We start from the raw sequence: 72,089 nt of genomic DNA on the forward strand, positions 1-72,089 counted from the left end.
TATGCAGTGGAGCAGGATCTTGTGCCAGATCCTGAGTTTGGGATGAAGGTCCATCACCTTGTAACTCGTCTTGCCCGGTTTGAAAGTGGTGTACAGGGCCTGGTTGATTGTATCCTTGGTGCTGGGTTTCAGCTTCGATTCCGTGAGTTGGAAACGATACCCATAAGCAGTGTCTGCACCCAGCAGATTCACGAATGACTTCTCAGTGATGATGATCTTTCTTCCGAGAATGTAAGATACCACCTGAGTTGTAGGATCACGCGCTTACCACTACGCCAAAACCAATTGGTGTTAGTGAAGGCGCAACGTTATTTCTTATAGCGTAGCAGACAGCGCCCCGTTTCGAATGCTACCTGCAGGCAGGATGCTGGCCCACCTGGACCCAACAATCCCCCCCCAGCACCTGCCAGCCAAACTAGCTGCACAGCATGCCTTCCGTGGGATTCGAACACGGGACCTGGCTCTGATACCACTTGAGTTTCATCGCAGTCGGCGTGCTTCCAGAATTCCTTGACCAATTTCTCATACACCGGTCCTCGAAGTCTGTTGAAGTAATTTCCCCAACCTTGAGCTTGGACTTCAGGACGAAGATCATACCCATTTGTAGCCAGGTTGTCGAGGTCGAATCTCCATTCTGCCAGGACTTGGAGTTCCTCAGGAGCAAATACACAGTGAACGGCACAGCCCCGTTCTGCAATTGGAACACTCTGCTCTTGAGCCTGACCTTGATCTTGTGTCGGATTCTCAGGGCCCCTTTGACCCGTTGCTAGACCAACTACCATGTGAGGGAACTGAGGTGCATCTGCAGTAGATCTTCTGGTTTGTCTCACCATTTTTGAAGCGGTTGAAGGTTTGAGGTAGAAGATGAAGGTTGAAAGATGAAGAGAGATCGAGAGAGAAATCGAGAAAAGCGGTTTTGAAAAGCAGAGAGAGCGAGAGTGAAAACCGGAAGTGAAAGAGATCGTGTGTGTATAGTGGGTTTTAACAATTAACCGTTGTTGATTCAAAAAGCACTTTAAGATCAACGGTTGAAAATTAAAGATAGATAGTAACAGTAAAATACACAAATCACACACAGGAGAGAAGCACATCTACACGCAATCATAACAGACTGTCACACGGGCACAAGGAACTATGCATCAGAAAAAAAACTGACACACGTGTTGTTGTCTCAGCTTCAGAGTCAGTACCAGTGGGTACAAACACTCTGATTGAGTTACCTTCTGGACTAGACATCTTCTGATCAAGAAGTATCGTAGTCAGAGGTTCTGATCCATCTTCACTCTAGACAAAAGTCCATGTTTAGATTTTTCAGAATAAAATTAAATCTATCCTCTGCTAAGGGCTTTGTAAAGATATCTGCCCATTGATGGTCAGTATCAACAAACTTCAGAAGAAGTACGCCCTTCTGTACATAATCTCTAATAAAGTGATACTTTACCTCAATGTGCTTTGCCCTTGAATGCAGGATAGGATTCTTACTCAATGAGATTGCAGCAGTGTTATCACAATAGATTGGGATATTGCTCTCAAGGATCTGATAATCCTCCAGCTGATGTTTCATCCAGAGCATCTGAGTGCTGCATATTGCTGCTGAGATATATTCTGCCTCTGCAGTTGATAGTGCAATGGTTGATTGCCTCTTGCTTGCCCATGAGACTAGATTGCTTCCCAGAAATTGACAATTTCCAGAAGTACTTTTTCTCTCTGTTCTATCTCCAGCATAATCAGCATCACAGTAACCTGAAAGCTTATACTCTGATGTTTTCTTATACATCAAGCCAAGGTTAGTGGTGCCTTTCAGATACCTTAGGATCCTCTTAACAGCAGTTAAGTGGGTTTCCCTTGGATCTGATTGAAAACGAGCACATAAGTGAACACTAAATAATATGTCTGGCCTAGATGCAGTTAAGTATAGAAGTGAACCTATCATGCCACGATAGAGCTTCTGACATACTTTACCACTTTTATCTTCTTTCTCCAGAATGCATGTAGGATGCATTGGAGTCTTGGCCACTGTAGATTCCAGCATATTGAACTTCTTCAGAAGTTCTTTAGTGTACTTGCTCTGATGGATATATGTTCCTTCTGGTGTTTGATCAACTTGTATTCCCAGAAAGTACTTTAATTCTCCCATCATACTCATCTCAAATTCAGCCTGCATCATCTCAGACAAATTCTTTGCATAGAGATTGATTAGCAGAACCAAATATAATATCATCAACATAAATTTGCACAATTAAGATATCATCTTTATAAGTCTTGCAAAAAAGAGTTGTATCTACTTTACCCCTTACAAACTCATTCTCCAGAAGGAATGAGCTAAGTCTCTCATACCATGCTCTGGGAGCTTGCTTCAGACCGTAGAGTGATTTCTTCAATTTGAACACATGGTCTGGTTTCTTCTCATCTTCAAAACCTGGGGGTTGATGAACATAGACTTCCTCTGAGATATAACCATTTAGGAAGGCACTCTTTACGTCCATCTGATGTAGAACTATGTTGTGATTTACTGAGAAAGAGATCAACAGTCTGATTGCCTCCAGTCTTGCTACTGGAGCAAATGTTTCAGTGTAGTCTATTCCTTCCTGCTGGCTGTAGCCTTGAGCAACTAGCCTTGCCTTGTTTCTGTCTACATCTCCTTTCTCATTCAGCTTGTTTCTGAATACCCACTTCGTTCCAATAACATGGACACTCTCAGGCTTCTTCACTAAGCTCCAAACATCGTTCTTGGAAAATTGATTCAGTTCTTCTTCCATGGCCAGAATCCAATCCTTGTCCTGAAGAGCTTCATCTATGGACTTGGGTTCAATTAAGGACACCAATCCTTTCAGACTGAGCAAGGTCTCTTCAGAGGGTCTGAAGGCAGATCTGGTTCTGACTGGTTCGTCTTTGTTGCCCAGAATCAATTCCTTAGGGTGAGCTGCAGTGATTCTGCACTTCTTCAGAGTTTGTGAGTTAGAGGGACCAGCTTCTTCCTCTGGTTCATCTTCCTCTGGCTCATCTTCCTCTGGAGCTTTGCCTTTATCAGAAACATTAATGCTTAAATCTGCAAACTTTTCAACTAGCTTTGACTGGTCAGAGTCAAGCTTATCGTCAAATCTAACATGAATAGATTCTTCAATAGTCTTAGCATCAGTATTATAAAATCTAAAACCTTTAGATCTCTCAGAGTAACCGAGTAATAGACACTTAGAAGACTTAGCATCAAATTTATGCAATCTATCCTTAGTATTGAGAACATAACAAACACAGCCAAAAGGATGAAAATAAGAAATGTTGGGTTTTATGTTCTTCCACAATTCATAAGGAGTCTTATTCAGAATTGGTCTCACAGAGATTCTGTTCTGAATGTAACATGCTGTATTTACTGCCTCTGCCCAAAAGTGCTTAGCCATGCCAGTTTCTTGGAGCATGGTTCTAGCCATCTCCTGAAGAGTTCTGTTCTTCCTCTCAACAACACCGTTTTGTTGAGGAGTTCTGGGACAAGAGAAATCATGTGCAATTCCATAGGAATCAAACAGACTCTCAAACTTGTCATTCTCAAACTCTCCACCATGGTCACTTCTGACACGCACAATCCTACAAGCCTTCTCGTTTTGCACTTGAGCAATGAAGGTAGAGAACACAGCATGAGACTCATCCTTGCGGGTTAGAAACTTTACCCATGTCCAGCGGCTATAGTCATCAACGATAACCATCCCATATCTCTTGCCACCTATAGACTCAGTTTTCACTGGTCCAAAAAGGTCGATATGCAGAAGTTCTAACGGCCTTGAGGTTGAGACAACATTCTTTGCCTTGAAAGGGACTTTTGTGAATTTGCCTTTCTGACATGCTTCACAAAGAGCGTCTGAAGCGAACTTCAGATTGGGTAAGCCCCTGACAAGGTTTAGCTTGCTCAGCTGAGAAATCTTTCTCATACTGGCATGCCCTAACCGTCTATGTCATACCCACTTCTCTTCATTAACAGACAGAAGGCACTTCACATTCTGAGCCTCCAACTCAGATAATCTGATCTTATAGATGTTGTTCTTCCTCTTGCTGTTAAACAGAACAGAGCCATCGATCTGACTTACAGCCCGGCAGGACTTTTGATTGAATATAACATCATAACCCTTGTCAGCTAATTGACTTATAGACAATAAGTTATGTGTTAAGCCGTCTACCAATAACACATTATCAATGCATGGACTACTATCTACACAAATAATACCAGTACCAACAATTTTACCCTTTTCATTTCCTCTAAAGCCAACTTCGCCTCCAGGCTTAAGTTTCAGCTCTCGGAACATACGCCTTTCTCCCGTCATGTGACGCGAGCATCCACTGTCCAGATACCATGATTGGTGTTTCAGTGGAGCTATCAAGGATATCTGCAACATAGATAATCTTGTCCTTAGGTACCCACTTTCTGGGTCCTCTCTTGTTAGTTACCCCAGAGGTTCTGATCACCTTGGGTGTCTCAACATGATATTTTAAAGGAATATTTGCATGATATTTAGTCATAGAGAAAGATCCCTTTTTAAGAGGGTTTTTAGCAACTTTAGCAGGTACAGGATCAGGCAATATGGTACCAGAGGGAACAAAGCATTCATACAAGGATTTAGCTTTAGACACAGAGGGCTCATTTCTAATTGGTTTAGAATAGCCAATGCCATGCATTCCATTTCTGCTTACGCCATAGATCATTGAAGCCATTAAGCTTCTATCTACGCTTTTAGCTAGGAATCTTTGAAAAGACTTTTCATACTTGGATTAATTTCTACAATCAGAGGCATCACAGGCAACAATTTCTTCTAACTTAGCAATCTGGTTCTTAAGCACAGAGTTAGAATTGATCAAGGCATGATTATCATTTTTCAAATCAGAAATAATTTTCTCATGTTCAGAAGGAGTTTTGGAAACAGCAGATAAGTTCTTTTTCAGCTTCTTATGCTTAGACAATAAGGAGTTATACTTATCCATGATATCAGACAATGCATGTTTCAGTTCAGAGGTAGAGAAAGAAGCGAATACCTCATTTTCATCGTTTGAGTTAGGATCTCCTTCTGATTCTGAGTCAGAGTCAACAGCTTCCTTTGACTCTGCTCCTTTGTCTTTGACAATGGCCATGAGTCCTTGGACTTCACCATCAGAGTCAACATCCTCTGACTCTGATTCATCAAATGTCACCATCAGACTCTTCTTTGTCTTGAAGTGCTTCTTTGGCTTCTTGTCCTTCTTCAACTTTGGACAGTCACTTTTGTAGTGCCCTGATTCTTTGCACTCAAAACATGTGACTTCCTTGATTGATGACTTCTTCTGGCCTGAGGACTCATACTTTCCTTTTGCCTTTCCAGAGCCTTTGAACTTGCTCTGCCTGTGCTTCCAGATGCGGTTGAGTCTCTTGGAGATCAGAGTCAGCTCATCTTCATCAGAATCTTCTGATGCTTCTTCAGATTCCTCTTCTTCAGCTTGAAGAGCTTTTGACTTCTCAACCTTAGCCTTTTCAGATTTGGATTTCAAGGCTATGGACTTTTTCCTCAGATCTTGCATCTCTGAGCGCTTCAGCTCATGGCATTTCAAAATGCTGATGAGTTCTTCTAAACTCATATTCTCAACGTCTCTCGTGAGCTCTATTGAAGTCACCAAAGGCATCCAACTTTCAGGAAGACACCTGATGACCCTTATGACATGATCTTTTGTTGTGTAGCTCTTGTTGAGAGGTCGTATGCCAGCTACAAGCAACTGAAATCTGGAGAACATTTCTTCAATGGCCTCATTTGGCTCCATGATGAAGGATTCATACTTTTGGATCAAAGACAATGCCTTTGATTCTTTGACTTTCTTGTTTCCTTCATGAGACATCTTCAGAGATTCGAAAATGCCTTTTGCAAACTCACGATCTGTAATCTTCTGGTACTCTTCATAGGAAATAGCACTTAGAAGAATTGCTCTTGCTTTGTGATGTTGTGAGTACAGCTTCTTTTGATCTGCAGTCATCTCTGACCTTGGGGTCTTCTTGCCATCTGCATCAACTGGACGCTCGTAGCCATCCACAATAATATCCCAGAGATCTGCATCGAAACCCAGAAAGAAACTTTCCAGTCTATCTTTCCAATATTCGAACCTTTGACCGTCACACATAGGAGGCTTTGCATTGTAACCATCTCTTTGAGTTTCACTGGTGGTGGCAGCCATTGTTTTTCACACCGGCCCGGATCACTGAACACTGTTAGGTGTGGTAATCAGAACTTGCGCTCTGATACCAATTGAAGGTATGAAAAACGGTAGAAAGGGGGGGTTTGAATAACGTTTTCAGTATAAGACTTCCACCTTAAAGATTTTGACAAATATTTCGAGAACTTAAGTGCTAAAGATAAGAGATAGAAAAGCACACAAGGATTTTATCCTGGTTCACTTGATAAATCACTCAAGCTACTCCAGTCCACCCGTTAAGGTGATTTCTTCCTTCTTAGAATGAAGGCAATCCACTAATCAGGTAAGAGTTACAACTGCACTTGAAACCTACAAGTGACTAACAATTACACTGACTTAGCTCACACTAAGATTCACTCTCTTAGTCTTCTCTAGGATCCGATCAACCTTGATCTCCTAAAGGAACTAAACAAACTGTTTATCAAAGAATTGTTTACAAGAGATTTGCTTCTAAAAAGCTAATAGTAAACTCAATGAATTTCAGATGAAAGAAAACTTAGAAGATATTTGAATATGTCTTGCGTATGTGAATGCTTCTTCTAGCCGTTTCTTTCAGTCTTCAGCCTCTTTATATACTCCAAGGATTAGGGTTGAGCGATGCATGGGAAATGCTACCGTTGGAGGGCAGTTCTGGAAAATCCAGCTTCTGCTGTGGCTGAGAACGTTAGGTAGGTCGTCAGGAAGGTACAGTAGCTTTTGTACTTGGATAGCGACGCGACCTTTAAACCTAGGAGACTTCTGATCAGGGGAATGCTTCATATTGGAACTTGTGAAGCCGGTTGATCAGAGTCAGAGGGAAAGCACAGATCCTCTGACCATTGTATCTTCTGATTCTGAACTCAGAGGGAAGAACATGGCCTTCAGAGTTTCTTGCTTCTGGACTTCAGAGTTTCCACTATTCAGCTTCTGGATCTTCAGAGTCTTCTACACCATCAGAACATCTGAACCTTCAGTGTTTCTTGGTTATCAGAACTTCTGAGTCTTCAGAGCTTCTAGTGACTGAGTCCACATCAGAGTTTGTATAACTTCAGAACTTCTGAAGCTTTTCCACTGTTCATACTGAACATGGTGAATGCGAAAGCGTTGCTTGGGTAGCTCTTTATACACAGTGCTTCTGATTTGTGTGAGATTGAGTTGAGGTCAGAACCTGCAAATAGCACACTCAGAAAAACACGTTAGAGTACCACAATTGTTCATATCAAAAGGTTAACTTGTAATCATCAAAACATAGAGTTGTACTACTAGATCAAAACTTGATCTTACAGGCACTACTTTCGACTACTTCCCGTCACTGGAGGTTACTCGTGACGTGGTTCTCTACTTACAGCGGGGGCTGTAAATATATTGTACATTAGTTGTGTAAATCTTTCGTCGATGAGTCTTTATTTCGACAAGTCTTTTATTTACTTAAAACAAATATCGAAAAAAAAAATTCACGTTTTTCCGCTTTATTTTCTTTTTGGTTACTAAAGTGACGCCACCGAAATCGGGGTGTTACAAAAGTTATCCTAAGGGCGCTAAGCAAGATCACGAATTTAAGCGTAAAAAAGTAACGGTTGAGTAAAAATGGGTTTATAACTCAGATTTTAGAAGTACGGCACCACGGCGAGAATCTAAGCGCATGGGTCCTGATTATGAAGTGTATAGTAGGTATAGAAGGTATTTGAAAGAAGAAATTAAGTTAATCTGACATTTTATCAAAAAGCTCCAAATTTTGACCACAAAAAGATATAGAAAAAGACATCAGAAATAAGAAAAGGTAGCAAGGATAGTGATGGTTACCTCGGTATCAATCCAATGCAAATGGAATCACGACGATTGGGCAAGAACTGAACGAACGACGCATGAATCCTCTCCTCTCCCTCCTTCACAACCTTGGGCTGAATATAATGAGAGAAATCTAATTTTGTCTCCTTTTATAGGAGAGAGAAAATGAGGAAAAAGAGAGATTTCGCGGGTTCGAGTGGTTTTGTACTTTCATCTGCTGATTTTAAGTAAGTATTCGGCTATAGAACGCCGAAACTTATTTCGAGGCTCTTTTAAATGGAGAAAATGATTTAAATGCAATCTGCATCTGAATATGCCACATAACTACTTTTTGCAATTGACATCGGATGAGAAAATTTCTTTCGCAAGAAAGATTCCTAGCAGCGAAGGGATTGAGACAACACGGGTGGAATTTCCGAAAGAAGCTTCGAATGGAAAAAACTTTTATACAGGGTCTCGTTCGAGTCCCGGTGGAGATAAAGTCTACCTTTATTGAGTCTCCTGAAAGCAAAAACTATCGAGTTTACAATCAAAAGTTTTGTAATGGAACATAGGTCAAGGGAAAAATACCCTGAAGACCTAATATTTTTTGCTGATTTGAAATATAGCCTAAACAGTGCTCTAGTACAGGGAATACCTTTTCCGGACACTCTCGACCTTAGTCGGGTGTGAAAACGACTCATGCTAACATTCAAACTGACTATAGTCCTATAATAAAACATATTCTGAACATCCTTCGTCATACCAATTGCCAAAACATCAAACACGTGTAACTAGGAAGTGACACCTAGGTTGTTTCCCAAGGATTATTGTTTGAACAAAGATCCAATACACAAAAACGTACACACACTGGGGGGTTTTATGATTCATTTGAAGTAGGAAAGCAAAATATATTAAGCAAATTAACAAATCGATTAAAACAAACGAACCCCTTTGTTCAGTATATCGCTACTCAATCATTGGTACGAATGATTAATTCTTTCTTATTAATTCCCCAACTCGTGAGAACTAATTAACTAAGCGATAATTAATTCACAGTTTCCTAAACTAAGCGATTGAGAAACGGTTACGAACTAAGCGAACATGCATCACTCTTATTTCTAAAACTACGGAATTAAGCAAACCCTAGATCCGAAACAGAGATGAAGAGAACTACGTTAGAGGAAATTCTACGTTAAAAACTGTACCTCAAGAATTTGATATACTTTGCAAAGGGATTCGATCCATGGAAGTTAGCCTTCCATGGATGGAGCGGAAACAGCAAAAATATTAGAGAAGATAGGGAGTAAAAGCATAAACCCTAGCAGAACCCTAATAATTGACTGAAAAACGAAATAGAGCTGAGATCAAATAGAGCTGGGATCTTACACAAATCAGATAGAATCCTAAAATAACAAACTTAAATAAGAGTTGAGATCAAATCCAAATAGAGCTGCGTTCAAATCCTAATAAAACTCAAATCAAATCCTAAAGATAGAATCCTAAAATAACAAACTTAAATAAGATAGAATCCGAAAGATAAATTATTTCGAAATTAAATCCTAATAAAACTAAAATACAATCTTCTTTCAGCACAAATACAATCTTCAATCTACAATTCCCAAAATGCCCTTGTTGCCAAATATAACCTGAAAACAATTATAAACCTAATTAGACCTCAAAATATAAATACATTCCAAACAAAGTCAATTAAGCACAAAGAACCATCAATAATGGCAAATTAAGGTTATGAGAAGTGGGTAAAAGATTGTTCATCAGTCGGGAACAAATAAAATAATAACAATTAAAACTGGGTCTTACACAAATCACGTCCATTGTAGCTAATATCACTTCTTTGTGACGGATATATTCTATCACTGAAATTTCATCACTGAATCATTAATTATTTTCAATGTTTCTTATATTTAACTAGTGCGTTAACCCGTGCGCTGCACGGGGGATATTCATTTTTTTTTTGTGTATTATTTTTTAATAAAATTGTGTATTTTTTGAAGATATTTTAAGGATTAAAAGAAGTACATTCATTTTAGATATAAGAAATCATAAATTTGTATTTTTTTGTGTATGGAAGGTTTGTTTTTGTTTTTTTGAATTGCTACTTTGTTTTTAGGTTTAAATACTCTAGAGGTCCTGGAATTGTCTGCTGTACGAAAATAAGTCCCTGAAAATTTTTTTCCCGATTCCGAATCCCTGGAATTTTTTTTAATCAGAATAAGTCTCTGCTCGTGTTTCCGGCCTATGCGTGTGGCTCAATTTTTGCCGAGTCATTTATTCCACGTGGCTTTTCTATTTTTTTAAATACACATGGATTAAAAAAATAAAATTAAACATGTAAATTTAAAATTAAAAACTAATTAACGCTAAATCCCTAAAAATATTTTAATTTTAAATTTTAATTAAATAAGCTTAGCCATCTATCCTTTGATAGAAAATGAGGAATTCTATTCTTCTATTACATGTCCTCCACATGCAATATGAGATGGTATTCCATTTATAGAAGAGTAATTCATAATCAATACATAATACCCCAATTTAAAATATTAAATAGACATAAAGCTAATGCTTTGTGGTTACATAACAAATAATGATGACACTTAAACACACTTAATACATAATAGCTCATAACCACTCATTTTTGTAACAGTGAAACCTTTATTTTCTAATAAAAAGTACATTATAATTGCTGATGTAACAGATGAAAATTAAAACTTTTTGTTTCTGCTTACCGGAAAGTTTGAACTTGGTTAGAACAACAATATCCTTATGAAAGTTGGGAGATTTCAGAAACAAATAGCTGCACGTAACACATAAATTTGAGAAAACTGAAATAAGAGAATATGCACTTTCAATGAATTTTCATTTTCCACTACTGTAGGAGAAATATGACAAAAAATCTACCTTCATAATTAATGACTACAATGCAAAAATTATAACCAAGATATGTTCTCATTTTTAAGAAATATGATCACACTCCTAAGAATAGCACTAATTAATTGGAAACATACATAAGACAACATGCAATTTATATATTTAACTATTTATAACAGAAAGTGAACCAAGTCAGCAACCTATGTTCTAATTATTCCCTATTGTTTTTTAATCCCAATGGCCAATAGCAATAATCCAAGCAGTTTTTTTTTCCTTAATTCAGAGAAGAAAACTAATTATTCACATGCAATAAAACTCCAAAACCGCAGACCTGAGTAATTATGTGAACCATTTTCTCAAGCACATACATGACAATTAAGCAAATTGAAGCAAAGCTCTCACCATTTCTCAAAAGTTAGAAATAGGTAAATAAAAATAGCATGACAGAATAGATATAAGATTTCAATTTAGAAACAAAGAAGAGGTTAAAACAAAGCTGTAGAATAAGGTTAAAGGGTTCAATTTAGATAAGTAGAATAAGAGCACCTCTCTTTTGCTGCGTCATCTTAAACTGAGTTCACAATATTGAACCCACACCAAAACAATCAACAATGGTGAAATGCTAAACAAAACTAAAATTCTGCAATGGCAAGGGGGAACACACACATGTATATAGGAAATGCTCACACCTATGCACCTTGATTCTTTGGATGCTTCTTTGATATTTGAAGGCAGTATCCCCTGCAAAATTGGAATCCAAAAATGTGAGTTCTCTCAGATGAGATAATAATAATACAAAGCAACAAATTCAGCAACAAATAATAATAAAAACAAAAATGGTATCCTTGATTCAGCATCCATACAGAATAGAGCAGAATTGAAACCCCAACAAAGGCTTGAAGAAAATTAAGGAACTTGAGAACGTTAGGCGCCAACATCAACATTTATCCGCAATTATTCAATGGGGAAAACACTTTGGAAGGAACAAAGGGATACTAATCTAGGGGTTTCACTCTGCATCTTCTTCCTGATATATATTTTTATTAGTTTTCGAGTCAAAACTTCCTCCGTTCTGCAATCAAGTTAAAAATTTATAAATTTTCCAGTTTCCTTTTAGTTTAGGGTTACCTTTGCGTCTTTGATTTATTCCAGCCATGACTCAATCATGATCTCTCCTTCCTTTTTCTCCTGCTATTCATGTAGATGGCATGGATCCCTGCTCGAGACATCGTGCTCACTCGTGCTAGATGAGACCTTCCTCGAACAATCACATAAATTCAAGTCAAAAGCATACTGATAAGAAAATCCCAGGTGAGAAAAGCACGTCAAAAAGACAAATCGAGGTAGAGAGAAAGATTGGATCCCCAAAACATTCAATAAGAACAAAGAAAATGAGTGAAAGAGTTGGTTACCATAATGTGTTGGTGCTTAGAGTGATTCATAATTGCACCGGAAAGTCATTTAGGAGCGGAATTAGGTTTCATACTTCTACGGAATTAGGTTTCCTTGATGTGTTGCTTACCTTCCCCGATTCGGCTAGAAAAAAAAAAGCAGTCAAAACTAAATTAACTTGAATCACAACATGGTTTGTAAAAAGAAAGAAGAAATAGAATGAAAAGATGCACTGAAGGGTGAGATGAGATATGAAAGAGACGGGGCGGCAAATGGGGCTTCAGAGGATGGAACCTGAATATGGCGCAATATCCTTCCAAATTGGCAAAAAAATTCCAATTCTAACGTGGACGAATTTAATTTTAATAAAACCGCGTGGAATAATTTGTAATGTTTCTATTTAATGCTTGATTGATTGATTGATTTATTTATTAATATATGGACTAATTAATTTTGACCAATCAAAATTAAAAGATTTAGACCAATCAGCAATAGCTATGTGGAAATTCAATGAAAACAACCAATAGAATGCTGACATTTGGAAATTATAAAGCAATATGACCCACTTTGGTGGATGAGCCTTATATATTATTAAGATTTAAATTGCAGCCAAACTCAACCTGATAACTAAAAGGTACATAGAATTTTTTTGAAATGTCCATTACTAAGTTTAACAGTTCACTAAATTTCAAATAAATAAATTAAGATTATGAGACGTTGCTTTGATACCCACCCTTATAAGTTATAACAGCGGAGGATTTGATACTTTTTAAAAATATGACACATGACTCATTTGACAGTCAAGACATGATATAATAAGATATGATAGAAAAATTGGATAGTAACATAGGATGGGATAAGCTTTCATCATTAATTCAATCCTAAGAATCTAAGATCTAATGATATTTAATGGTAATTTCAAAAAAAATTCAAAAAATTTCAATTTCAAAAAAAAATGATATTTAATGGTGCACTAGTGGGCCAAAAACAAAATCCACCCTAGTATTTGCCTATAAATAGGAAACAATGGGTATGGTGACACCTTATATTGTTTGTTTAGGTTACAAAAACAAGAGTATGTGATGGTCTTTTTTTTTTTGGTCAATGTATGTGTTGGTCATAGTAGAGATTTTATTTTCATGATAATAAGGGGCTAAAAGCCCAAAATAAGAGAATCAGCCCCGTTACATTACATAAGAGTACTCAAAACATCTTGACCAAAAAAAAAAAAAAGAGTACTAAAAACATCAAACATAAAAGGAGACTAAAAGCAGGGAGTGCCCAAGGTATAGCAAAGTCGTCCACGTATCAATCTCAAAATTTCATAATAGCTGTTTGAACATTAACAATAACATGACAAGACTGCAGTTCCCAAGTGTCTGTGCTTAATTCATCAGTTGCAAGGTGGATACAATAAAAGAACAATCATCATAAGTATGTGCAGAATGACTAGAAATTAAAGGGCATTCATTATCCTTATTCAAGTTGATTCTCCTTTTACTCGTATAGGAGTGGGGATCTACTTTACTCCTCTTATTATAAAGATTTTGAGATCCTATATATTCATACATTCCAACCTTGCTATTTTAGTTGCTTAAACACTATTCTGGTAGGTCTAAGCTGCCACATAAAATTTAAGCAACTATGCAGATTTCGCTCTAACCATGGTTTCTTATTTTACTTTTAGTTGGGTCTCATTATATCTCATATATTGATATTATATCAAGTTCATGACATTATTCAAAGTCATGAATGAAAGATAAAATATAATTTTTTAGTTAAAAAGCAAGCAGAAACAAAATAAGCAAGCGCTGCTTAAATAAGAACGTTGCTAAAATTTAAATAATAAGAACTGTCATATCATATTGCTCCAATAGTTGCCTAAAATAAACAACGTTACTTAAGTGTTTCAATTGAGTTAAACATGCATTGGAGATGCTCTTAGTGCCTTTAGCAATTCTGCAGCCTAGAATTTCTTTTTATGGTTCTTCAATGCGCTTTTGAATGTATTTTACCACTTAAACTAACTACCAACAGATTTGCCAGAGGATTCATAAGGATACATAAAGTATATATAGGGAAAGTGCCCACATTCTAGAAGGGAAAAAATAAAGTAGAATTCCAGCCTACACCAACAAATAAATGGTGTAATTAAACACGGGTAATTTGCTGTAAAATTAAAGACATAATTTGGCAACTATTTCACAGCTCATTAGTGTTGTAATGTATTTCCTAGTTTACGCTAGAAAATTAAAAAATAAAAATAACAGGAGGTAAGTGATGTGTAATAACAACTAAAAGGAGACTTTGGTCTCTCCGGTTCAAGTTTATTTTGCAGCTTTATAATCATGTAAAAGAAAACTGAATTTGTCAATGCATTTTGTCCTTGCACGAAAAAGATGGCCGGAGAAGTCAATGATCTGGTGCCCTGTTTCTTTCTTTCTTTTTCTAAATTTCTCACAGATGATTCACCTTTTGTTTGGCTTAATGATCAACTAATCTCTTATCATCAAGTGGCTGTGACTGCTTTCAGATCAGATCACCAACTCTATACTAGGTTTGGGATTCTCTCTCTCTAAGGTATGACCATGTATATCCTCCACAAGAATCATTCTATTCAAGAGGAACATCAATATTATGGTGGGGTCAAGTCAGCTCTCTAAGCAAACTTTCTCTTTTCTTTTTCTATGCATAAGAGGTGACCCTAAACTTTACTTCAAGGACAACATGAATTAATCACCTGTTTGTTCTCTGATCTGCATCTATTTGTGTGTATGTATAGACACACAATGACAATAAACATACATGAAATATTGATTTACATGGGCGGAAAGCTCCAAATATCTTCGGAGATGAGAAGGCGTGTATGGTATATCGATGCACACATATTTGAGTCTGTCTTACTTATTCTTTTTTAGGGTGAAACTTAAGCATGTGTGGATCTTATGCTAAAATAATTAATTAGCAAAATCTATATAGCCATATAGGCGATCATGTCCATTATGTGCCGTCCTAGCTTTTATTCATTATGATTCTTATATTTGTTCTACATATATATCTTCAACTACACGTGTGGGGGATTATGTGAAATGGAAGCAAATAACTTGGCTTGGTTACAAAACAAACTCGTATATACGTTTGATATACTGTGGCACCCTATGAATGACTCATGTGTGATGATTACCTTGTGAGTGAAGAAATTAAAATTAGAAAAGAAAAAAGACACGGCCATGCATGGAGTCAAAGACAAGACGACCATTATCAATCCCTCATGTCACTCTCCAAACCGTTTTCTACTAGACTCAGCAACCAACTTCCTCTCTCTCACTTACCTATTTTGTAAGCAAACCCCACAACCATCACCATCATCATCATCTTCATTCATCATTCATTCCCTCCCCATGAAGCTTCTTTGTAATATTTCTCCCTCTATATATAATTATATAAATCCTTTTGTAATGAGGAACATTGGGGGCCCTAGCAGCTAGTACAATGAGGAAGCCCGAGAACAAGAGCAAGGTTAGAAAGGGGTTGTGGTCACCAGAAGAAGATGAGAAGCTGACGAAGTACATGGTGAACAATGGACAAGGTTGTTGGAGCGATGTGGCAAGAAATGCTGGGTTGCAAAGGTGTGGGAAAAGTTGTCGGCTTCGATGGATCAATTACTTGAGGCCTGATCTTAAACGAGGTGCATTCTCACCCCAAGAACAGGACCTCATCATCCATTTGCATTCCCTTCTTGGAAACAGGTCAATCAATTTTTCTAGTCCATATATCCCATATTTCTTAGTATTACCAAATTTAGATTTATGCATCATTAGCATTAACAACTCATCCACTAAGCTAGCACACATGCATATTTTCACATACACTGTAAAATCAAGTTATATCCTTGAAGCACCTATCCATTACCTTTACCTGGCAATAAATTAAGAGCAATAAAGACTGACAGATGTGTCGTGTGTTCGAGGGCTGAAACCCTTTGTCTCCATTTGGTATCTCATTCTCTGTCCCACCAATTATAGGCGCTGCATATCTGTATTGGTCAAGGCTATTCATTAGCTTCCATGCAAAGCATTCCTTAGTTACGCCCACACACTATTTAAGATTAACTTCTACTATAAGCAAATTGTCCTGACATTTTAATATGTTTTCACTTTATAAGATGGTCTCAAATAGCGGCACGCTTGCCAGGGCGAACTGACAATGAAATCAAAAACTTTTGGAACTCCACAATCAAGAAAAGACTCAAGAACTTGTCAACAACCTCAACCTCACCAAATGCAAGCGAATCCACTTCTGAGCCTAACAAAGACCACAACATGGGAGGGTTTAATATTTCTGCACAACATCAATATGCAAGCTACATGCCCATGTTCAATTCATATCCATCATCACTATCAATGCAAACCACCACAGTTCTCAACACCATGATTGAAGGGTTGCCTATGCTGGAGCATGGAATTATAAACATGCCACCTAATGGAGGATACTTCAACAGTACAGGACCATGCTTCTCACAAAGTGGAGTAGTTGAAAATGACAATAATGGAGTGCTTGGGAGTGTAAATATTGGAGTAGAAGGGGATGTGTTTGTTCCTCCTCTAGAGAATTATGTTAGAAATTCTTGTACTAACCATAACCTGATCAGAGTGGAGAGTATGCGCAAGAAAGAAACTAACAATAGTTACTTTGATGACATAAACAACAATATCCTTCATAATAATTGCCACAATAAGAAATCTGAAAATGGAGTAGAGAATTTATTTCAAGAACAGTTAACCATGGGAGAGTGGGACTTTGAGGAGTTGATGAAAGATGTTTCTTCCTTTCCGTTTCTTGATTTTTCAACCTGATCCAATCACAGTTCTCCTTTTCCTCTCCCCCCTCCCCCTTATAAGACCTTCTGGGGATCCCAATTGCCAAGTTAAAACCTCCAGAAACTATGAACTTCTATAAAGAGTGATCTCCTTACACCTTGTAACATATTTTGGCCATTATACCAATTTACAAATTAACGAGTGCAAGTAGGTCAGAAATTAAAGTCCAACCTATATTCCTGGATATCCACAGATGATATCGTGTAATTAATCTTGCAAGTAAATTTGTGTATTATCATGATATACACTGAAATTGTAGTTAATTACAATAATCTTTTATCTGTGAAAAGAAGCCTGAATAAATTTTTGACACATTATTTTCTTTGTTCAACTCAATTTCTTGAGGATAGTATTTGTACTTGTTATTATATATCAAATTGTTAACCTGAATTAATAGGCTTTGTGAGTGTCCACCACATGTTTGGTGATGTATAGTTAACCTAAATTAATAGGCTTTGTGTAGCATCTACCACTTGTTTGGTGATGTACCGGTACTCCATTTGTAACTAACTTATAAATATAAGATTTGTAGCCACGTGAAATAAGGTTTGAAATTTGAAAAAATCATAGTAAAATAGTTGGACAAAAATTAGCTGAAAATTATCGAAGGAAACTCCCTTCCCCAATCCCCATTTTCAAGATTGAATTGAATGTGATTAGAGTCTAATAAATTTGATTGTCCTCTTAATATCTTGGAAGCAATCATATTTGCTTCGCTTATTCTTTATATATATACTTGGAGGACTAAATTAATCATTAAAGTAACTCCACTCGGATTAATTTTTGTTTTGCATGCCCAGTGATAATCATATATGGAAGTTAGTTATAAGCTAAATGGTTGAATTCTAAGAGTAATTATAACTTCAACTTTGATTTCAAGCGTTGAAATAGAACTAATAATAATTATTATTATTATTATATTGACAAATGAAACACATGCCATTGAATACTAGATAATTATCAGGAAGTGAATGTAAAGCAACTTAATTTGAAATGACAAGTAATTAACAAGAAATGGGATCCAACAGACACTACAAGAAAATTAGCATTTAGAGGTAGTGCTTTTTTTAATATGGAGGGGCTAACTAAGATACAGCACCAAGGTCATGACTTCACTAACATGAACATCATGTTTTATCCTAGTGCTTTTGAATTTTGATATCATTTCCCACCCATACTATATAATGTGTTTTTACATACAGATTATTTCGATTGGGAGTGGTAATTAATACTTTGTCTCACCAGTCACCATAACCTGTAATTCTTTCATTTTTATTATTTTCAAAAAAACAGAATAGTAATAATATTCATAAAAAAATATATAATTAATGAAATAATTACCTCAATAAGAATGAGCACATCATAGAGAGGAAAAAAAACGAGAGCTTAAGTTTAAGTTAATTGTTCGCAGTATTAAACTTATATTTAAGTTAACTTAGAATAACAGATTTAATTAGCTTAATTATATACAAGTTTATTCGACTACAATAGATGTATTATGATTTATTTTCATAAACTACTTGAAGCAGTTTATATAGTTTAATACATTATTATCTATTTTAAACCAGCTGAATGCTTTCTATTTTCATAAGTCTGCCAAATCACAAAATTGTATAAAAATCATTAGTTACACAATAAAATTAAAAATGTTTAACAGTTATTTTAGTGATAACTACTTTTTTTTATTTCCCTTACCGACTTGCATGAAGAAAACAAGTTATTCCTCCAAGACATCCACTTGTTCTATTAAAGCATCAACTCTTCAGCAACTTGCAAGTTGCAACTAACCACAAAGTGAACCTAACATAAACATTTTCATCCAAAAATTTAGGAAGAGTTTGTTTAAATTATAGGACCATATTGCTTAACCAAAAAAAAAATTATAGGACCATATTTCAAGTAGGGATGGCAATGGGTCCGAGACCCAGTAGGTACCCGCAAAAAATACCCACGATGGGTAGGGTAAAAACCCACTATATGGGTATGAGATTGGGTATGGGTAATTACCCGCAAAATTTAGTGGGTACATGTGCGGGTATGGGGACTATAGTACCCACCCCGCCTCATACCCGCACCCATTATATACATATAATATAATATATATATATATATATATATATTAATAAAACTTATATACCGTATACTTTTCTCTATAAATTTAAACAATACCTTTTGTTTGAAAAAAAAAACAATACCTTTAAAATTTTATTTAAACTTGTTGAGTGTTGACATTTCAAATTTTATTATAAAGAGATAAAATATTAGAAACTGAAATTTTTTTAATTTAAAAGTATATCTTAAATTTAAATTTGGTTAGAAACCGAAAATCTTAACTACTATGAGATTATTATAGGAAAAATATATTAATAAATCTGACTTTTGGTTGATATAATCATAGCCTAGAAATGAAAAAAAGATTAGTTTTAATTGATTAGCAATTATCAAGAAACTTATTGGAAATTACCAACCTAAGATCATACATTTCCAACTTGCCACTAAATCTTTTCAACTTCTGATACAAACCCTATTTCATTATCATCAGGCCGTTTCTTTCTCATACACTATTTCTTTCTCATACATGCGTTATATTATGTTATATTGTGAGACTAAGGTGTTGAATTTATACTTAATGTATTTCGATGATGTTTTGTATTTTTAATTAATGTGTTTCTATTTTATAATAGCAATCATGTTCTTTTTCATTGAAAAATGCAAATACGAAAAATTATATGTTATTTAAGTAAATTGCGGGTATTGGGTACGGGTACGGACATATATGTACCCATAGGGTACGGGGATGGGCACTGAAGTTGTTACCCACGCGGGTATGGGGACGGGTGCGGGTATGTTTTTAAAATGCGGGTATGGGGATGGGTACTATAGTACCCTACCCAAACTCTACTCATTGTCATCCCTAATTCCAAGGAACAATGTTTCCCGGAATCCTATTATCAGGAATTTTATTACTGCGTCAAATATTGAAAAACTATTTTGGTTAGGGTTTAATATTCTGATGCACATTGTTAAATTTATTTAATAAAAAATTTTAAAAATAAAAAATATGTTAATTAAAATGAAGTGAAATAAAGCACCTGTTACTGCGGTTATGTGTTAGCGGTAACAGCAGTTGAACAGCTATATTGTGTGGCGAAGTAATAGATCAATTATTCAAGTTGTACGCAAAACATCAGTATTAGAACCCCTCTAATACAGGGATTCTACATGGAATCACAGTATTAGGCCTTTTTTTTCTCCTCTTCTATTACTGCGGTTACATATGGAATCGCATTATCGATCAGAGCTCATCTAAACCAGCGATTCAACACAGGACCGCGGTATTAGAGCCCTATTTTTTGCTTTTCTTCTATAACGGCAGTTCAACACAGAACTGCAATATTAGGTTTACTTTTTATTCCATCTTTCTTGTTAATAGGACTGCACAACTACATTTAGGAATCAGGATTCAATACACACATGATTTAATTATTTTTTAACCCATAACTAGAGCAAATAATTAACTCCGTCAAAAAAATACTACTTAACATTCCATCCATATATACCAACCCTTTACTATATATAAACATGGTTAAGCGCTTATCAAAAAAAAAAACATGGTTAAGCTTAGCCTCTCATCTCAACACCATTGATCCACACCCCCAAAAACCATAACAGAGTAGTACTGCTTGATCTAAAAATGCAAAAGCGGAAATGGTGGCAGCAGAATCCAATATTGTCGGCATTGATGGTTGAAGAGTGTTGAGATACATGTGAGGAGGTATCTATTACGATATATTTGTTGAGAGTGTTTGTTAGGATTAGAGTTTATATTGTTACAACTCTGTTATGATAGATTAGGATAAGATAAGATTTTATTATCTAGACTTTATTGTTTAGACTTTTTCACTGACTAGCAAACCTACTAGAAATCTAGTCTATATCAGTAATTAATCAAGTATCAAACAACTATTAATTCTTCCAGTTTCAAGAGAGAGGAAGAAAGACCTTCACCTACCATGATCTCACCTGTCGTTGGTGGCTTGTGCAGCCACTGCTTCCAATTTCTTCCATGTTAACTCCCTCTTCTCCATTTCTCTAGCACTGGCTTGCTTCCCCAAGTACTTACTTTGACACTCTTCAAACAGTTCAGAAGATCTTTTACAATCTCTTCAATCTATATAAAATTTGGGACTTAGCAATTCAAGTTCAGACAGGTTACAAACTTTCATATCAAGAAATTAATTAAAATTGCAAACCGTAATTGGCCTTTTGAATTACCTTATTAGGTTCTAAACTAACCAAGCCACAGGCTCGGGCTGGCAGCAGCCACTCCATAGAATTCCGAGGAGTAGCCAAGGTTCTAAACACCAGGTCTTGGATGGAGAGCCAATGAGCCAAAGCAACAAATGGTGACAACACTATGGCTTCCTACATAACCGAAACCAGTGAAATGAGAAAACTTCAACACAACCCATGAATTATAACTTAAATAAAAACCAAAATAAAGGGGGAAGAATGATACCTGTGTAGATTTTAAAACTTCCCCAAAGGACCAAATAAGGTGTTTTTGTTTATTCTCCTCGCGGATTTCATCAAACTCTGGAAAGACCTGATGGTGTTGCACAATTCGCTGCCCTTGGCTTCGATCCTTTTAACACCACGAGATTTTGAATGTTATACTACATCCTTGCACCAAACTTATTCATTAAGAGGGGGAAAATTATCAGCTACCTTGACAGAAGAGCCAAAATTTCATTCTTATGACCAACAAAATTTCATCAAGCCTCTCTTGGAGAGACTGAGAACAGGTCAAACAATCATGGATAAGCATAGACACTCCATTAAATTACCCAGCAGGACTATCAGCATCTTTCATAGAATTCCTAGGAGGAGTAGCTGCTGAATCACCATTGCCATCAGTAGTTCCAGCTGATGAAGGCTGCAGTGACAGTAGAAATAACCAAATCAAAACGGTTGAAACCATTACTTGATGCCACAAGCAAACCATGACAAATGAAAACAAATGTTGATAAGCTGCTTAGAGTTTGCAATTGCTGGCGCATATACCCATTCTCGCACGCCAACTGTAACACCTGTTTCTGCAACTGATCATTTTCCTCCATAAACAACTTGTTCATTGCTGCATTCAGTTTCCTGTTCTCAGCCTGAAGCCAAATAAAGACATTGACATTACTAATCTCACCCAAATTGAAACAAAATAAAGTCAAACTAAGACACTTCAAAGCTTGCTATTCCCCCAAAGTCAAGGAAAAACAAGTTCATCAATATTGAAGCCCACTTCACATATTTGCTAAAAAAATATGTTCAGCCTATACTGCTGGAACAAATATAACCAGAAAATTGTTAGGAGTTAATTCAAAATAGTTATTAGTTTGAGGGTTTTATTGTAAATAGAAGAGTTGTTATATATACAGCTCATTAGTGTGTAAACATTACAGATTGAATATTAGAATAACAGAAAAGTTTTCCCTCATCTCTATCTCTCTCAGTTCTGTCAATACGATAGATTACTCTCTCTTTCTCTCCTTTTCACTAACAAACTGGTATTCAGAGCCTCTTGATTCGTTGAGAAGGGACTGTGTGTGACGATGGGCCAGAACAATGGCAACTTCCCGGCCAATCTCCCCAAACTCGATGGCAAGAACTGGCGCAACTGGTGTGTCCAGATGAAGGCGATAATGGGTTATCAAGAAGTCACCGAAATTGTGGAGGAAGGTCTCTCAGCGTTACCAGAGGGAGCCACAGAAGCGCAACAAGCGGCGCACAAGGCCATGAAGAAACTCGATTGCAAAGCCCTGTTTTTGCTCCATCAATGCGTAGACGCTGCACACTTTGAAAAAATTTCTGCTGCGACGAATGCTCGCGATGCTTGGAGGATTCTTGAGAAGGCCAACGATGGTGCAGACCAGTTGAAGAAAGTGAAACTCCAGACGCTTCGTCGCCAATACGAATTGCTGCAAATGGAGGCAAATGAGAGAATTGCAGATTATTTCACAAGGATTCTGAGCCTAACAAATCTGATGAAGGGTTTTGGAGAAACAATTACAGATTTGTCAATTGTTGAGAAAGTTCTTCGAACCCTAGCCCCAAAATTCGATCATATTGTGGTGGCAATTGAGGAATCCAAGAAATTGGAGGATCCGAAGGTTGAAGAACTACAGGGTTCTCTGGAAGCCCATGAACAACGCCTATTGGAAAGGTCACAGGAACGATCTACAGATCAAGCCTTGCAGGCTCAGACATCCAAGAAAGGGAAATCGTGGAAGTATGATCAGAATCATGGAAAGGGGAAAGATGTCAAGAGCAATTCTGGAAAAGGGTCTTATCAGGATCAAGGAAAGCCACAAAATTCAAAACAAGACAAGCCTGAATCTTCAAGAAGAGGAGGGTTTCGAAGTGGCAGAAAGAAAATTGACAGGAAAAAGCTTCGTTGCTTTAACTGTCAAAAGATTGGGCATTTTTCCAGTGAATGCAAGACAACACCAGTTCAAGATGATCAACATGAGAAGAGGCGCAAAGATGAAGCTAACATGGCCAAGGAGGATGAAGATGATGAACATCCTCTGTTACTCATGGCAACCACTGATCAAGAGACTTGCAATTCACTCATGGTGCCCACTGATCAAGAGCCTTGCAATTCACTCATGATGAACACTGATCAAGTGTCTTGCAATTCTGAGAAGTGGAAGTGGTATATTGATTCTGGGTGTTCCAATCATATGACTGGACACAGAGAATGGTTGATCAATTTTGATCCTAGGAAGAAGAGCAGTGTGCGTTTTGCAGATGATAGAACCATCACTGCAGAAGGAATGGGTGATGTGCTGGTTACAAGATCTGATGGAAAGGAGGCTCAGTTAGGAACCAATTTATGAACTCAGGAAACAAGAACACAAGAAAGAAATAAGAGAGAAGTTCTAGTATTGATTGTGAAATGGAATGAAGAATTACAGAGGAGAGGAAATGGAATTCCCCTTCACTGACCAGAGCCTTGCTCCTACAGATAGCACAGAATGCAATCTGCTCTCTAACAATAAGATTCTAACCGAATACCCTCCCCCACTCTCCTCACACTCCTTTTAATTACATGGTATGATTCTTCCTCTCTCACTCTCTTTCCCCACGTCACCACCTTGGCTAACTAACTATGAGTCATGCCAACCTTGCCCCTTCTAGAATATACTTTCCATATTTTGGGCCCTACTGCCCCATCAGCAATCAGAGGCGCATCACTAGCTTGTTGCGGACCCTGAGTTCTATCAATGCCTTCTCCATAAGCTCTTGCCTTGTCCTCAAGGCAAAAAGAAGGAAACTGACTTTTAATCATATCAACATCTTCCCAAGTAGCTTCTTCTGGTTGCTGCCCTTTCCATTGGATGAGGATTTGCTTGATAGATTGCCCTTGTAATTGAACTGTTCTGGTAGCCAATACTTCAGTAGGCTCAATGAGGATTCCCCCATCTCCCTCCAGATCAGGAAGTTCCTCTCCTTCATGATAAGTCCCCACTGCTTTCTTTAAGAGGGATACATGGAAAACTGGATGCACCTTGGATCCAGGGGGTAATTTAAGCTGATATGCTACTGCTCCCACCCTTGCTACCACAGGATAAGGACCATAATACTTGGCTGCCAACTTGGCATAGATTCTTGTGACCACTGACTTCTGGCGGTGGGCCCGGAGTTTAACAAAAACCCATTCTCCAATACTGAAGCTCCTGTCACTCCTCTTTCTGTCAACAAATTGCTTCATCCTATCCTGTGCCCTTGCCAGTTGTAGCCTTAGCTGTCTCAAAGCCTCATCACGTTCCAACAGCTCTTTTTGTACTGCCTCTACTCTGGTTTCTCCTTGTATCCAACGTGTGATAGTGGGAGGGGGTCTTCCATAGACTACTTCAAAAGGGGTCACACCTGTAGAGGCATGGAAACAAGTATTGTACCAATACTCAGCCCAAGGTATCCAGATGACCCAAGTCTTGGGTTGGTCTGCTATGAAGCATCTCAGATATGTTTCAAGGCACCTGTTCACCACCTCTGATTGCCCATCAGATTCAGGGTGGTAAGCAGTACTCATTTTCAATTTGGTTCCTTGAAGCTTAAACAGTTCCCTCCAGAAATTGCTTACAAAGATAGGGTCTCTATCACTTACAATAGAAGAAGGTACCCCATGTAATCTCACTATTTCCTTCCCAAATACCTCAGCTACACTCTTTGCTGTGTAAGGATGCTTGAGAGGGATGAAATGTGCATACTTAGAGAGTCTATCAACCACCACTAAAATTGCTTCAAACCCTTTAGATTTGGGAAGTCCAGTTATGAAATCCATAGACAAATCTTCCCAAATTCTCTCAGGAATGGGCAATGGTTGGAGGAGACCTCCTGGAGAGCTTGCAAGGTATTTTTGTCTTTGACACACATCACACTGCTTCACAAAATCTTGAACAGCAGACTTCATTCCCCTCCAATACACATTGGCAGCCAATCTTCTGTAGGTTCTATAAAACCCTGAGTGCCCTCCTTGTGGTGTGGTATGGAATTCAGTAAGCATGGTGTGAATCAACGGTGATTCCCTTGGCAAGACTAGCCTCCCCTCATACAGCAGAATGCCATTTTCATAAGTGTACCCCAGTGAGCTATCTTTCTTCTCATGGACAGACTTAATTATTTGTTGTAACTCTTCATCTTTACTGACTTCTTCCTTCAGATCCTTTCCTCCTAACCAGTCCACATGTGAGCCCATCTGTCGCAGCTCCAAGGTCTCATTCACCCTTGAGAGAGCATCAGCTCCCTTGTTTAATTTCCCTGGCTTGTAACTGATCTCAAAATCGAACCCTAACAACTTTGCAGCCCAGTTCTGTTGTTCCATAGTAACCACCTTCTGTTGTAGCAACTCTTTCAAGCTCCTTTGATCAGTAGTCACCTTGAAATGTCTGCCAAGTAGGTAAGGTCTCCAATGTTGGATTGCTAACCCCAAAGCCATCAACTCCTTCTCATAAGCAGATTTAGAGAGATTTCTCACCCCTAGTGCTTTACTGAAATAAGCAATGGGCCTCTTCTCTTGCATCAGTATAGCCCCTACTCCTACTCCTGAAGCATCACACTCAATGGTGAATTCCTTGGAGAAATCAGGTAAAGCTAGCACAGGTGAAGTAGTCAGCTTCTTCTTCAAGGTTTCAAAAGCCTCTTGTGCCTTCTCACTCCATTCAAAACCATTCTTCTTAGTTAATTCAGTCAGGGGTTTTGCTATTTTACCATAGTCCCTGATGAACTTTCTATAGTACCCAGTCAAGCCCAGAAAACCCCTCACCCCCTTGACATTCTTAGGTGTAGGCCAAGAGGTGACACTTTCTACCTTGCTGGGATCCACTTCGACACCTTGACCTGAAATCATATGTCCCAAATACTCCACCTTTTCCCTTCCAAACAGGCATTTCTTGCGGTTTGCGACCAGCCCTTGCTCTCTCAGAATACCCAAAACCTCCTGCAGATGCTCTAAATGAGAGGGCCAATCCTTACTATAAACTAGTATATCATCAAAGAACACCAACACCCTTTTCCTGAGAAGATGTCTGAAAATATCATTCATGAGACTTTGAAAGGTTGATGGTGCATTCATGAGGCCAAAGGGCATTACTAAAAACTCATAGTGGCCCTCATGGGTCCTAAAAGCAGTTTTGTGTACATCTTCTTCTTTGACTCTCACTTGGTGATAACCAGATTTGAGATCAAGCTTGGAGAAATACCGTGCACCATGGAGTTCATCAAGCAGCTCTTCTATGATTGGTATTGGAAACTTGTCTGGTATGGTTGCCTTATTTAAAGCTCTGTAATCCACACACATCCTCCAGCTATGGTCCTTCTTTTTCACTAAAATCACAGGGCTGGAAAATGAGCTGGTGCTGTGCCTTATAACCCCTCCCTCCAGCAATTCCTTCACCTGATTCTCAATCTCATTTTTCTGGTGATGGGGATACCTGTATGGCCTTACATTCACAGGACCTTCACCCTCCTTGAGTGTGATAGCATGCTGTTTGTTCCTTTTAGGAGGAAGGCCTTTTGGAGCTTGGAAAACCACAGAATGTCTCTCCAGGATCATGTCCAACTCAGCTTGCTGAACTCCAGTAACTCCCTTGTTATCCTTTTCCAATTGAACCTTCTCCTTACCAAGGTACCCTGAAAATCCAGCTCTACTAATCATAGTTTGCAATGCCACTAGCAGCCCTTCTTGCTCCTCATGGCCTTGCAGGGTAACCCACTTGTGTCCTGACCAGAAACTCATAGTCTTCTTGTCCCAATTGACTATCATATCCCCTAAGGTTCTAAGCCACTCTATTCCCAACACCATATCCACATTCCCTAATTCGAAGAGTTGGGCATCCACACACAGAGGGTGGTTTCCGGCTATTATCATCAATTCCTTGCACTTTCCCTTAGTTCTTGCTTGAGAACCATCTCCAAGAGTGATCCTTAAGGAAGGTGTGTCCACTACTGTCTTACCAAGCTTGTGCACCAAAGAAGTGCTAACAAAATTATGGGTTGCCCCACTATCTATTAATATCACAATTGGCAGTCCTTGAATGAGACCCAACAGCTTGATAGTTTGCGGTTTATCCTTTCCTACTTGTTCCACCTGAGACAAACTCATGGAACTCAGCTCACCTTCAGAACTTTCTTCCTCCTCAATGACCTCTACCGCTAGAAGGTTTCCCCCTCCTTCCTTCTCCTCCTCATCCTCCATAATCAGTACTCTCAGCTGCTTATCTGGGCACTGATGCATAGGATGAAAGGCACCCCCACACTTGAAACACAATCCCTTCTGCCTTCTCTCCATCAATTCATTGTATGAGAGATGAGTGAATCCTCTGTCTCTGGGTGTGGAGCGTTTCTTCTCAGGTTGGGCCTGTCTATCATTGCGAGGCCCATTCCCTCCAGCGCGTGAGTTATTGTAACCCGAGCCCGAGTTCGTTTCCTTGCTTCCCTTAACAAAAACCCAATCGGAGCTCCTATTGGACCCTGATCCGTTTGCCCGGTTTCCTCCTAGTGACGATCGGGTCGGGCGCGCATGACCCGATCCACCATCGCCCATCGTCTCCCTTTCTACAGCTCTCGCTATTTGCAGGATTTTCATCCTGCTTAAATCTGCCATGGTTACCATGCTCCGAACCCGTCCCCGAATCTCTCCCTTCAATCCATGCAGAAAATACCCCAGAAATTGCTTCTCAGGTAGGCGAGGAATCTGCGCCGTTAGGTACTCAAAAGCGGTAATGTATTCTTCCACGGTTCCCCGTTGCCGGAGTTCGGTGAGTTGTTCGTAAACGTCGCCGTCACCTTGGCCCCCGTAGCGCTCCAGCAATGCGCATTTGAAGCGTTCCCATGTCAGATTCTCTTCTTCGCTAAGGAGCGAATTGAAGAAGTGAATCGTGGGTCCTTCCATGCACAGTTGAGCCAAGCTAGCTCGCACCTCTGGTGGCGTATCCTGTACCCTGAAGTAGACCTCTGCGCGCGAGATCCATCCCGCGGGATCGTCACCATCGAACATGGGAAGTTCCACCTTCTTCGCTGACTGTCGAAACTCCGACAGCACATCTCCAGTGAGTCTGGTCATACTTCCCCTTCCCGATCCTGACCCATGATCTGCCTCCTTCGCAGGGGTCACGTTGTCGCCGGTGGAATCATCATCGACCTTCGTCTTGCCTATGGATTTCTCAAGCAGCGCGATGAGCGTTTCCTGGTTACGCTCCATCGTTGTCAGCGTCGACTTGACTCCAGAAAGCTCTGCTTCCAGCGTCGCGATTTTCGCCTCCATCTCCTTGCTCGCTCCTTTGTTCTGTCTCTTGGATGGCATTCACTGGCTCTTCCTCGATTTGAATCCGGCAGGTCGGACCAAATTGTTAGGAACCAATTTATGAACTCAGGAAACAAGAACACAAGAAAGAAATAAGAGAGAAGTTCTAGTATTGATTGTGAAATGGAATGAAGAATTACAGAGGAGAGGAAATGGAATTCCCCTTCACTGACCAGAGCCTTGCTCCTACAGATAGCACAGAATGCAATCTGCTCTCTAACAATAAGATTCTAACCGAATACCCTCCCCCACTCTCCTCACACTCCTTTTAATTACATGGTATGATTCTTCCTCTCTCACTCTCTTTCCCCACGTCACCACCTTGGCTAACTAACTATGAGTCATGCCAACCTTGCCCCTTCTAGAATATACTTTCCATATTTTGGGCCCTACTGCCCCATCAGCAATCAGAGGCGCATCACTAGCTTGTTGCGGACCCTGAGTTCTATCAGGCTCTTATCTCAGAGGTGCTGTATGTTCCCAATATGAGGAGCAACCTGATCAGCATGGGACAACTACTAGAGAAAGGTTTCTCTATGAAGTTGCAGAAGAAGTTTATGGAGGTGTTTGATCCTACACACAGGAAGATTTTCAGGGCACCATTGGCTCCAAACAGAACATTTCAGGTAACCGTTAATGCAATAGAATCTCAGTGTTTGTCATCTGCAATTTTGTCTGATGAGTCTTGGCTATGGCACCTGAGGCTAGGACACTTGAATTTTAGAGACCTTTGCATGCTGAAATCAAAGAGTATGGTCTATGGTCTGCCCTCTATTAAGGCTCCAAAGAAGATTTGTGAGAATTGTCTGATTAGTAAACAGCCTAGAACTTCTTTCACTGATTTTGCACCCTCTAGAGCTGATAATTTACTGCATATTGTATATTCTGATGTGTGTGGACCATTTGAGGTTCCTTCCTTGGGAGGGAGCAAGTATTTTGTCTCCTGTGTGGATGACTACAGTAGGAAGCTTTGGATCTACTTGATCAAAGCAAAGAGTGATGTGTTTGGCATTCTGAAAGAGTTCAAGCTCATGGCTGAGAAACAGTCTGGGAAGTTCATTCGAATTCTCAGGACAGATGGGAGTGGTGAGTACACTTCCAGAGAGCTAGAGAATTACTGCAAGGAGCATGGAATTGTGCATGAGGCCACAGCACCATATACTCCTCAGCATAATGGAATTGCTGAGAGGAGGAACAGGACAGTGTTGAATATGGTGAGAAGCATGCTCAAAGGAAAGAATTTGCCACACAATTTTTGGGGAGAAGCTGCTACAACTGCAGCATTTGTACTCAACAGATGTCCCACTCAAAGACTTGAAGGTGTAGTTCTAGAAGAGGTTTGGACTGGAAGGAAACCATCTGTGAAATACTTCAAAATCTTTGGTTCTCTATGCTTTAAACATGTCCCTGAGCAGAAGAGATCCAAGCTAGATGACAGATGTGAGCCAATGATTTTTCTAGGATATAGCTCTACTGGATCCTATAGGCTCTACAACCCTGCTACTGAACAAATTGTATACAGCAGAGATGTCTTGTTTGATGAAGCCAATCAGTGGAAGGGAGCTAGTAAAGACATCACACAAGGCCAATCTACCTCAGTTGTCAATCTGCCATTTGAGTTAGACAATGGTAAAGATTCTGAGCAACAAGTTCACACAGAGAATGTAACAAGTGAAGCTTCAACCAGCAGATCTGTCAGACCAAGAAACTTGCCATTAAGATTTAGAGACTATGAAATGTTTCCTGATCGAGCCATTACTTATGATGGTGATCTAGTTCAACATATGGTACTGTTAGCAAATACAGAACCAGTTAACCTTGAAGATGCTTTGGCCAGCAACACTTGGAAGGCAGCAATGATTGAAGAACTGACTTCCATTGAAAAGAATGATACTTGGGAGTTGGTGAGACTGCCACCAGAGAAGATTCCAATTGCTGTGAAGTGGGTTTTTAAGATAAAATTGAAACCCGATGGATCAATTGCAAAACACAAGGCTAGACTGGTAGCCAAAGGGTTTATGCAAAGAGAAGGGCTTGACTATTCTGAAGTCTTTGCCCCTGTAGCTCGATTGGAAACTGTTAGATTAATTGTTGCTATAGCTAGTTGGAAAGAATGGAGACTTTGGCAACTGGATGTGAAATCTGCATTCCTCAATAGCCCATTAGATGAGGAAGTCTACACTTTGCAACCTCCTGGATTCTCTGTGAAGGGTAGTGAGGATAAAGTGTATAGATTGAAGAAAGCCTTATATGGCTTGAAGCAAGCCCCAAGGGCTTGGAATAGAAGAATTGACAGCTTTCTTATTAGTTTTGGCTTCAAGAAATGTACAGTGGAATATGGTGTGTATGTGAAGCGTGTAAATCAAGTTGATGTAGCTTTGATCTGCTTATATGTAGATGATCTACTCATTACTGGGAGTGATGACAAAGCTGTTGAAGATCTGAAGAAAGGCCTCAAATCTGAGTTTGAAATGTCTGATATGGGTCTTCTATCCTATTTTCTTGGTATTGAGTTTGTTCAAACTCAGGGAGGGATATTAATGCACCAGAAAAAGTACATCTTGGAAGTACTTAAGAGGTTCAGCATGATGGATTGTAATGCTTCTGTAATTCCTGTGGAACCTAATCTGTAATTAGATGTTTGTGAAAAGGAGCAGGATGTAGATAGTACATTGTTTAGACAGCTTGTGGGAAGCTTGAGATTCATCTGCCATACAAGACCTGAAATCAGCTATGGAGTTGGACTTGTGAGCAGATTTATGAATCGTCCCAAGCAGTCACATCTACTGGCAGCAAAAAGGGTTCTCAGATATCTGAGAGGAACCACTGACCTTGGAATCTTGTTTCCAAGCCAAAAAGAGAAAGGTAGCCTACAGCTTGTTGGCTACACTGACACAGATTGGTGTGGTGACATAGTTGAAAGGAAAAGCACTATGGGTCATGTGTTCTTCTTGGCTGGAGCTCCAATATCATATGGTGCTCAAAGAAACAGAGTGTTGTAGCCCTATCCACCTGTGAAGCTGAGTATATCTCAGCTTGTTATGCTGCCTGCCAAGCCTTATGGCTTTCATCACTGCTTATGGAACTGAAACTAAAGATTGGTGATACTGTGGAACTTTTGGTTGATAACAGATCAGCCATAGATCTGGCTAAGAATCCAGTGTCTCATGGCCGTAGTAAACACATTGAGACAAAATATCACTTCTTGAGAGACAAAGTCAGCAAAGGAAAGATTGCTTTAAAGCATTGCAAGACTGAGTTGCAGGTTGCTGACATTCTCACCAAAGCATTGAGGACTGATAAGTTTCAGCAGTTTAGGAAAATGTTGAATGTTGTGAGTTTGTAACTAGTTTTGAATTACGGGGGAGTGTCAGGAGTTAATTCAAAATAGTTATTAGTTTGAGGGTTTTATTGTAAATAGAAGAGTTGTTATATATACAGCTCATTAGTGTGTAAACATTACAGATTGAATATTAGAATAACAGAAAAGTTTTCCCTCATCTCTATCTCTCTCAGTTCTGTCAATACGATAGATTACTCTCTCTTTCTCTCCTTTGCACTAACAAAAATAACAAGTAGAGACAATGACCGAACATGTTCCTAATCTCCCTTATGATAGCAGACTAAAAGAGAATTTATGCAGTAACAGTCAGTAGCAAGAATCATGCTGGCCGTAGAATAAAAGAAAAGTTAGATTATGCATGTAGACGAGTAGTTACTATGGCAGTACTAGTTAATATGTGATAGATTGGTTAGTAATTACCTTCTTAAGCTCAACCTTGGGAGGTGGTTCCTTATAGAAACGTGGCATTGGAGCAGCTTTGAATGTCATGCTATTCCTCAATTTCTTCATCTCTGCCTCTTGGTTTTCCTGCCATAAATCCAGAGCAGAACATGAGAGAATATGATAGGTCATTAAAGATTCCTGCAATTTTGACAACTAGAGACATCACTACATCAACACAACCAAAGATACTTCACACACTCAGCTGTGGCTGCTGTCTCGTCATGTTTATGCGCTTTGCCATTTGCAGACATCATATTAGATCAGTGTCTTCTTTGCTCTCCAGTGGTATAGAACACAGTTATGATGCACAGAAACATATCCTTAACCTGTTAAACCATATCCAGGAACCAACCAAGTCCAAAACTATTCCTTCAACCCCTTTGGAAAGAAGAACTCAGAAACCGTGGATGCATGTGACTTTTTTTTCTTCAAGTTTTTTTAGTAGCCTAATTGATTAAACATCCCTATTTAGACTGAAATCATTCAAACTAAAATTCCAGAGCATTAGATCCGCATTCCACAGAACAAAATCAAACCTATAATTCCTAAACGCAATTGCACACCTAACATTCCGTAAAAATGAAGACACATAGCTGCCAGAATTCAGAATATATGAAAGGCACTAGTCTTTTTTTTTTTTTTTTGTGCATCGGAAAGATAAATTGCACCCGCCAGGGATTGATCCCTGGACCTCCCCACCCAACTTACATGTCACCTAACTCTTACCACTTGAGCTATCATTCGGGGACTGAAAGGCACTAGTCTGAAAATAGAAACAGCATTGGATCATTATCATATCATTCAAAACAAAAGGCACTTAGCTATCAGAAATCACTCAAATCAGAATATAGGCTGGCTTCCATTCACTTACCAAAATTGGTTTCGGTAAGCAACAAAATTAGCACAGTAACTGGAAGATTTGCAGCTCAAATTTCAAGCACAATAATATGGAAATCTTCGATTAAACTGATTATTATCAAAAGACAAACTAAAATGTGAGAAAACCTCCAAAATTCAATTGATTTCTTCAGCGCCACATGTTCTTCCTAGTCGATGCTCAACCTCCGTTTTTGATTCCTAATGTTCAACAACGACGGTGAAGTACAAAGCGTACACTACAGTGGCGCAGCGGCGAGAGCAAGACAATGTGAATGACGACACGGCCGGGGTTCGTCTTGCAATGAAATCAAGGAGAAGCACGACTCGGGTTTGCTTGCGAAGAAGCGGCGGCGCAGTGGCGACGGGGTTGCGGCGAGGGCACCACGAGGCACGGCTGGGTTTGCTGCTTCGGGGGAAAAAGCGAAGAGCGCGAAGCGAATTTGGCGTGGGAGGGAAGTAGTGATGCAACGGTTTCAGTTAGAACCGCAGTACTAGTATTTTATTAGTGCGAAAACTCGTACGCTAGACAGAATTTTATATTGTAATTTCTTAATTATAAATAAGTTATCCGTGTATAAGTCAACTGTGTAAAAATATATAATGAGAAAAATGAAATAAATAAATGAAATTGTGTTGTATACATCAAACATTTTCAAAATTTTCCTTAAACATTGCATTTACAGTATTGGTCTTTCATTTGTCCGCCTCGTCAAGTATACAAAGTTTAAGACCTTTTCTTGAGCGTACCCTAAAGAGAGCTACATATAACTGACCATGAGTGAAGACGGGTCTCGGAAAGAAGTGCCGAACCTGAGATACTGTTTGTCCTTGACTTTTGTTTATGGTCATCGCAAAGCATACTGCAATTGGAAATTGTCTTCTTCGTAATTTAATTTTAAGAATTAGGAGGAACCATGTCCATTCTTGAAATGTGCACTTTTTATTAGCATTTGTTCCGGTGATAACATTTGCACCGATAACATGTTCATCTGAGTTCACCCACAATTCACATGGTTCCATTGCATAAACATGCTACTTGGTTTATATTTCTCAAAAGCGTGATTGGCGTACCAAATTTCAATAATAGTTTGTGGTTTGACATTCCTGAACTTTTAATATCGTTCAAAAGTTCGGTGGTAAACCAGTCACCTCGGATTTCAGAATCCTCATCAGATCGCAAGGCAGAGTCGGAGCTCAGATATTAATGTTCTGGTGCAGCTATCATGCCAAGCATGTAAGTGTTTATCATTTCAACAACCCCCAGTGTAAGGGCCAATATTGCTCTATCTTGAAAGAATTGATGGTCTTTCATTTTGAACTGAAGGTCATGATTCGTATATTTAATCAATTCCATTCTGGCAGGATATGAACATGATACTCTCCTGCTCCAAAATCAGGATGATCGTCATTTTCAATTTTAAGAATCCAATCTGCAAACTCTTTGATTTCTTTTACTTCATCAGCTGTCTTAGCTGCGGCTAGCCCAATGTTTTTAGACAATTTCATAACTTTGCAATGCTTTCACAATGATGAAGAGTTTATAGTAGCTTCAACAACTTCATGTCTGCTCCCTCTAGTTATTACAGGTAGTATTTGTCTAAAATCACCTCCAAATATTAATACTTTTTCTCCAAAAGGTTTATGTACGTTGTCTTCATTTTCCAGTCTCATTAAATCTCGGAGTGTAACATCTACAACTTCGAAACAAAAAAATTTTAACATTGGAGCTTCATCCCATTTAATAAGGCTTGTTTCAAGTAGAAGATTTACTTGTAGACTTCCCTACTTTATATTACATGTTGAGGTCTCTGTAGCATCTAATGGAATGTAAAATTTAGAATGAGTTGTTCTGCCTCCAGACAAGAGTAATGATGCTATATCACTGGAAGCAACATTAAGTACAGTTAGTCATCTGGATCTAAGTGACGCGGATAAAGTGTTCCAAATAAAAGTCTTTCCGGTTACACCATAGCCATATAAAAAGTAGAAGCCTCTGAGTTTGACAACACATATAGGACAACCTTCTCATATACAGACTTTTGCTTAGGTACAAGCATACTAAACAACTCTTCATATTGTACCTTTAACACATCTTTGTCATAGTTTAGTTCATCAATAATAAATCTATTGTCAAATTGCAGGACTTCATCATATTTTGGAGTTAGCAAAGATGGTTAATCATTTAATGACCTACCATTTTTTTGGAGCAACTTCTCAATTTCAATGATACATATATTTTTTAAATCAACATCTGCGATTCGTAGTCCTGCAGTCGAGAAAGGAAGATTAACTAATGATTCTTAACTATATCGAATATAACTAATGTTGTTCACACACTTTGCATATTTATCATGCGCAACATTATTTCTAAACTTTTGAATTTCATTTAAAAAAATTCAAGCAATAATTATATTATTATAGTAACATTTCAAATCTTAATAATATAATTTTTAAACCTACATACCTGGCTTATGAAATGTTTTTCTTCTATGGTTTAGAATGTCTTCTGATAAGAGAAGCCAACATGCGTCCCAAACATCATTAGGTTTTGAGATTGAATTCATCATTATCATTCTTACAAAGAGTTTCCGCATTTGATCTCTGGAAGCCAAATCAGATACTTCTTTTATTGCATCTATATATTTTTTTGTCATCTGTTAGAAACCTCAATTAATCGCATGCTTCTTTAAAAGTATCATATGTTATTCCCTTTACCGTTCTGATACTTATATATGATTTACAGCCCTTTTACATAGTTAGTTGGATTCTCATGTAGTATAACTCTTTGATGTCTGGAGGGATATACTGTAGTCTTCAAATTCTAAAATCTCTATTTCTTAGTTTTCAGATTCTATCTTTTTTATGATAAACAAATCTACTGAAAAATTCGGCATGTGTTAGCTTCCGCTCATCCCGGTATTTCTCATTAGCTGCAACCAAGCCATAAACATTGTGGATTTTGTACCACTCTTTTAAAGAACATCTCCAACGTCTTCATCATCATTACAATATCCCAAATATTCATTTGAAAGATGAAAGTTTAGTTTTTGCACCAACTGTCATCGTTTGTGTATAGTAAAGTCAAATGTTCTCCAAGCTGCCTCACACAGAGAAAGATAATGACAATCATAATATTGTGTTACCTCGTCCACTGGCTCCGCCCCCCCGCCCCCCCCCCACCCCTAGTATTTCTCATTAGCTGCAAACCAAGCCATAAACATTGTGGATTTTGTACCACCCTTTTCAAGAACATCTCCAGCGTCTTCATCATCATTATAATATATCAAATATTCGTTTAGAAGATGAAAATTTAGTTTTTGCACCGACGACCATCGTTTGTGTATAGTAAAGTCAAATGTTCTCCAAGCTGCTTCACACGGAGAAAGATAACGACAATCATAATATTCCTTTACCTCCACTGGCTCCTTCGCTTGAGGATCGTTGTCCTTATTTGAAATTTTAAACATTGCTCGCTCTGTGCCTTTGTTGATATATTTGAACAAATATTTATAGCATTGGACTTGTTACAATACTTCACATTAATGTGCGCTTGGTACCTCATAAGGAAAGTGACATTGTAAGGCACAACATACATGCAATGTAGAACATGCCACATGCAGATTACAATTGTAATAAATAACATATCTGAGTTATCTTTCATTTTTTTCACGAAGTTATGTTTTTTCAAATTAGTATCAATTTATTGTATTCGCAATGCATATTACAACTATAATAAATAACATACTTGTTATCAATTTTATTGTTTTTTTTTTCTTGATTACAATTCTTGTTTGCCTTCTTCTATACTGTGGGTAGCCTTCTTCATCAATACTGGTGATGTTTTTAATTTTTTTTGGAAAGAATTTAGTGCACTACACTTCTCCATGCATGGTGATTTTTGCTTTCACTACACTTCTCCATGTATCTATTTCGATGCTCCTTGATTTAGTGTATAGCTACAAGAATAAAAAAAAAATTGCTTTAGGAACAAACTTGAACTTACAATGATGGGGAGAACATCATCCACAACTGCAAAATCCTCTTGAAAGGGGAGGAAAGAAAAGAGGTATCCAATGGGCCACGCATCACAGGAGGGCACCCATACGAAGGAAATAAAAGAAAAGAAAACTTATATGTTGAATGGTTGATAGCTAATACTAATTGTCTTTAGCAAGGGATGTTAAGTTTAGAATTATGATTCATGTGCAGCTAAAAGCCTACAACACTGATAATAAGTTGATCTCTGTCCTGAGTTTTAAAGTTTAAAATAATGGCTCAGGTATATGTGCACTTGAAACTCTAGCCAAGATTAATCTTGTATAAATTTGAATCCAACTTAGATATATTTTTGACATGCCAAAAAAAACTCTTGGATCTATGCACATATGTTGAATATAAAAGCACCAGTGAATGCATTCATATAGCAGAGAATTCAATATATTTGAAAGGATATCTCATTTAGTTGCTGTGATAATTAATCATAAAACCTTCATTATGTTTCCTAAAGAGTATACATACGTTAGCAGTTACACCTGAGGGTAGAAACTGATACTCCATAAACAGCCCAAGTGCATGTAAAACATGTACAATAAGAAGATGAATCAATGCATCAACACTTCCCAATTTGTTTAAGTACTTCAAGAACACCTTATTAGCATAGGTTAGGTGAGCTTGAAACTTAGCTCAATCCTTTTGCATCTGGTTAGGACCTGAAATGGTCACTCAATAACCATAATGACATTATTTTTATATGCTATTATACTGGGAGGAAAAAAATGCTAGACATAGAATAATAGTATTATTAATACATAACTGCACATGTAGCACAAATAGGACTAAAAAGAGGTGCCAAGCCTGCACAGACTTCCCAATCAAAAAATAGGGGAGAGAAAATAATTTTGTTTTCAACGTTGGAAGAATGAATATAGTCAACATACTAATATCTTTGAGAGAGTAATTTCACTAAGTTGAAGTTTGATGAGGGGAGAAATTAACGGTGAAGCATTTCCTATTATAAAAAATCACTAATATTCAAATCAATTCTCATAAAATTAGTAACTTCACTAATAACGAAGAAAATAACGAAATTTCATTTTCAGCATTTCCAACACTAGGGAAGAAGAATAGGCAAGGAGTTTCTTATTTATTTTCTGTTTTGAATGATTGTCGAGACATGGTCTCTTTCTTTACTAGTTTCGATTTGTCTTTTGTCCGCCGTTCAGGCAACAGTGTGGCTGATTTCTTGGCTAAGAACTCCTCAAAATTTTCCAACGTTGTTTGGATTGAGGAGGTTCCCCCGGAATTGGACCTTTTGGTGACTTCGGATGTATTAGCCTCTATGGCGTTGTGATTTAATATATTATCCAGTTTCAAAAAAAAAGGCTTAAATGCATTTTGTGCCCCTGATGTTTCAGGGGCGTGCAAATGATACCCCTCTTCTAATTTTGTCGACGTTTGTACCCTCCATGAAATAAAAGAGTGTAGTCTTTACCCTTCCGTCAGTTCAACGTTAGTTTACTAACGGAGGGGCTGACGTGGCTTTTTTTTTCTTTCTTTTTTCTGGTATGCCACGTGGATAATAGTAAAACAAATGGAAAAAAGGGGTGGGGGAGGATTTGAACTCGGGACCTAGAAGTAGCAAAACACCCATTTAACCAGTTGAGCTACATGCATAAATAATATATATTGTACGAAAATTAAATTTATATCATCTCCTTCATCATCATCAATTTTATATCCTCTTCTCCTTCCTCCTCCTTCTCCATCACAACACACACAGACTCCACAATCTCAAAATCAAATTGATTATCAAATACCTAAAAACACCCAATTGCCAGAAAAATGTAGTTTCATCAGTCATCAGTGTACTGTTAAGTTTTCTAATGCTTGCAACACTTACTGATGATGAACGAGAAGCAAAAACTGATGGGAAGAAGAGATGGGTAGAATAAAATCTCATTTCAAGTTTTCTTTTGATCTTGAAAATAATTATAATTTCATTAATTTGAAGCTGTAACAAGGAGAAATTTGAATGAAAGAAGAAATTGAATGATGACGAGGAGCACAATTCAGAAACTAGAGACATATCCTATCAACAACCTACGCCGCATTAAGGAATTGCATAGGGGAGAAAATAAAGCAAGCTAAATAACCATTAACTCAGACTGTCTATTTATATACACATAAATTATTAATTCTGGATACTAATAATCTAATCAATCAGCTAAAACATTTGATAAAGGATGTTCAGAGAATGAATATTGAAGATAGGGATAGTACCTAGAGAATGGAAGAATGTGCTAGAGAGAGAATGAGAATGCTGAATTTCATGTGTTATTTCATCAAATGAGCAAAAGTCCTTTACAATTGATATCTACCTCCTATTTATAGAGCTTGGGTACTACCCATTGGGCCAATTGGGCCTCCGCGATTGAGGCCCAATTTAAGGCCAGGTACCCGCCCTTGTGCGGGCTGAACCCTGGGTGTTGCCCCTCTAGGGGCTCGCCCAGTCCACTAGTCCACAAGACACCGAGCTCGAAGTATGAGAGCTAAGTGTGTCTTTTAAATGTTTTTATATACATCCTATGGTGCACTGGAATCTAAGTTGCCAACATGGCTTGGAAAAAAGAAGAAAACTACGTCGCCAACATGGCGTAAGCAAAAGGAAACAAGCATCTTTAGTCACCCAGTCCACTGGTCTTGGTGAGCGAACCAACCCGTCAAGTCCACAAGTCTACTGGCGGCGGGAACGATCGCTTTGTACCGGCGAGCTAGGTGACAGGTGTTAGTCACGTACTGATCGTCCAAGTGTCAGCTGGCGATGCCCATGGCGGGCGATTAAATTCCATTGGCGACATCATTTGTTAGGCGATGGCATTTAGTCCTCATGGTGGCGGGGCCTTTCGCGCTTTCCCTTATTTCGAAAACCTTTCAAATCTCTAACTGCCCCATGTGATACGTCAGTTACGTCAGTTTTCCCCTTTCTCCGCAACCGTCACCTCACTCCTCATAACTGTCCCATCATGCGCAGTAACTCCCTATCACACGCGACCCACTTCCCAAAAACCATCATGACTTCCAACCTTCTACACGCGTCCAACACGCGTCACCCTTCCAGCTTCCCCCCTTTGCCTATAAAAACCCTTCTTCCCTACAATCATCCCTTTCCAAGACCTCTCTTTACTTCCCTAATCGCTTACCAAGCTCCCTCTTCCAACTTCCGCTCTGGTGCCGTCGCTTTTCACGCTTTCCGCTACCCACTCTTCACATCCTTGCCCGGTGAGTCCCTGTTTCCTTATCTCTGCATCTTATCTCTACTCGTCTTTTCCTTTTCCTCATTGCATTGTTAAAGATGGCTTCAAACCCTAACTCCCCTAATTACACCTCTTCCTCTTCTGGGAGCGACCCCGACTCTACCGCAGCCGGCGGCCTCGTTTAGAGGTCCCGGAGATCCCTTCTTACCGACTGAAAACTTTCGCGACTTTGCCCCTTCCAGTCCAAAAAGCACCCACCCACGAAGCTATAGACCAACCCTCTGTTTTCCAGGATAGTGATCTTATCGTGGAATTCGTGAGCAACCTTGGTGGCTTATCTGACGATGACGAATTTAACGCCAAACTCAGGATTTGGCCCTGCAGTTCTGAGGACCGCCCCTGGCTTCATAAGATCAATGGCGATGTAAAGAGATCCCACTTTTTCTTTGTTTATGAGTATACGTTTGGCGAGCTTGGAGTCAGGCTTCCTTTCTCGCCCTTCGTTCAAACCGTCCTCCGCGATATCAATGCGGCTCCTTGTCAACTCCATCCCAATGCCTGGGCCTTCATCCGGTGCTTCGAGATCTTGTGCGCCGTTGTTGGCACCGCCCCATCTCCCACCAGCTTCTTCTACCTCTACGACGTTGACCCCAAGTCCATCAAAAACAAAGGATGGATCTCCCTAAAGGCCCGAGTCGGCCGTAAATGCCTGAACCCTCATAAGAGTAACGCGAAGTCCTCCTTCGCCCGGCGATATTTCCGCGTGGCAGTTCACCCCGCCTATCCTGAAGCTTTCACCCTTAGGGACGGGACTGCCTTTTTTCCCCTTTACTGGACGGAGAAGCCCAATGGGATTACCGACCCTTCAGAAGAATCTTTGTCTCCCAATGACAAAGCCTTTTTGAATCTCCTCGCCTCGCTTCCTATCCTTGACTGCTCGACAGTCCTTGAGGGCGCTCGCCTCTCAAGGACACCCAAATACTTAGGTCACATAATTTATTTTTACCATCGCCATTTCTCTTCTTACCCCTCATGTCGCTACTGACCCTCTTTTTTTGTTTATTGTTGCAGAAGATATGAATTTCACCAACGCCGAGCTTTTGAAAGCCCGTGAGAGGAAAATGGCCTGCTTTTCCCCGAAGTTCAACACTGAAGGCGACAGGAAAAAACGGGGCGGTGCTGAGAACCAAGCCGAGGGCGCTCAGGTCCCCAAGAGGAGGAGATTAGTCAAAGGCTCCTCCGCCAGCTCCTCCAACCCCGGCGCTCAACCCACCGCCGCCGCTGTGGCCAAAGGCAAGAAAGCTGCCACCACCCCTGCCATTGCAAGCTCCAAGTCTCCAACTGACGAGACGAGCCATCTCCCTGCCGCCGAAGCTTCCGCCGCCGCGGCCACTGAGCCTGTCACTATCACAGCCCTCGATTCTGCTGCCGCTGGTACAGCCACCGGTGCCGCCGCCAAGTCTGCCACTATAGGCGCCACAACAACAAACGCTGACCAGTCGTCAACTGCTGGCATAAGCGCCGCAGCTGCCGCCACATGCTCCAATGCTGCCGCCGGGGAGAAAGGAAGAGAAACAGAAAAAGAAAACCCAAAGTCTCCCCCGCGCCAAGTCACACCTCCTAGCCCGCCTCCCACGAACGATGAGCGTTCTTTGTCTCCCCCGCCTCGCCAAGAAGAAAGACCCTCTCCCGATGCCGCCACTACTTCCGAGGCAGCTCAGATTGAGCAAGCTCCTGGTAACAGAGGTGGTTCTTCTAGCCACTTCAACATGCTACCCAATGCTATTGAGCCCTCAGAGTTCTTGCTCACTGGCCTCAACCGCGACGTCATAGAAAAAGAAGTGTTGAGCCGAGGCATTAACGAGACCAAGGAGGAGACCCTTGCCTGTCTTCTACGCGCTGGGTGCATCTTCGCCCACGCGTTTGACAACTTCAACTCCGCAGTTGCTGAAGCTGAACGGTTGAAGGCTGAGAGCGCTCAGCACCAAGAAGCCGTCGCTGCTTCGGAAAAGCGCTTCGACAAACTGGTGGCGCAGGCGGGAAAGGAGAAAGTTCATGCCGACAAGTTGATTGGCGCGGCGGGAAACAGGATCGGCGAGCTGGAAGACCATCTGAAGCTGATGAAGGAGGAGGCGGACGGCCTTGATGCAAGCCTCCAATCTTGTAAAAAAGAAAAAGATCAAGTAGAGAAGGACTTGGTCGCCAAAGGCGAGGCGCTGGCTGCCAAGGAGTTAGAACTTGAAACATTGGGCGCTGAACTGGAGCTAGCAAAGAAGGCGCTGGCGGAGCAGGAGAAAAAGTCTGCTGAGTCTTTGGCTTTGGTGAAGGCAGATCTGGAGGCGATGCGGGCTACCTCTGAAGAGATCAAGAAGGCGAACGAGGCTCATGGAGCAACCCTCGTCACGAAAGATGCTGAGATTACTTCCCTTCTTGCGAGGATCAATGAGCTAGAGGGCGAGCTATCAGTGGAGAAAGCCAAAGCCACTAAGGCGAGGGAACAAGCCGCCGACATTGCCTATGACAGTCGCGAACGGGGCTTCTACCTCGCCAAGGACCAGGCTCAACACTTGTTCCCGAATCTTGATTTTAGCGCCATGGGAGTGATGAAAGAAATCACTGCTGAAGGATTGGTTTGTCCTGATGATCCTCCTTTGATTGATCAAAACCTCTGGACTGCAACTCAAGAAGAAGAAGAAGAAGAAAGAAATAATGAATAATGTAATTTTAGTTTTTACTTAGCCTTTACCGCCCTCTGTAATGCACTTTCCTGTCATTTCTATATATAAGCAACATTTCGCCATTGTTTTTATATCGCCTTTGAACACTTTGTAAATTTTGTTGAATGATTGCTTTCGCCGTAAATCTTTTGGTCGCCACTTCGCAAATCGCTGCATTCTTATTGTTTATAAAATTTAAGAATGAATTTCATAGTTAAACGCCCCAACGCCCCGGAGTAATAAAATACTCAACATCCTGAGTGACCAAGCACTCGCCTTCCACCTTATTCATTCGCCGACCTTATATCTTGCGCTATTTTTCACGCGTCATGTGATTGAATTACGCCTAACGATTCTGTGCGTTAATTTTAACTAGGGCTTGTTGCTTGGCATTTCTCCGTCAAGACTTTAAACGTTTTCCACAAAGGGATAAACGGCCTCCATTCTTGAGGGCTTCGCCCGGGGCTTTGCCCGCTCGGGGCTTACAATGCTTGGGTCCCAATGGCCATTTGGGGGTCCCAAGACTTTTGCCTAGTTAATGGCGCTCGTCGTATTCTGGCGAGACTTACCCAGCACATCGTTTACGGGACCGGCGATCACGTCAGACTTTCCGGGGGGTGATTCCCAGGCGTCAAAGGCCATTTGTGGAATCACCGCCACCTTCAGGGTTCCAGCAAGCCCCTTTGGGGATCAAGCTTGTCCCACCTAGTGATCGCCGTAATTCTTTATATCGATCGGCAATTCCGATCGTCAGGGAATCCCTGGAATCTTTGGACACGAATTTCATGAATTTTCGTTTTATTGATGGAGCGTCTCGTTAAAAAACTCCTTTCGGAGAAAAAGAGCACGCTTTTGTTACAATGGAGAGTTTGGAGATACTTTTTAGAGGAATTGAAGATATCTAACTTTGGCGAATTCACTTTGCTCATTAGAAGTTCTTCCTTGGAGCTCCTCGCCTTTCCAGCTTTCTCGCTCGCGATCAACTGTAATAATAGCGCAGACTCAAACCGTTGAATGACCTGGGCAGCCGCCTTCCATCAAGCTCTTCCAAGTGATAGGCCCCTGTACCAAGAACTTTGACAATGCGGTAGGGCCCTTCCCAGTTCGGAGTCAGCTTGTTTCCCGGGGCTCCTGATCGCCACTTTAGGACAAGATCGCCAACTTGCATATCTCGGACGCGAACCCTGCTATTGTACTTGGCGGCCACGCGCTGCTTCATCGCCTTTTCTCGAATGTGTGCCTCGTCACGCGTTTCAGACAAGAGATCCAACTCCATCGCCATATTGGCTTGATTCTCCCCTTCGAAATCCGGCTGAGTCCACCATGTGAAATTGTCAATCTCCACCGGCAACATGGCATCTACCCCATAGGTCATTCTAAAGGGGGTTTCTCTTGTAGTAGATTGCACAGTGTTGTTGTACGACCATAGTACCACTGGGAGTTCATCCAGCCAAGCTCCCATAGCTTTCTCAAGCCGTCGCCTTAATCCACGCAGAATTACCCTGTTTGCAGATTCTACTTGCCCGTTCGTTTGCGGATGCTCCACAGAGGCAAACCTCATCTGTATGCCCATTTCCTTGCAAAATTCCCTTGTTTGGTTGCTTGAAAACTAGGTCCCGTTGTCGGATACGATCGCCCTTGGGATCCCAAACCTGCAAACAATACGCTTCCAGTAAAAGTTGACTATTTTTGCAGAGGTTATTTTGGCCAGGGGCTCGGCTTCAATCCATTTAGTGAAGTAGTCCACCGCTACTAATATAAACTTCATTTGCGCCCTGGCGGTCGGAAAAGGTCCTACTAAGTCCACACCCCACATGGCGAAAGGCCATGGGGCGCTCATGATTACCAGCTCTTTTGGCGGTGCCTTAGACAAATCCGCAAACACTTGACATTTTTTACACCGCTTCACAAAGTCCATACAATCCTTCCTGAGGGTGGGCCAGTAGAAGCCCGCCCTTAACACCTTGCAGGCCAAAGACCTCCCCCCGATGTGGCTTGCACACACTCCTTCATGCACCTCAGACATTATCGCCTCGTATTTCTCTGGCGGTACGCATTTTAACAATGGCGTCGAAAAACCACGGCGATACAAGTGTCCGTCAATGAGAGTATAGTGGCTCGCCTCTCGCCGTTGCTCTTTCGTGCATTGCTCCACTTCCGCCGGGTCCCCCGCCAAGATAGATAATATGGGTCCCATCCACGTCGCCCCTCTGTTCACACATGCCATGAGCTCGCCTTCAATGCTGGGGCACGCTAGCGTTTCTTGAATCAGACTTTTGTTATTCCCGGGCTTCCGTGTGCTCGCCAATTTGGCCAACGCGTCCGCCCGCTAGTTTTCTGCCTGAGGAACATACTCTACCACAACTTCTTGAAAAAGTGTCATCAAATATCGCACTCGCTCAAGGTACTTGATCAGATTGGGATCCTTGACCTGGAAAGTTCCCTTCACTTGATTCTCTACCAACTGCGAGTCCGTTCTTATCAACAACCTTCCGATCTTTACTTCACGCGCCAACTTCAATCCGGCGATAAGAGCTTCATATTATGCCTGGTTGTTTGTTGCCTTGAACTCGAATTTCAGCGATTGCTCCAATACTAGATCTCCTGGTTCTTCCAACGTTACTCCCGCGCCACTGCCACTGCTGTTGGAGGATCCATCTACAAAGAGAGTCCACTGAGTTTCCACTCTTTCAAACCGGTCTGGGGTCAACTCCACCACAAAATCAGCCAGTGACTGTGCGCCAACTGTGCCTCGCTTATCATATTGCAACCCATATTCAAATAATTCAACCGACAAGGCGACCAATCTACCTGACAAATCCGGTTTTTGTAACACTTGTCTCAGAGGCAAATCCGTCCGCACCTTCACTGGAAAACTCTGAAAATAAGGTCTCAACCGCCGGGCGGTGACAAGGACCGCCAGCGCCGCCTTCTCAATTTTCTGGTATCTGACCTCTGCGCCCTGGAGTGTGTGGCTAACAAAATAAACAATTCGATGCTCACCATCTATTTCCTGCAGTATCACAGAACTCAGAGCACTATCACTCACAGCAAAATACAAGTGCAGCGGGTGTCCCTGTATTGGTTTTGACAAGATTGGCGGTGACAACAGGAGTTCCTTGAGGCGAACAAAAGCTTCTTCACACTCCGCCGTCCACTCAAATGCAACATTTTTTCGAAGACACTTGAAAAAAGGGAAGGATCTATCACCAGACTTAGGAAGAAATCGAGATAAAGCTGCTATTCGCCCTGTTAAACGTTGGACTTCTTTCACATTAGAGGGGCTTTTCATCTGTTGGATCGCCTTGCATTTATCTGGGTTTATCTCTATTCCTCTGGATGTGATCATGAATCCTAAGAACTTGCCGCCCTGAACACCAAAAGAGCATTTCTCCGGGTTGAGGCGCATATTGTGCTTCCTTATCTCGCCAAATGCTTCTTCCAGATCTTGATGATGGTCCAAACCACGCACTGATTTAACGATCATATCATCAACGTAAACTTCCATGTTTCTTCCCACCTGTCCAGCAAAAACCCTATCCATCAATCTTTGGTAGGTCGCCCCAGCATTCTTTAATCCAAACGGCATGGTGCGATAGCAATAGTTGACTCTGGCGGTCATGAAAGCCGTTTTGTCCTCGTCTGCCGGGTGCATGCGGATTTGATGATAACCAGAATAAGCATCCATCAAGCTAAGCAGTTCGTTGCCCGAGGCACCATCAACGAGACCATCAATGCTGGGAAGGGGATACAAATCCTTTAGGCATGCCTTGTTTAAGTCTGTGTAGTCCACGCACATTCGCCATTTTCCATTCGCCTTCTTTACCATCACGACGTTCGCCAACCACGTCGGATATTTCACTTCCCTGATGAATTCTGCCGCCAGCAACTTGTCAACTTCCTGTTGAACCGCTTTTCCTTTGTCTCCGCCCAAGCGCCGCCTGAGTTGTGAAACTGGCTTGACACTTGGATTCAATGCTAATCGATGGCAGATGAAGTTTGGATCAATTCCGGGCATGTCCTTGCAGCTCCAAGCAAACAAATCTAAGTTCTCACCTAGCAACTTTGTCAGGCGCGTCTCCTGCTCGTCTGTCAATCTGGTCCCAATCTTCAAAGTGCGATCGCCAAACTTTAGCGCCTTTGTTTCCTCAATTGGCGTGGGTCTGTTCACTCGCCCTTCGCCACGTAGGTCAAGATTTTCATCCGAAGTTTCAATTTCATAACATCTGTGTCCGACCAACGCACTCTTCTTGCCATACAAGTTGAGGCAATTATTATAACATTCCCTCGCCATCTTCTGGTCAACCTTCAGCTTGCCAACCTTTCCATTGCTTAGTGGATACTTGACCGCCAAGTGGGCTGTTGAAATTACAGCCCAGAGGCGATTCAATGTATTTCGCCCAATGATGACATTGTAAGATGCCACCACCTGGAGAACCAGATACCTTACCTTCAAAACCCTGGCACACTCATCCTCCCCGAATATTGTGTCTAGATCAATGAATCCTCGCACCATTACTTGCTCACCTGCAAAACCCACCAAGGTTCCCGCATATGGAGTCAGATCACTGTCAGTCAGTCCCAACTTGTCATATACATCGCCATAGATGATATCAGCCAAACTTCCCTGATCCAGGAGTACCCTTCTAACGTTGAAACTATTCAGCCTTAATTGCACTACTATTGGGTCGTCCTTGTGAGGTTTTTTCCCCTCAAAGTCTGCCATCGAGATTGTTATGTCAGGGTGCACGAATCCGAAAGCAACTTCATGAACTGAATTAACTGCACGAACATGGCATTTCCGCGCCGCATGGGTGTCGCCACCACCGCCGAATCCCCCAGCGATGGTGTTTATGGTCCCTACGGGCGGTCCTGAGTGTTGAGCGAACGTGTCATCAGCCCCTTTTGTGGCGATAGCCGCTGATTCTTGCTTTTTCTTGGCCTTAGTGTCAGTTCGCTCCTCCTCTCGCTTATGCGTTTTGTTGTGATCGTCGTTGTTGCGTCGCTGGCCTTGGCGATTTCCTTGATATCCCGCCCGAATCAACTTATCAATCTCCCGCTGCAAAGTCCAGCAGTCGTCCGTGTCGTGCCCGACGGACCGATGGTATTCACACCAGTTCTTGGGATTGGCGTCCCGTGGTTGATACTTCGGGGCCTCTGGCTCATCCACTAGATTTGTGCCCCTCGCCTCGCGGAGCATATCAGTTAAATCTGTGTTCATCACCATGTCAGCCTCCTCCCGCTGGCGATGAGACTTAGATTGCCAAGGCCGGCGTTGTTCGTAATCATCACGCCGTGGATACAACTGCTCCTTGGTCGGCTTCAATACTGCCTTCCCTTTATCTTGTCTTTGCTGCTTGCCATCCCCCTTATCTTCGCCATTCTTATCTTTTTTCGCGCGCTTGGGTGACGTGTCGCCTTTTTCCAGTTTCGCGCGCTTTCTTTTGAAAGTATCGCCTTCCTCGTCAAGAATATAAGTGCTAGCGCGAGCACGCATCTCTTCCATCGAACGTGCCGGCTTGCGTGTCAACTTGTTGTTCAACCCTCCCGGTAACAAACCATTCTTGAATGCTAGAGCACAGGCTCGAGGCTCCTCGTCCTCTACCTTGACCGATGCAGCGCTGTACCTTGCCATGTACTCCTTCAGTGACTCTCCTTCTTGTTGGCAAATGTTGTATAGGTCATTGATCGTCACCGGCTGATTCTTATTCGCCGAGAATTGCACTAGAAACTTGGATGAGAAGTCTCTGAAATTCGAAATCGATCCGCGCGGCAAAGTTGTGAACCATGCCATCGCCGTCGATTTGAACGTCGATGGAAACATCCTGCACTTCACCGCATCTGATGCCGCAATTATCACCATCTTCGTGTTGAAATACAGAAGATGATCCTTCGGATCAGAATCTCCACTGTAAGAATCCAGAACTAACGTTTTCATATTATCTGGAATCGCCACACTATCAACGTCCTCCGAGAACGGACGGAACTCAGCTACGGAATCCGCTTCTCTGCTTCCATCATCTAGTTGCTCGCGGCGGTAGAAATCCAACTGAGCTTGTAAATGCTCATTCCGCTGCTGGATGTCGCCAATGTTGCACATCATACGGCGCCATTCCTCCTGCGTCACAGCCGGTTGTCGCTCCGGAGTAGGTGAATTCTCTAGTGAGCGTTCCGGAGATCCGATCTGCGAAGGCGATGGAGGAGGTGGTGATGGAGGAGGAGAAGGCGGCAAAGAAGTACGCGTAGCCTGTACTCCCGCTGTTCGCATCGGAGATTCTAAAACAACTCGCTGAGGCCGCCGAGGCGGCGAGGTTCGGCGTCGCACCGGTAAATGATGTTGCTTCCTGCGTCGAGTCTCCATCTAAACTAGGAATGACACAAACTCGATCGTAAAACAAGCACCGATCACAGAAACAAACCAAGAAAAAGTTTAGAATCACCGAATCGTAACCATAAATCGCCTCTTTGCACAATCAGTCCACGTGAATGTGAATAGAAAGTTTATCGATCCCCACCGACGGCGCCAAATGTTCTTGGAATGAACATTGAAGATAGGGATAGTACCTAGAGAATGGAAGAATGTGCTAGAGAGAGAATGAGAATGCTGAATTTCATGTGTTATTTCATCAAATGAGCAAAAGTCCTTTACAATTGATATCTACCTCCTATTTATAGAGCTTGGGTACTACCCATTGGGCCAATTGGGCCTCCGCGATTGAGGCCCAATTTAAGGCCAGGTACCCGCCCTTGGGCGGGCTGAACCCTGGGCGTTGCCCCTCTAGGGGCTCGCCCAGTCCAAAGGAAGAAATTTAAAATACTGCTTTAAGGTACCTGAGAAATCTTCAAGAAAAGCAATTTCACCTCACCCAGATTGGAAGAACGAAGATACGTTGTTGCCATTCAGTAAGAGTTCAAGAGCTTGTGGTCCACTCTGTGATCCATAGCTCCTTTCACTCTGATATCTCTGACCTATCAGATCCAAACCCAACGACCATGCAATGCACGGATATTGTTTATTTTTCAACCATTAATAAGTTTTTTTTGAAAATAAACATTAATAAGTTGTTTTTAAAGAAATGTGTTTGAGTATTTTATATTAAAATAATATTAAAAATGACACGAAGAAATAATAATGATATTAGTTACTAATTTTATGCGATAATATGTCAATATAGGTAAGTAAATATATATTTTGAAGAGTTTAATGGTTGTGCACTGTCAATGTAAAATATTTTTACACAAACGTCCAATCATTGAATGTCACGTATTCAAATGCATTTATGATTCTTTTTATTTTAATTAAATTAAAAACTTATTTTCTGATTTGGTAACCTATCATTGGATGTATGTGGAAAAAATGTTTACACTGACGATGTATTACCATTAAATTCTATTTTGAATAAAAAAAATCATATTGTTATTCCTCTTAGGATGAAAGGATGGCTCAAGTGGTAAAAACGATAAGCATATGGGTCGGGAGGAGAAAGTCTAAAGATAAATCCTTAAAAAGTGTAATTTATCTTTTTGATGTACCAAAAAGAAAAAATATGAAAGGAAGACATACTATTAATGTGTTTTTTTTTTAAATCAACCACATGATTAATGATTTATATTACAATATATATATATATATAAAAACAAACATAATTATAAATCAAACTCGATATATTTATAGAAGAATATGAATATAGGAAAAATAAATCAAATAGTTATCTTAATACACTATAAAATTTAAATAAATGAAATTGAAATGATGTAGAAAAAGTTTCGCAAGTTGGTTTGAGTAATACCATGAATGTATGTTAATATATAGATAGTCTCTTTCAAAAAAAAATATAGATAGTCTAAACTAAATAATAAACTAAAATCGAAATTTAAAATTATTTCTTTGTAACAAGATCAGTTTATACCGACTTCTTTGCTTAGTGAATGAGGTATTTGCAAGTGATCTGAAATAAGGAATAAATTCTTTGGACCGAAATTAAGAAACTTAAATGATGATTGAAACAATTAGGGATTCTATAAAAAAAACTTACATTTGGACCAATGAAAAATTATCAATATGGAGCAAACAAAAACTTACATTTGGAATATCATTGTAACAACAAATAGGAGAAAAACATGTGACATTTATGTTGCAATATGGCCCACTTTGGTAGATGGGCCTTATATATTACTAGTGTGATAACTCGTGCACTGCACGGAATTTGATGTTAGAATTTTTTAATAAATAAATTAGTTTTCATATAAATATATATATATAATTTTTAAATTATAAATAAGGAAATTGTGTATGAGTCAACCGTGTAATAATATATGAAGAGAAAAATTGAATAAATAAATGAAATTATGTTGTATACGACAAACATTTCAAAAACTTCCTTAAACACTACATTTACAGTACTGGTCAGTTGTTTACCCGACTCATACAGTATACAAAGTTTAAGATCATTTCTTGAGCGTACTCTAGAGAAAGCTACATATAACTGACCATGAGTGACGACGGACTCTGAAGGAAGAGCCCAACCTAAGATAGTGTTTGTCATTGGCTTTTGTTTATGGTTATTGCAAAACATGCTGCAATTGTAAACTTTCTTCTAAATTTAATTGAAAATTTAGAATCAAAAGGAACCAAATCTATTCTTGAAATATGCACTTTGTCATTAGCATTTGTTTGTATGATAACAGTTGCCCCAATAATACGTTCACAAAGTTCATCCACAATTAACCTGGTTCTACTCCATAAACCTGCTGCTTGGTCTATATTTCTCAAAAGCATGATTGCAGTACCAACTTTCAATAATAGTTTGTGGTTTGGGATTCCTGAACATTTAGTGTCGTTCAAAAATTCTGTGGTAACCCACTCACCTCGGATTTCAGAATCCTCATCAGATCGCAAGGCAAAGTCAGAGCTCAGATATTCATGTTCTGGTGCAGCTATCATGTCATGTATGTAAGTATTTATCATTTCAACAACCTCAAGTGTAGGGACCAATATTGCTTTATCTTGAAAGAATTTCAGGTTTTTCATTTTGTGTGTAAGGTCAGGATATACATATTTAATAAATTCCATTAATGGGTCAGGACTAATTGAGATGAGCAGATCTGGCGGATTTGAACATCATACTTTCCTGCTCCTGAATCAGGATGATCGTCATTTCCAATTTTAAGAATCCAATATGCAAACTCTTTGATTTCTTTTGCTTCATCGGTCGTCTCAGCCGCGGTTAGCCGCATATTCTTAGACAATTTCATAACTTTGCAATGCTTCCACAATGATGAAGAGTTTACATTAGTTTCCACAACTTCCTGTCTGCCTCTTCAAGTTATTATAGGTAATATTTGCTTAAAATTACATCCAAATATTACTACTTTTCCTCCAAAAGGTTCATGTAAATTTTCAACCTCATTAAATCTCACAGTGTAACGTCTAGAGCATCGAAACAAAACTTTTTCAACATTGTAGCTCCATCCCATATAATAAGGTTTGTTTCAAGCAGAAGCTTTGCTCGTAGACTTCCCTACTTTATATCCATTGCACTTGCAGGTTCCACCATAGCATCATTGAAAACTCTTTCATTCCGCGCCCTCCATATGGCCCATAGTCCTTGCAAAATTTGTGGAAGAGCATCCGCCAGCTAAGGTGATAAGAAGCTTTCAAGCCATTCCACCACATAATCCTGCACTTGAGCCGTTTGTAAGCTCATAGGATGTGCAAATCATGCCGCTCGAGCCCAATTGCATTGTAAAAGAAGATGGTTATGTGCTTCCAGAATATTCTAGCTACACATGACACAAGCTTCATATGTGGATGCAGGTTGGTCTGGCGAGAGTGGCACTAGTTTGGGTTGTTTGGCATGTGATTCCAATGGAGGTTTTACGTGTGCTGCAACAGAGTTCCTCACACCACAGCTTGATCCATTAGTGGCAGAGGCATCTGGTTTAAGGTGGTGTATGGCTATGACTCATGAACTGGAGCTGCAATGTGTGATTTTTGAATCGGACTCTGAGATATTAATTAAGGCGATGAAGCGAAGTTCTTGTACAATTACAATTCAACCACTGGTGGAGGATTGCAAAGAGTTGGCACAATGTTTCCATAAGGTAGTTTATTCACATCCAAAACATAAAGCTAATAAAGCAACTCACTCTCTAGCTTCGGTTGTCAATCTTTTTGGCCCTAGAATGTGGTGGGATGATTCCCCAGCCCCTATTGTTCATGATCCATTTGTTGATGCTTCCCCTATGAATCAATAATATGACGTACTTTCATTCAAAAAACAAAAATACTAATTAAAATTTAGTACATATTTTCTTTTAGAAAAGAGAAATTCATTGAAAAGGAATAAGTCTTGGGAACAAACTCTCCCAAGTAAGTTAAGGTTCAAAGCAACAAGAAAGGAAAACTACAGCAGAGAAAAAAAACTACAGAACCTAACAAAACAAGACACAAATTACAGAAATATAACAATAGAAAAGTAGAACAAAAACAAACAGCAGCAGCATAGTCAAGGAGTCTAATTATTCAACTTGATAATTCATGATTCTCACGTTACTCTTTCTCAAGTACCACGTCCCCAGAGCCAAAATACAATCAGCAGACATCACCAACCCGAATTAACAAATGGAGACAGCACCCACAAGCATGGCATTGCAGCTTACATCCCACAAACATGGGACTCTAGAACTCATCTCAATCCTCTTCAAATCAGCAATCTAAACAGTACCTATCAGGCAGGGGATAATGCAGAAACAGACTCGCAAAACATAGCTGAGACGCTAAGCAGCAGGGGAAGAAAAACCAGCAGCCAAAACAGCACAGCAACTTAGGTAGAGAAAATAGGATCAAGCAGCAGAGACGGACCCGATTGCTCAGAAAATCGAACCAGTAGCATCAAACTTGAAAGGACAAACCAGCAGGGAAACAAAAACAATCTTCCAGCGCCAAAACATATCCCGCGGTGGACAAACGGCAGCACCCATTAGAATTTACCCCAAACTGGGCAGGATCTTCGAACACCTGATTTTGCAAGGTGGTCTGCAAGGCCATTTGCCTCCCCGCAAATGTGAGAAATACCAAGACAATTCACATCAATCATCAACCTATCTATCTGAATTAAGTCCTGATACAACTTCCAGGGCCTGTTCTGTTCAGAGGAAACCCAACCCACCGCAAGAGCAGAATCTGATTCAATTAGGACGTGATGAAACTGGAATTGTTTACAGAACAAAAGCGCATTCAGGATAGCTTTAACTTCCGCCTCATAAGCCCAGGACGTTCCACCACTTGCAGAGAACACGCCCAGAATCTACCTAGAAGAGTTCCGTAGTACCCCCCCAAAACCACTCGGTCCAGGATTCCCCAAAGATGAGCCATCAACATTAAACTTTAGTACATTTTCAGGAGGGGGAACCAAGTGGCCGTGCGGGTGGATCGAGAGATTGATTTTAGGGAGATCGCGTCAAAATTTAAGAGAAAATCTGGTTGACAATTTGCTGGATGATGGTGACAAGCCTTGGGTCCGTGCGATTTCTGAGAAGTACATTAAGGCAGATGTTGTGCTTCAGGGGAAGGTTAGGAGCAGTGATTCTTATGTCTGGAAGAGTATTGTTAGGGCTATGGACTATGTGGGCAGCGGTTTTCAACCTCAATTGGGGGATGGTCTCTCTTCTGTGTGGTACGACAACTGGCTCGGCACGGGACGGTTGTGTGATCGTATTCCATTTGTTAACATAGCTGATACGCGGCTCAAGGTTGCTAAATTATGGCGTGGTGGAGCTTGGAATCTGGGTGTCTTATATACGGTCTTACCACCACCAATTCTGGGGGAAATTGAAAGTGTTCGGGTGCCTCGGTTATCTTCTCATCCAAATTTCATTCGATGGATGCATAGTGTCGATGGTCTCTACTCTCCCAGTTCCGCGTATCATAGCATGGGAACACCACAGGTTGGAAATTTTGGTTTGTGGAGGAAAATTTGGAAGCTTAAAATACCATAGAAGCTTCGTTTCTTCTTATGGCTGCTTGCCCATGGTGCTTTGCCCAAAGAATGTTAAGCGTTTCCAGTCTCACCTAGCAGCGACCGCCGCTTGTTCCAGATGTACTACAGAGACAGAGGACATCAACCACTTGTTTCGGTTCTCTCCAGATTCGCGAGACCTGTGGAGTAACTTCAGAACGATTCTGCCAGCTCCCGCTGCTCACGTCGAGGTCGATACTTGGCTTGCTGGTTTACTATTACACTGTCACGCCACTTTGGCTGTTGCAATTTTATGGTGGTGCTGGAGGTGGCGTAACCATAAATTTTTCAATGACAATGAGCTTCCTTTGAACATCATTCTGCGGTGCATCCTCCGGGATGAAGCCGTTTGGCGGAGTTCTCTTCAATCCCTGGTGCAAGAAGATCATATGGAGAATTTGGATACCTTCTCTTCTTCCCCGACTGTGCCCATTGCCGTTGACGGTAGCTGGAATCCCTCGGTGAGCAGGATGGGGTGTGCAGCTATTGTGAGGGACTCTTGTGGCAATTGGTTGTCTGCTATCTCTGTCAGTTATTGTAAGACCCTAACATAAATAATTAGATTATTGATTTATTTTCGACGTATTAATTATTTTGTGTGTATTATTCTATTTTAAATTTAGGTAATTATATTCCCAAGTTAGTTTTTTTTCTTTATAGAGATGACCTGCTCTAACAGGTCACCTTTGTTATTTACCTATGTTAGCCTATCAAGCATCACAAAGGGATATTCTTTATTCCTTTTCTTTCCCAACCACTTATTCAAAATATCTATTTTTCCTCTCATCCTCACACACTCTCTCTCCACGTGGGCCCCACCCACACCAATCAGAATTCAATACACTCTTTCTCCCTCATTCACTCCCTCACACTCTCACTCTCTCATTCTCCCCTCTCACTCGACATCTCTCTCCCTTTCTCCTCCTTCACTTCTTCTTCCTCCATCTCTGCAACAAACGCTTCCCTCCATGGCTGAGCAAAACGCCGCCACCCATGGCCAAGCCACCACCGCCACGAGCGCCCCTCTACTCACGGATGCCGCCACTAACCGCACCACCATCACCGTTCCTTCTTCTTCATCTCAAGGGAGCCACCATGAATGAACCACCACCACCTTGAGGCCACAGCCGCGAGCTCCTCTCCCCTGTTTCGCGAGCTCTGCCGCACCACCACCACGTCCAGAAGCGACGAAGAGCTAGAGAAAAACAAAACCCTAAGTTCAGCCACCTTCAAAGCCCGATCTCCGGCGAACCGCTCATCTACTGGAGAAACTAACACTGCCGTTGGACTCACCTCGTCGTGCGCTGCAAAACCCCTAAAGAAATTCTTCATTCCGACAACCTCCGCCGGAAGCCGCCGCCAGCCGCCGCCTACCACCGTCTTCTCCGGCGAGACCTTCGCCGGAGAATTTGCAGAACCTGAGTTGGATAGCTCTCGACCTCCTCATCTTGTATCCAAGGCCAACTCATTACTAAGAGCTTTGTGGTCCTCAGAGGAAGGAAAAGTTGCTGCTAGAGAAGAGACAGAAGTTAAATTCATAACCCTAGCAATGAGACTTGAGGGTATGAATAACGGAAACGCTTGGCGACGAAGCCAAAGGACAAAAAGAAGTGAGCCTACACGGAAAAGCAAGGATGTGATTGGATTGAAATTGCAGGTTAGGAAGAAAATTGGCTAAGGTAAGGGTAACTCGGTTTTAGCGCGTCTTTGAGTCTTGCATGCTTTTATCGCACTGTATGTGCTTGAGATGAAGATGTTTAAATTTGATTGGCATTTGATTATGACTGTTGTACTGAACTGGGAAAATATTTTCTGGAGGCTTCGGCCGGGTGAACTGATTGAGACGTGTGTCTCCGTTTTCTGGGCTTCGGCCATTGGTTATTGTTGGTTCTTTGATTATTGTTATGTGAAAATAGTGAACTGAGCTAGTATGCATAATTGAATTGATTTATGCTTGTTGGAAATATGAATAACATGTGGTTTAAAATTACCCAAGTGGCAATGAGGAGGTGTGGTCCTATCATTGTCCCGTCTTGTGTGACGCTATAAGTGGCGATGAGGAGGTGTGGTCCTATCATTGTCCTGTCCATTGTGACGCTATAAGTGGCGATCAGGAGGTGTGGTCCTATGATTGTCCCGTCTCGTGAGACGCTATAAGTGGCGATCAGGAGGTGTGGTCCTATGATTGTCCCGTCTCGTGAGACGTTATACGTGGCGATCAGGAGGTGTGGTCCTATGATTGTCCCGTCCATTGTGGCGCTAAGTGGCATTCAGGAGGTGTGGTCCTATGATTGTCCCGTCTTGTGAGACGCTAAGTGGCGATGAGGAGGTGTGGTCCTATCATTGTCCCGCCTTGTGAGGCGTATAAGTGGCGGTCAGGTGATTGTGTTCACCCGGTTGTCCCGCCTTGTGTGGCGCAATAAGTGGCGATGAGGTGGGTTTGTCCCACGGGATTGTCCGGTCTTTTGAGACGTTATAAAGTGGCGATGAGGTGGGTTTGTCCCGCGTGATTGTCCCGTCTTTTGAGATGCTAAAGTGGCGATGAGGTGGGTTTGTCCCACGTGATCGTCCCGTCTTGCGAGACGTTATCAAGTGGTAGTGGAGTGAATATTTTCACATGACTATCCCGTCCTTCGAGGCGTTGCTTAGTGACAGTGGAGTGGATATTTTCACAGGATTGTCCCGTCTTGCGAGACGTTATTGTTTGATTTATATTGTTGAGGATTATTGATATCTGATTTGTGTTTATATTGTTATGGATTATTGATATCTGATTTTTCGTTATATTGTTGAGGATTATTGATATCTGATTCGTCGTTATATTGTTGAGGATTATTGATATCTGATTTGTCGTTATATTGTTGAGGATTGTTGATATCTGATCTAATGTTATATTGTTGATATTATTGTCATATGATTTGATTCTATACTGTGGAAGTTGTGGATATCTGAGTTATATGTTGTTAAGTTGATGTGTGAATAAATATTACCTTGTTAAGTTGTTGATATCTGAGTTAATATATAGGTTGTTAAGTTGCTGATATCTGAGTAGAAATATTGTTGAGGTTGTTGATAGTTGATTTAAATCTATAATGTTGAATATATGTCGTCATCTATCTTGAATTAGGTTGCTAGCGTATGTGCCATGTTATGCACTTATATCTGAATAGCATGTTTTTCTCTTTCATACGTGGTAATGGCATGGAGTTAACCCTTTCTATTTGCTATTTGTTGTTTGGGCGCTTAACGCTATTAGGCGATGGAGAATCTTCGATGGAGCTTGACCTTCGTACGAGTCGGAGAGGAGAACTTGAAGAACTGTGGAAGACTTGAAAAATAGAGTCGGGTGTAGAGTTAGAGCCTTGAGTAAGAGTGCTAACCATTATTGGTTTAAGCTTGCATAACGGGTTTAGAAATTTATATTTGAGGTTTCGGGTACTCGCCTTGTTCAAGGCTTGAGGTAAATCCCTTTGTGGTTGGGAGTATGCATGACATGTTTTGGAAATACTTCGAAAAGAAAAAAATATACTCGTGTTTATGTATCATTTTGGAAAACATTGCATATTTATTTTATTAGATTGTTACCGTAACCCCCTGAAATTCGGGGCGTTACAGTTATGCTTTTGGCTCGGCCTTTCTTGCAGAGATTCTTGCTATGGAGCTGGGGCTCCGTCATGCTCTAGAGATAGGCTACACCGAGGTCTCTTGCTCGTCTGACTGCTCGAAGGTTATCCATGCTCTACATGAAGGGACCAACATCACAAGCTACTGGAATAGGGAGGAGATATGTCGCGTTCGTACTGTTATGGCAAGTATGCAGCATGTTACTTTGTTCTAGGTTGATCGAGCCAAGAATAACACGGTTGACAAACTAGCCCGAGAGGCTTGCCGTCAAGGCTCACCGATTAAAGTTTGGAAGCAGCCACCTTCCTTCATTTATGATTCTTTGTTTTTAGATTCTCTTAGTTAGTTTTGTCGTTTTGTTACTTTTCCTCCTATAACCAAAAAAGCACCATTATTTTTTCAATTTTATATTATTTCTTTCAGTTAATAGTTAGTATTTTTTAAAAAAATATTTTCTTTTAATTAATATAAAATTTTGTTAAGTCAGGTTTAATATTTTGTTATCAAAAATTAATAGGTTAAAAAAATTAACAGATAAAATATAAAAAATAAATGGCTAATTAACTAACTATTGATAATATGTGATATTTTTTGTATGAATTTTCACCATCATTAATTATTGTATTTTATTTTAAAAATTATTGTATTTTGAGTCGTCAATCAACTATGAGATTAAATTTTTACACTGTTAGTGCATAGAAATTAATCTCATTAACTATTGATAATATGATTTATTTTGTGTATGAATTTATACCGTCTTTAATTATTGTATTTTCTTTCAAAAAAATTATTTTATTTTGATTTTTTCAAAAATTATATTTTTATTTAATTTAATAGTAAATATTTTTTTGAAAAATATATACTCAAGATTTATATTTTATTTTCGAATAATTGTAGTTTTGTAAGTCAGATTTAATTATTTCTTATTTTAATAGGTTAAAAAGTAAAATATATACCAAATAAAAAACAAAGATTTATAATTTTCTCTTAAAAGGAAATAATGATTATTAACTTTTCTCAAAAATAAACTTCCATATAAATATTAACTATATGTGCTATTTCTGTAAAAATTGAAAACATCATTAGTTTTTACAGTTTGATTCTTCTGAAAAAGTATGTTTGGAGTTTTTATTTTGATTTAAGTTTAAGAGTTAATATTTTTCAAAAAATATTATTTTTTCAAATAAATATAGAATTTTTTTAAACAAATAAATATGCACTATCAGTGTAAAGAAGTTTTAAACTGTCATCTAATTATTGTATGCCACGTGAGATAAATAATTCTATTCTTCGTTTATTTAATTAAATTACAATTATAGTTTATGACATGGCGGAAAATAATTGGAGCCTGTGTAAAAAGAGTTTACACTGACAGTGTATCTTTCCTTTTCTCAATAAATATATAGATTTGCGTTTTAAGTTATGATCGATATTTTGTTATTAATACAAAATACTTTAAACCACGTTTAATGAAAATTTAATGAAACTTCAACATATGTGTTTCTATAATTTCAATTCATAATTTGTTTCTATACAAGCGTGATACCATTAATGAAATTTCAATTGTTGTCTACGGTCACTGAGCAAAGCAAGTCCATAAAAACTAGATATTATACCCGTGCGTTGCACGGGTTTACTTACTATATTTTTTAACATTATATAAAAATTATTATAGTTTAACTAAATTAAAATTAAAATATTTTTTAATTATAAATAAAAAAAATGTGTTAAGTATTTTATGGCAGCCTGAGGTTATGTATTTGTTGTTGTTATTGACATTTTGGTTGTTGTTTGTGTTTTGAGTACTCTTTTTCCTTCCCTAGGGTTTTTCCCACTGAGTTTTTCCTAGGAATGTTTTAATGAGGCTCAAGCATAAGTTGTTTTAAGCACCAAAATGTTTAATGAATTGGCAAGGATGCACGGGACATTCTTGTATTGATTTAGCCCCTATTTTTCAAGAGAGGGTTGTTCTCATGTACATCTATATTGTAATAATAATATAATTTCTTTTGTATAAATAATTAATATTACTCAAATTTAACTATTAGCATAGAAATCATTTTAACAATTAAGTTTTTTATTTATTTAATAATATGAAAAATAATTAATTTAATTTGAAATATTTAAATTTCGTAAGAAATGTTAAGTAATAAATGTTTAATGTCATTAAATAAGTTTTAATATCATTTTTTATATTTTTTACCTGGAAAATCATTTACTCTTACATGCCAAGACCAATAAGTGATAACTTAAATAGTCTTTTTTTATAAAAAAATAGCCTAAAATATTATCTTATGAATTTAATTTTTTTCAGCTTATTTGGTTTGTGAATGTTTTCTCACAGCCAATAGTCATGATACTAATCCCTTGAGCCTATACGATCACGTTAAGTGAATAGGACAGACCTCTCACAACAAACATTTATTCAACTTTAGTCATTATTATTTTTCTCTATTATGCTTTCTCGAGTAATTTTTACTAATATATCATAGATAGAAAATATTTTTTTTAATAATGCATAAACATGTTATAGTTAATATTAAATACCTTTTAGCGGCATTTGTTTTTCAATTTAAATTTTTTTATCCATATTATTTATTATCAAATAATTTTTATTTTTAATATTTGTCAAATGAAAAACTAAAGATAATTTCATGTTTTTTTAAGTTGTTGAATGTTGTTATTTAATGTAAGTAGTTGAATATTTTTTGATAATACAATTTTTTTCAGTTTTTATTATTTTTTCATATATTATTACAAAGAAAATTTATTATTTCTTAATGTATTTTAATACCAAGGTATGAGAGTTTTATGATTTAAAGTATTTAATGTAAAGCTCAAGTCTCCTTTACATATAAATATCTTTTTTAATTTTAAAACTATTTTATCTAAATTATTTATTAGTAAGTATTATTTTATTATTAATTTTAATTTTTAATATTTGTCAAATGCAAAACTCAAGTAAATTTTAAGCTTATGAATGTTGTTATTTAATGTAAGTAGTTGAATAGTTTTTGACAATATAAATTTTTTCAATTTTAACTTTATTATTTTTAATATATTTATTACAACTTTTTTGTTTTGTTTGGATTCTTTTAATACAATGCAACACTTAAGTTTTGCTTATGTATTTAATACTAAAACGCAAGTGTGATTTATATATATATATAGAAGATAGATAGATTTAAAAGTATTTTATTTAAATTATTTAATAATAAATATTATTTATTATTAATTTTAATTTTTAATATTTGTCAAATGCAAAGCTCAAGTCAATTTTAAGTTTATGAATGTTGTTATTTAATATAAGTAGTTGAATAGTTTTTTTATTAAATAATTTTTTTCAATTTTTAATATATTTAATATTTTTCGTTATTTTTTAATGTATTTAATATAAATGTATTGGAGCTTTATGGTTTAATGCATTTAATACATGCAAAACCGCAAGTCTCCTTTACATATATATATAGATTTAAGCTTATGAATGTTGTTATTTAATGTAAGTAGTTGAATAGTTTTTGACAATATAAATTTTTTCAATTTTAACTTTATTATTTTTAATATATTTATTACAACTTTTTTGTTTTGTTTGGATTCTTTTAATACAATGCAACACTTAAGTTTTGCTTATGTATTTAATACTAAAACGCAAGTGTGATTTATATATATAGAAGATAGATAGATTTAAAAGTATTTTATTTAAATTATTTAATAATAAATATTATTTATTATTAATTTTAATTTTTAATATTTGTCAAATGCAAAGCTCAAGTCAATTTTAAGCTTATGAATGTTGTTATTTAATATAAGTAGTTGAATAGTTTTTTTATTAAATAATTTTTTTCAATTTTTAATATATTTAATATTTTTCGTTATTTTTTAATGTATTTAATATAAATGTATTGGAGCTTTATGGTTTAATGCATTTAATACATGCAAAACCTCAAGTCTCCTTTACATATATATATAGATGTGCCAAGAACCCATTATTCATTGAATCAATGCCAAAGAGCTTCAAAACAATTAGAACTAGGGGTGGGCATCGGTCGGATTTGGTCGGTTTCAGGCTCAAAATGTCAAAACCGATCAAATCCAAACATGTCATATTGTGAACCGCTTCCGTCCGCAGAGAGCCTCGGGTTGGGCGGTTTTGGGTTGAGCGGGTGTATGGGTTAATCGGGTGGGTTCGTTCGGATCTTATGCCATACATTTACCCATAAAATTCCAAAACAAAAATGAAGAAAGGGAGGAGATGATGGTAGATTGGACGACGACGGTCCGAGATCTCGACGTTCAAACCTTTTCCAGAGCCTACTTTGGTGGCATATCCATGGTTTGTCTCTGTTGAACGGAGAAACGACACAGCTGAACAGAGGTCAGTTCATGGAGGGATGGTGAAGATGCACAACAGAGTAGAGGAGACGATGACTCTTGGCCTTTTCAAAAGAAATCAGATGAAGTTAGTACTTATTATACATATTATACAATATTCATTTCATATTTTTTTTATTATTTTTTTGTGTTAATACATTGACAAGACAAAGCACTTATGCCTATATTTCCTATGCTGCAAAAGCTGCCATGCATGCCTATTGCGTAAGCTACTGAGCAACATCTATAGCCAAACCAAAACAACGTGGAAGAACAATAAAGCCCAATTTCAATATTTGAATTTTCTACACGGTCGGTTTCGGTTACAATTGGAAGAAAAATTGACAACCCGCACCCGCCCGTGTGTAACCGTTCCAACTCTACTTTTCCAACTGTGCAGCCCGAGGCCTGTTTCCACTCGTCCGAGAGCCTTCAATTGACTTCGGGTTTTCCGGGTTGTGGTCGGTTCGGTTATTTTGCCCAGGCCTAATTAGAACTAGTGACAAACATTGAATTAAAGATAAAATTGAACAACATTTATACACCAAGAAAGACCATTGAGCCCTCACTTGATAGTTTAGTATTCTTTGGGTTTCTTAATTTCTTTTGTAATTACTTACTTACTGATAGGCAAGCTGATACACAATAACATACGTCCACTTAGATAAGTGGCGACCCCTCGCTCGGAAAGTTCTAAGGCTTCAAATTCAACAGTGATATTCCAGCGGGGATTTTTGGTCCAGTAAAAGGGGGAAAATGGCAGTTTTTAGAATCTCGAAAAAGATTACTTATCTCAGGCGATTCTACACTTTTAAAAAAATTTCTTTGCCAAAATTTGTAATGGCTTTTCAAAGGGGTAAATAAACTCATTCTCTTGCGGGCGAGAAGATGAATCCATTTGATAGAGGTGGGCTTTGTGGTAACAGTTTTGTAAAAGAAAAAGAATAAAGGGTATGTGGGCGTGACACTCAGGTGCTCACACAGAATTTCAAAGCATCGAATGAAACCCCATGCGTTGGGAAGAAGTTGACAAGGCGCCACGTTCAAGAAAGTGAGAACGTGACAAATGAAGGGAGAAAAAGGAAGTTTTATGTTCATATCAGTGAAAAAGTAACCATACACATAAAGAAATCAGGCGACTCATCTTACGTCTCTTTTCGGAGAGTGACAAAGTCATCATTGCCACAAGGTAGGACGTTCAAAAGCAAATCATCATTGCAGTCGGTGGCGGGGTTCACCTTCGTGAAACCCTGGGCGTTTAAACGGTGGGAATTTATACTCCCAACACTACTCCAAACGAAGCGGTACAAGTATTTGTCTTCAACCAAATGCTCATTGGAACGCCACTCTGGCGAGGTTAAGTGCTCGTTGAAGGAAAGAACATAATCAATAGAGCCGGCGGGACTTGCCTCATCTTGAACGGTGGGGGGATCCGGAATGACAACAATGTAAGATCAAGTTTTGATCTAGTAGTACAACTCTATGTTTTGATGATTACAAGTTAACCTTTTAGTATGAACAATTATGATACTCTAACGTGTTTTCTGAGTGTGCTCTTAACAGGCTCTGACCTTGACACAATCTCACACAAATCAGAAGCACTGTGCTTAAAGAGTGACCCTAGCAACGCTTTCGCAATCTCTATGTTCAGTCTGAACAGTAGAAAAGTTTCAGAAGATCTGAAGTTAATCAAGCTCTGATAAGGACTCAGCTCACTTGAAGTTCTGATGATCCAGATGTTTTGACAACCCAGACACTCTGAAGGCTCAGAAGTTCTGATGGTGTAGAAGACTCTGAAGATCCAGAAGCTGAAGAATGAAGACTCTGAAGTCCAGAAGCAACTGGCTCTGAAGACCAAGTGCTGATCCTCTGAGTTGAGAATCAGAAGGTACAACGGTCAGAAGATCCATGCTTCTCTCTGACTCTGATCAACAAGCTTCACAAGTTCCAACACGAAGCGCTCCTCTGATCAGTAGTCAAACGAGGTTAAAGGTCAAGTCACTATCCAAAGTACAAAAGCAATTGTACTATCCTGACGACCTAACCTAACATTCTCAGCCACAGCAGAAGCTAGAAATTCCATAACTGCCCTCCAACGGTAGCATCTTCATGCAACGTTCAAACCCTAATCCTTGGAGTATAAATAGAGGTTGAAGACTGAAGGATGCGTTTTTTTAGAAGAAACTCATACGCGCAAGCTATATTCAAATCTTCTAAGCATTCTTTATTCATTGAATTCATTGTGTTTACTACAAGATTTTTAGAAGCAATCTCTTTGTAAACAAGATTTCTTAAACAATTGTTTAGTTTACCTTTAGGAGATCAAGGTTGATCGGATCCTAGAGAAGACTAAGAGAGTGAATCTTAGTGTGAGCTAAGTCAGTGTATTGTTAGTCACTTGTAGGTTTCAAGTGCAGTTGTAACGATTATCTGTTTAGTGGATTGCCTTCATTCTAAGAAGGAAGAAATCACCTTAACGGGTGGACTGAATTAGCTTGAGTGATTCATCAAGTGAACCAGGATAAAATCCTTGTGTGCTTTTCTAATCTCTTATCTTAAGCACCTTACTTGTGTCTCGAAAGATTTGCTAAAATCTTAAGGGGAAGTTTTATTCTGAAAACGTTATTCAAACCCCCCTCCCCTTCTACCGTTTTTCATACCTTCAAACAATAGACGGTGAGGAAACTTCCTCGTCCGTTGATGGGGAAGACAATTCAAAAGTGGAAACACTATTACTCTTTAAAGACATTCTGGGAAATTTCATTCAAAATGTGCAAAGTGATGGATGAAGATGAACAGACAGTGAATGAAGAAGAAAAAAATACTACATCAACAATGAAAAGAAGAATAGGGCAAGGGACTAACAGGAAGAAGGGTCGGACGGATAGGTGGCAAGGACGTGGGCTAGGGAGAAGCACCGCGCAATGACGACGGCCGGAGCAAAGTTAACCGGAGAGTTAAGAAATTTGAAGAAATCGCAAAACCCTGGAACTTGGAAGCGGAGGAAGTTTGAAGAAGAAAGGTGGAAGGAGGTTTTATAGGCAAGTGCAAAGGAGAGATAATGAGTGGAAAAAGAGTGCGAACCGTCAAGGACGAAAGAGAAAGAGAGAGTTTGAAAACTGAAACGACACCCCTCAATCCTGGGTTTACACCAAACGAGGCATCCCCTCAAATCGCGCGTACGTGACAACTGTATTTATTAGTAATGATGGAAAATTTTTGGGAAAGCGTGAAGCGTGTATCAATAAGAAAGAAGATTGATTGACATTTGATTGACAAACCGTCGTTTGACTTCTAAAGGCAGAAGATGAAAAGGCAGCTAAAGGGAAGGAGCAATTGGCGCACGCCGTACTTGTCGCGGGCCAAAGAAACTTGAAGACATTGTAAGACACTTCAACTCATTGGCATCGAGTTTCGCGTCTTGTGTGCTGGCGAGCGCCACTCACATCCTACATTGAAGAACTTCAAGACATTATAAGACACTTCAACTCATTGGCATCGAGTTTCGTGTCTTGTGGGCTTGTTGACTGGGCGGGCCTGCCTCAACCTATTGCCCGCCCAGGGCACTCAAATAACATGGCGGGGTTAATCTTGCTTGGATACCTGGCGACCATCAGGGCAACGTAGAGATACTCGCCTGATACTTGGTCCCAGACCAGCTGCCAGATTCTTTCCCCTTTTTTCTTATTTACATAGATATTTGGGCCTCGTTTGAGAGGCCCAAGCGTAAGAATATTCTAGATAAGGACTACACCCACTATAAAAGGGGGTCTTCACCTTGTACTAGGCACCTTTTTGATCATTAATGAGAATATTTCCTTATTTTACATCATCTTACTATTTATGCTCTGCTAGGGTTTACTAAGAATATTCTCTTATACTCTAAGTAAGCTTTAGTACGGAACAACTTCTTTCCTTTATACTTCTGAATCTTCTGTGAGTGAAAGATAACCGTTGCAACTCGTTGGAGCATGTACTTCAGAGAGTTTCTGGCTATTGGATCAAACGGTACAAAAATGTACTTGCGTCAGAGCGTGATACTGTTTGATGGAGGCCTTATGTCGTAAAGATGTAATCTGTCATGTAGCAGGTAGCATAGGTCAAAATTTATATCCATTAGTGTAGAGATATGGAAATCTGATGGTGTCACCATGATACCCTTTTTCTTCATCATAGAATTTGCAGCAGAGATTGGGATTTCATTTTAAAACTTTGCACAAAGCTTTATTGGTTAATGTCCTTTGTAGAGTGTTACGTGATAGCATAACATTTGACTTTATCCTCAAGAATGTCAGAGATATTTCCATTAGAATATGATGTTATTTTCTCTAAACATTGCTTTCCTTTGGTCAGTCTTGAGATAGATGATGTAGCACGTTGAGTGCAGTGTTCTCAGACGATCTAATAGCATGGACTCTTCTTGCAAAGTTTGTCCTTGACACTTTGGTTCTTCTTCAGTAGATGACCCTTGAAGTTTAAGCTTTTCTTTTGTTGTCCATCTTGTCTTGACGCTTTGATCAATCCTTTCTCTGTTGATGCTCATATGATGTGGCATGTTTGACTTTCTTTTACTGTGTCGTCTGTCCTTTGATGCACTTGATTGGGTTGACTTATTGCATAGTCTTGTATACTTTAGCCAGTCTTCTTCTTCGTAGATGTCATCTTCTTGTCATCTTCTTGTGTTGCTTCTTTAGACGATAAGGTCTGAGGGGTACAAGAGTAAATTTCTGAAATGCAATTCATATGATATATTCAACTAGTTTACTTATACTCTTGAAAATTGTTACCATTCAAAATATGATAGACGATGTGTTCAGCGTTTGAACTTAACAACTTGTTATTTATTTTATTGAGAGCCATCAAATTTAATTGAGATCAATGGTAAATAATTAGTGTAAACGTTTTAGACTCACGCTGGTGAAAACAGAGCCATTCTCTTTTAATTTATGTATCAAATTTTTATTTCGGCCTCCGTGAAATTCTTCTCCAAGTTCCGCCACTATAGACAGCTACCACCTATTTGTGGTTTGGCTCCAGCTTTTACGCTACCACAATATCTTTGATAGATTGCCTATCATCTTGGATAGATTACCTGACAAGCGGGTTACCCCTAATGTATTAGTTTGTCTTCTCCTGATTTATGTCAGCCTTGGACTAGTGCCCTTGAGCTTATTTTGTAATTACTTTTGGGCCTGGCCCAACATTAATGAAATTATGCACCTTTGACCAAACAAAAAAACAATGCAATCATTTATATTTTAAACAATGAACTGAAAAATACTAAATTCTCTCATTTTTATAGGATACTGGAGCGACATCCATCAATATATCTTTTTTTTTATAAGTCAAAGATGTATTAAATGGAGTACAAGGAGTACTCCAACCCATAATACAAGAGATCAAAAGATAAAGAATATAAATAAAAATAAGTTTACAAGGAGTGCAGGTAATCAAACAACCTTAGCAAATTTGCAAATAATAGTCTAACAGTACCAAAACCATCATGCTGGTATGTACCCATACTTGATGAACCTTCCAAGATAGTTCCCAAACATATCCCAATAGGTGAGTACCAATCTGCTCCAAATCTACAGCGAAGAAATACAAACATAGGGGTTTTGCTTCCACTCAAACCAAGAGTAGGAAAAGCCCTTTACCTGTGCAGGAATCCATTGCCATGACTTCACTTGAATCAATTCTATAATGTGAGCCATATCCAGATCAGCAATATTAATGTTATTAAAGACAGTCCTATTGCGCAACGTCCAAATTACCCATATTGTTGCCATCCAAATAGCAATCTCCCCTGATTTTTGAGTTTTGCTTAGCCCTGAAGATGCAAATTGCAGCAAATGTTCTCTTGGAGAAGGTAGTTGTGCAATACTGATACCCAGCCACATAAAACATTCATACCATATCTTAATAGACATCGGGCATGAGAATAGCAGGTGTGAAGCAGATTCCTTTAGCTGCACACACAACGGGCAAAGAGATTCCTCAAAGCCATTGATAACATGTCGTTTATGAATTGCTTGGCTTATGCTACTGTGTCTGTATTGGTGAATGGTAGCCCATGTGAGGAGTTCGTAATTATTGAGATCAAATTCTATTACCGATGAATGATATATCGACCTCAATAATTTAGTTTTGTAAATTTTTTCTCCAATAAATTTGAACTGGGTCCGTGCTAATAAAAAATTAATTGACTTGCTTTAGGATATCGAGTTCATTTATAAAATTTAAATAGACTTTTTTTTAATCTTTTATTGGCATATATTCTGATTTTCATGTATAACATTTTGATATTTAGGGCGAGAGTTCTCGGAGCCTCGAGAGTTAAGACTACGGCGAGGAGTGCCCTTTTGATGGGTAAATGCTTAGATTTGGTGTACGATTGTTTTGATGATGTTGCTTTGAATCAGATTGCGGCTCAAATTTATGCACGTAGTTCTTCGTAGGCTGGACTTTTTTGCGAGGTGAGGTAATTTATTGGGTTGTTCGCAGGTTCTAGCGTTTTGTTTGGATCTTGGGGTTTTTTGTTTTGAGGCTTTGTTTTTTCGAGTTGGTGTTGCGATCTTAGGGTGTTTTGTATATGTTTTGGTTGGGATGTTGTATATTCTTTTTGGCGGCTCTCTTGTTTGTCAGAAGGTTTGCGAACTCTCCAGTTTTAGAGGAGGATGGGGTTACTATCTCCTCTTTCTTGAAGAGGTTATCTCTTAATTTTCTATCAATATTAATAGATATTTTTCTTTTGAAAAAAACCATTTCGAAATTTAGAGTTTCTTATGTTTTAACTAACGTTAAAGAAAACTAACGTTATTTTTATTTTCATATGAAGCAAAAAAAAACTAACGTTATTTTTAATAAATTAGGGTGGCGAAATGAACTTGACCCGTTGGCCTAACCCGCCAAACAGACTGGGTTGAGACTTTCAATTCAAATGTTAAGATAAGGCAGTCCATCGTTACATTTTAGCGGATTAATGGCGGGTTGGCCCTCCCCGCTTCTCCAACCCATATTGATGTTCCTAATAGTGATGAATATTTGAAAGATGATGAGAGTGGGGATGATGTTAAAGCGGATGCATCTTATTCCAAGAGAGCATCTTATGTTTCGAACTAAAGACTATGCTAGAACTTAGAAGTTTTGAACTAAGATTATATTATTGTGAGATTGTTGGACTTTGATTTGTGTTTTTGTTGTTTTAAAAGACATTTATGAGTTGTGATGATTGTTAATTTTTGCAACTTGTAAGTTGTTTATGAATTCGTAGCTTTTGGTCTATTGCACAAGGAAAATGGAGCAACATTTTTTAGTTTTTACTAATTCCACAACTTTTTTTTCCATTGTATACTTAAAGTGGGTTAGCCCGCCAACCCGCTGAAATGTGGGTTGTGTAGAGACTTTCAAAAACCCGCATTTTGGCGGGTTGATGGCGGAACGAGCTCGGTCCGCTCCGCCAACCCATATTGCCGAATAATAGTTACTAGTGTTTTTACCCGCGCGTTGCACGGCAAATATGTCTATTGTATTTGATACATTAATTAATACTTTGATTATTAAAAATATATTAAACAACGAATGAAATAGAAAAGTCAGAATTGATGAGCAAAGTGGAGATAAAGACTTCTCTTCTAAACCCGATTGAGACCAAGAGGAACTCGTTTCACATTCTTCATAAATATGAAGACGATAACACAAATCATAGATATAAGGAATTATCAACATATTAATCTTAAAAAAAAATTAATGTGATAGTAGCACAAATCAGGATTGTGTAAGATATATCATAAAGTATAACATTATTGTGTTTATTCCAACTAAGTAGGGATGACAATGGGTACTATAGTTCCATCTCCATACCCGCTTTTTTAAAAATTACATGTACTCGTCTCCATACTCACGTGGGTAGCAACTCGAAGCTCCCCACCTTTAGACAATTCAATGTCATTACAGGAAGATATCCATCTTTGCCAAAATCTAAATCTATTGATGGCAATGGGTCTCAAAATCATAGGGTACCCGCAAAAAATACCCACTATGGGTATGGTAAAAAACAGCTAAATGGGTATGAGGTTGAGTATAGATAATTACCCGCAAAAAATAGTGGGTATGAGTGCGGATATGGGCACTATAGTACCCAACCGGCCCATATCCGCACACATATGTTATCATTATTATTATTATTATTATAATTATTATTTGGGAATATATTAAAAAATTAACTTAAGCTATAGCTTTCAAACTCACTCTTTTTAAAAAAAAGTTTGGGATATATTAATTAATACTCTAAAAATAAATATAAATAAATTAAGATAAAATCAAAAAATAAACCACCTAAATCCTAATCAAATCTAAAATTTAAAAATGTATTTTTTTTACTCTAAAAATAAATCAAAAATAAATTAAGATAAAATCAAGAAATATACAATATAAATCCTAATAAAATCTAAAATTTTAAAAGAGAAAA

General features: G+C 39.2%; 3 protein-coding genes and 1 long non-coding RNA gene across 4 annotated transcripts; 2 read left to right on the forward strand and 2 right to left on the reverse strand.

The window, feature by feature from the left end:
* Window positions 1-10,538: 10,538 nt before the first annotated feature.
* On the reverse strand, window positions 10,539-12,165 carry LOC130742490 (uncharacterized). Its single transcript, XR_009021168.1, has 3 exons — window positions 11,965-12,165; window positions 11,534-11,577; window positions 10,539-10,762 (listed from the first exon to the last, which is right to left on the reverse strand). It is a non-coding gene; the product is annotated as an uncharacterized LOC130742490 (long non-coding RNA).
* A 2,454-nt stretch (window positions 12,166-14,619) lies between these two features.
* On the forward strand, window positions 14,620-17,510 carry LOC130743439 (transcription factor MYB83-like). The gene is made up of 2 exons (XM_057595688.1): window positions 14,620-15,977; window positions 16,394-17,510. The coding sequence occupies exons 1-2, from the start codon at window positions 15,721-15,723 to the stop codon at window positions 17,082-17,084; spliced, it is 948 nt and encodes a 315-aa protein (XP_057451671.1). The 5' UTR covers window positions 14,620-15,720; the 3' UTR covers window positions 17,085-17,510.
* A 5,204-nt stretch (window positions 17,511-22,714) lies between these two features.
* On the forward strand, window positions 22,715-24,001 carry LOC130744399 (uncharacterized). Its single transcript, XM_057596588.1, has one exon. The coding sequence runs from the start codon at window positions 22,715-22,717 to the stop codon at window positions 23,999-24,001; it is 1,287 nt and encodes a 428-aa protein (XP_057452571.1).
* A 45,119-nt stretch (window positions 24,002-69,120) lies between these two features.
* On the reverse strand, window positions 69,121-69,549 carry LOC130744400 (uncharacterized). Its single transcript, XM_057596589.1, has 2 exons — window positions 69,277-69,549; window positions 69,121-69,207 (listed from the first exon to the last, which is right to left on the reverse strand). Exons 1-2 carry the CDS (start codon window positions 69,547-69,549, stop codon window positions 69,121-69,123), a joined length of 360 nt encoding a protein of 119 aa, XP_057452572.1.
* Window positions 69,550-72,089: the final 2,540 nt, after the last annotated feature.

This window comes from Lotus japonicus, chromosome 3, assembly GCF_012489685.1.
Source record: "Lotus japonicus ecotype B-129 chromosome 3, LjGifu_v1.2".
Lineage (NCBI taxonomy): Eukaryota > Viridiplantae > Streptophyta > Magnoliopsida > Fabales > Fabaceae > Lotus > Lotus japonicus.

Excerpts from the sequence above, each read along its gene's own strand:
- LOC130743439 (XM_057595688.1), top strand. The coding sequence starts at position 15,721 with ATGAGGAAGCCCGAGAACAAGAGCAAGGTTAGAAAGGGGTTGTGGTCA. Across the intron at positions 15,978-16,393 it reads CATTCCCTTCTTGGAAACAG|ATGGTCTCAAATAGCGGCAC; the intron begins GTCAATCAATTT and ends TCACTTTATAAG.
- LOC130744399 (XM_057596588.1), top strand. The coding sequence starts at position 22,715 with ATGGGCCAGAACAATGGCAACTTCCCGGCCAATCTCCCCAAACTCGAT.
- LOC130744400 (XM_057596589.1), bottom strand. The coding sequence starts at position 69,549 with ATGTCTATTAAGATATGGTATGAATGTTTTATGTGGCTGGGTATCAGT. Across the intron at positions 69,208-69,276 it reads GGCAATGGATTCCTGCACAG|ATTTGGAGCAGATTGGTACT; the intron begins GTAAAGGGCTTT and ends TCTTCGCTGTAG.